General features: G+C 42.8%; 1 protein-coding gene and 1 long non-coding RNA gene across 3 annotated transcripts; one reads left to right on the forward strand and one right to left on the reverse strand.

The window, feature by feature from the left end:
- Positions 1–2062: 2062 nt before the first annotated feature.
- c14h21orf62 (chromosome 14 C21orf62 homolog) lies at positions 2063–34991 on the reverse strand. Of its 2 annotated transcripts, none has more exons than XM_033032566.1 (2): positions 34834–34991; positions 2063–3496 (listed from the first exon to the last, which is right to left on the reverse strand). In XM_033032566.1, exon 2 carries the CDS (start codon positions 3438–3440, stop codon positions 2772–2774), a length of 669 nt encoding a protein of 222 aa, XP_032888457.1. In that variant the 5' UTR covers positions 3441–3496; positions 34834–34991; the 3' UTR covers positions 2063–2771. The 2 variants fall into 2 exon arrangements, with proteins under 2 accessions (XP_032888457.1, XP_032888458.1); XM_033032567.1 differs by lacking the exon at positions 34834–34991 and adding an exon at positions 11139–11654.
- Positions 31091–48076, forward strand: LOC116980393. The gene is made up of 3 exons (XR_004413953.1): positions 31091–31100; positions 39373–39377; positions 48042–48076. It is a non-coding gene; the product is annotated as an uncharacterized LOC116980393 (long non-coding RNA).
- The last annotated feature ends 24013 nt before the right edge of the window (positions 48077–72089 follow it).

The raw sequence follows: 72089 nt of genomic DNA on the forward strand, positions 1-72089 counted from the left end.
TCATAGCTGCCACATCATTTCTCCAATGACCCCAGAGGTTCAAGTATTCTTCCTAAGGTAGCCTGCAGTAATGGCTGTTGACAGTGATGAGATGTGAAATTGGGAATCCAATTATCTCTGATAGGGAGAGACACAAAATGCTGGAGTAACTCAACGGGTCAGGCAGCATCTCTGGAGGGAAGGCATAGGTGACGTTTCGAGTTAAGACATTTCATCAGACTTTCGATGAAGGGTTTCAACCCGAAGCGTCTCTTATTCCTTCTCTCCAGAGATGCTGCTTGACTCACTTAGTTAGCATTTTGAATCTATCTTCAGTGTAAACCAGCATCTGCAGTTCCTTCTTACACGTTTTGTGTGATCTCCATTCGGTCTTGTCATTCCCCGTGTGATCGTCCACCTTGATCGTGTCTTGTTCCATAAATTGCCCGCACACCATTGCAAGGTATGTTCTGATTAAGGGGTGTTTGTTGCATTTTGCTCGGACTTGCTTTGTACAAAAAGGATGCAGAAGGTGAAAGAATCACTACTGCTATCCTGACCGCTGGAAACTAAGGTTGGTGGATGGTGCGTGCAAAGTACAGATGGCATAATGCCAATCCTTAATTTATGTCTATTTATCAATCCTTGCATAGTGAACTCCTAGCTCATAATTTATTTTTGGTCCCAGATGTTGTTTAGCACGAAAAAAAGCTTTGCACTGTATCTTTGTAACGTAACAATAAACTAAACTCAAATAAACTCAACTCAAATGCTACAGTTTATACTAGCAATGGGGGAAATGTGCAATATGTGAATTGTATGTTATCAGACGCATGAATGATGCTGGATAAACATCAGTCTTGCCAGTATGAATCAGCACAGAAGGGTAAGATGTGTGAGTTTTGGATGAAATGCGATTCACTTCTTTTATACTTAAATCCTCTCAACACCAAGGGAACAGCTTTTCTCCAATAACAGGAACTTTCCTTTGCAAGGCATGATGACTAAGGGTGCACTTCACGTGCAGCATGGATTACTTCAAGGTTTAAGTCACAGCAGATGGAAATCATCTTACGCATAAATTTAATTATGATCCAGGGGCCAAAAACCTGTTCACACAGTTAAAAAAAATGGCATTGTGTTGTTGAAAAGTAACCACCAAGAGCAAAACTATTTTGTGCACATTTATGTATTTTTATACAGCAATTTGAAATGTTTGCATTCTTTTCATAACAATTTTCATATTCACCAGTATTTTTATTTTTCATGTTAAACTTCTTATTATCATGCAAAATTCATCTGCAGTGTGATTTTCAAAATTCATGGTCTGAAAACACAGTTATTTGTAATTCCTACAACTTCAAATTACATGCATGCTTTGATTAACTTGGCTATGGAAGTCAGGGTTAGAACATAGAATATAGAACAGTACAGCACAGGAACAAGGCCTTTGGCCCAACGATATCTGCCGAACATGATGCCTAATTTGTAAACACTATTCGTATTTACTGCATGTTCATGTGCCTTTCTAAAATCCTCGTAAAAGTCATTATCTTATCTGCTTCCACCACATTCCTGGCACTGGCAGCACGTCCCAGGCACCCACTACTGCCCGTGTAGCCTTGCACTGAACATCCCTTTTAAACATTCCCCGTTTCTCCTTAAAGCTATGCCCCTAGTATATAACATTTCCACCCAAGGATAAAGGTTCTGACTGTCAACCCCATCTATGCCTCTCATCGTTTTATTAATTTATTTCAGATCTCCCCTCAACCTCCAACATTTCAAAACAATTCAAGTTTGTCCAAACTCTCGCTATAACTGATAATCTCCTAATCCAGGCAGCATTCTGGTTTAAAAAAACAAGAGATGTTTTGGGTCGGGGCCCTTCCTCAGACTCTGAAGAAGAAGGTTTGAAGAAGGGTCCCGACCCAAAATGTCACCTGTCCTTTTTCTCCAGAGATGCTACCTGACCTGTTGAGTTACTCCAGCACTTTGTACCTATCTTTGGTACAAACCAGCATCTGCAGTTCTTTGTTTCTAACACCTGATTTAGTTTATTATATTTTAGAGATACAGCGTGGATACAGGTGCTTTGGCCCTCCATGCTGACCATCAATCCCCCATGACCAGTTCTATGTCCTGCACATTAGGGGCAATTTACTGAAGCCAATTAACCTACAAACCTGCACAACTTTGGAGAGTGGAAGGCAATCGGTGCACCTGGAATAAACCCATGCGGTCACAGGGAGAACATGCAAACTGCATACAGACAGCACACATGGTAGGGTTCGAACCTGGGTCTCTGGCACAGTGAGGTAGTAACTCTGCCACGACACCACAGTGCCGTTAATCTCTTCCCAGAAATCTTGGGCCTTGCAGTCTTAGAGGAAACAGAAACTAGCATGATATTGCCAGTTGCTGTTAGTGCTATTTAAAGTTGATGTAAAGTGGAGGAAAAAAGCCTGCCTTTTGAGATTATATATATGGTTCCATAGATGAAGCATTGTAAGTTAATACTGACAAACGTTTTTTTTCAAGTTACAATACAAAGCAGATATTTACAGTGAAATCACTAGGTGATGTGAGCCAAGATCTGAATATACATACTAATCTAGTTCTCACCATTCTGCCCCCCTTTGTTCATGTGGAAAGTGTTAAAATTGGAGTGACATGATTAATGGAAAATCTGAGCTCAGAAGTTCCTCAAAACTTGCATGCAAATGGATTCTTGCAAGTTCAGCATCAATGTTGCCCTTAGTGAGCAATGAAAAGCGAAGTAGTTGCAGTGCCTAAACATAGATAAATGTAACAAGAGAACTGCCAGTCTCCAAGGGGAAGGAGGTTGTGTCATATTGAAGATCTGGAAAATATTCAGCAATATTTGTGACATTTGGCACCGAATATGCTTTTAATTTAGAATCTCCATGCATCAGCGCCATGTTTAAGAATGAAATGTAAAATGAGAATCCAGTGCCATTCTGCAAAGACGACTCAACGACAGCACCCCGTGTGCTGTATATCGTTATGTTCTGCAGTGGGTATTTGACTTTTGACTTGGGGTTTGTCACACAGAGCTCTTTCAGGCCAAAGATGACAAGGTATTCAGTCAGTACAGCATCAGGGTTGCACAAAGAAAGTCTGAGGCTTGGGACTGATGAATAATTCAGCAGCAGCCCTACAGTAGTGGTGTCTGACAGCCACACCACTAACCTGCTGCTGTGACTAAATGTCGGGCTGGTTTTATCAATATCCTTAGAAAAGACAGTCCTACATTTGCACATAAGGTTGGCAAGAGCAAACCCACAGTCTGGGATACTGGAGACGCAGCTGCAGTTCCGGAAGTTGCTCTCTTTTTGAAAGATAAGTGTGTGGTTACTGCTCCTTAACACAGAGACACAGGCACAGCACCACAGAGCAAAGAGCACCAGCTGGTTTGATGCAGCAGTGGACTTCTTCATCTTTTCAACCAAGCCTTCGGCGGCCTAACAGTAACCTCCCATTTTCTCCATGGGGTCTGAAACAGAAAGACATAGAAATTGTTTGTAAATACATCTTGATCTTTGGAGGGTCATTTAAAAAAACAAGTCGCCCAAGTTGCTGGAGACACAAGGAACTGCAGGTGCTGGAGTAACTCAGTGGGTCAGGCAGCATCTTGAGAGAACATGGATAGGTGACGTTTCGGATCAGGCCCGAAGGGTCTTGACCCAAAACGTCACCCATCCATGATCTTTTTAAATGCTGCTTGACCTCCTGAGTTATTCCAGCATTTTGTGTGCCTATTCTTGCTCAAATTGTTGTTTTTAGCTGAAGGGTGGTTAAACTGCTAAAGGACATTGGTACACAGATGACTAAATTGTGGGTGCAATTTCCTGTTCAAATACAGAACTCAAAAGTTTCATCAGTGCTTCTGCCCATTTCTACTTAATTCTCACTTTTGCCTCATCCAGCTGTGACATTTCCTTTCCCTTTCTTCACTTCTCTATCACTGTTTCAGGCAAATCATTATCAGCCTTTACCTTTAACCAGTAGCATTAGAAGGGCCTCGACCTGAAACGTCACCTATTCCTTCTCTCCAGAAATGCTGCCCGTCCCGCTTTTGTGACTATCTTCGGTTTAAACCAGCGTCTGCAGTCCCTTCCTACACATCTATTTTGCTGTGCATCATATGAAGAAACTATTCTCTCAATTGCTCTGTCTCTGTCACAACTATTTTGCTTTTACCACCTCCAGATTCAGGGACAGTTTCTTCCCCGCTGTTATCAGGCAACTGAACCATCCTATCAACAACAATAGCTGACCTGGGCTACTATCTACTTCACTGGAGACCCTCGGACTTTCTTTAATCCGCCCGCCTTACTGGACTTTGACTTGCACCAAACATTATTCCCTTTATCATGTATCTGTACACTGTGGATAGACACAAAATGCTGGAGTAACTCAGCGAGACAGGCAGCATCACTGGAGAGAAGGAATGGGTAACGTTTCAGGTCGAGACCAGACTGAGAGTCAGGGGAGGGGGAGATACAGAGATAAGGAAGTGTAAGGTGTGAGAACGAGACCTCAAAGTCATTGGAGATCAAGGAAAATGTAGAATAGATCATTGTTAGCTAGGTGAAGGTGACAACAAAGCAAACAGAGATAAAATGATCAGGGACAGTCAGACTGGTCGGAGAACCGAGAAGGAGAGGGATGGAGAGAGAGGGAAAGCAAGGGTTACTTGAAGTTAGAGAAGTCAATATTCATACCGCTGGGATGTAAGCTGCTCAAGTGAAATATGAGGTGCTGTTCCTACAATTTACAATGTACACTGTGCACAATAGTTCAAATGTAATCATGTATAATCTTTCCGCTGACTAGATAGCATGCAATAAAAGCTTTTCATTGTACCTTGGTACAATAAAATAAACTAAACTAACTAAACTAAACAACTTCCACATCAATGCTTGCAATAGAATCATTGAATCATACTGCTCAGAAGTGGGCTCTTCAGGCCCACTTTGTTCATGTCGATCAAGATTCCTGACTACACTGCCCCAATTGCCTGCATTAAACCCATGTCCCTCAATGCCTTTCGTATCTAAGTCCTTGTCCAAGTGCTCTTAAATGTTTAATTGTATCTGCCTTTACCACCTCCTCCAGCAACTCATTCCAAATAACCCTCACCCAGTGAGTGAAAATCTTACTCCTACCTCTCCTTTGAATGTATCCTTTCTCAACGTCAACCCGTTTTATTCCAAACTCTCTTGCCCTGGGACATAGGACTTCCATCTTCCTCAAACATTGATTCCCCACTCTGGGTGACAGGGCTCTCAGTCGTGTCTATTTCATATCCTACCATCATAGAGTCATAGACACATTGAAACATACAGTACACAAACAGGCCCTTCATCCCACCAAGCCCATGCTGACTTTTTGACCATCAATACTAATCCCCTTTGCCTGCGCTTGCTCGTTCTTCTTTGCCTTGTCTATTTAAATGTCTGCCCAAATTCCTTTTAAACATAAGAAATATATCTGTTTCCATCACCTCCTCAGGCAGCACTTTCCAGAAATCAATCACCATCTGTGTTAAAAACATTCCATTCAGATCCCCTTTACAATTCCTACCTGTCAGCTTACCAATGCTCTTTTGTCTTTGGTATTTTGACCATCTACCCTAACTATGCTTCTCATAATCCTATGTACATTTTTCATTCTGCTCTCGTAATTCTAATATCATGACAACATAGATAGAGCTATTTATGCCGGCTCAGGGAACAATCCCATCAAATATAACCCTTCACTTACCTTCTTGTGACCTGTTTCAGGATTAACACTCCCTGATTCTTCTGCCAGCCACCAATACTGAGGGCATTTTACAGTAACCAATGGAGTTGACAACCTGCTGGAAGGTGGAGAACCCAGAGAAACCCAACTGCTAATTGGGAAACCAGGCAAAAGAAAAAACACTCAGACAGCAGTAGAGGTCAGAATTGAACCCAGCTTGCTGGAGCAGTGAGAGAGTCGTACTACCTCCAGCGCCAACACGCAGAGAGATTGGATCCTTCTCGATCTCTCCTTTCATCCTGCCAATCTCCGCATTCAATGAATCATCCATTTTAATTTCCAATCTTTCCAACCACATTTTCCAGTGCACACGCCTGTTCACATTGCAACTGCATAACACTCTGGCCCACTTAACCATTTCAATTAATATCCAAGATAGACACAAAATGCTGGAGTAACTCAGCGGATCAGGCAGCATCTATGGAGAAAAGGAATAGGTGACGTTTTAGGTCAAAACCTTTCTTCGGACTGCAGTCTGAAGAAAGGTCTCGACCCGAAACGTCACCTATTCCTTTTCTCCAGAGATGATACCTAACCTGCTGAGTTACTCCAGCATTTTGTGTCTGTCTTCGGTATAAACCACCATCTGCAGTTCCTTCGTACTCAATTAATATCCATCCCCCCTCACTCATGGATTATTCCTCTTCCAGTTACACCATCTTTACACAAACCTTTACTACCCTAGTTCAGCCAACATCACCACTTGTTGTGTCCTTCAATCACTCCTTGTTTCCATGCTGTATCTCTAAACAAAAATGAACTAAAGTGGGTGGCAAGAGATTCACTAGGGACTTGATGGCATGTGAGAGGGACTAGTTTGCAGGGAAATATGTAAAGTAATATGACTGACGGGAAGGTTGAAAGCTAGTATGAACAGAATGTGCCAAACGGCCTCTTTCTATCATGTAAAAAAGGTAAGAAAATATGAGAAAAAGTATAACATTAAGGAATGATTCACCATGCAAAGCTGCAAAGTATTATGCTAAAGTCACGGTCTACAGCAGTAAATCTAGATAGCTCCAAATGTCCTTGCTAATTAATTTTAGACAAGAAAAAGCACTCTTAAATGGGGTCATAACTATACCGAACTTGCACAAGTTTCTTTTCACTCTCACTATATAGTAATAACGTGCAACACCTTTACAGTAGCAAATCATCATGGGGCTCCCCTTAAGGTTTAAAATGTTTGAGTGATTGTTGTTTTCTTGCTGAGTTTGTAACAGACCACATCAGAGTGATTTCTATATTTTTTCCTGAGAAAATATTTCAATGTACTTAGAGTTTCAGATTGCTAAGTTTAAATCAAAAAAATTCTCCCCCCTTTCCTTCCCTTGACTGGAACTGGGGCATGAGCACCATTGCAAAAAATTGCAGTCTGAGTATTATTATCGTCTGTGAAAGTGCAGTTTCCTATGACTTGTCTGACTCAAAATTTACCTCTGTCTTGAATTATTCATTCTTTGTTCAGCTGTCTGGACCATGAGCTAAGCTATCTTTATTCCTTCTACACTTCAGCAAAATCAACCTCTTGCATTTTCTCTTCAGGATTTGTTACCAAACAGCTCAGTGATATAATAGAAATCTGGATATCAAGCCAAGACGTGACTCAAGACTGTTTATTTTAAAAAAAAAAAGCACAAAATAGCTTTGATGGTTTCAATATTCTCAATGCAAAATGAAAGAGAGCTGTGATCATCATTGCAGCTACAGTATGCTACATAAACTGATTTTTGAATCATCAAAGACAGTGGAAAGAACTATCCGGTTGAATGTATAGTTTGTTGTGGTTTTTATATTGTTTTTAGCTGTGTATATGTGGGGGGCGAGGGGGGGGGGGGGGGGGGAGGTGGGGGACACTTTTAAATCTCTTCCCTGTACGGGGGACCCGACCTTTTCCCTGTCGGGACCTGGGGGCTCCAGTCGTAGGGCTGGCCGGCTTCGGAGCGTGGAGAGCTGTGGTGGCGCGCGGCTGTGACCAGACTCCGGAGCTCGGAGGCTCCAGCCGCATGTCTGGTGGACGGCGACATCGGGAGCTCGCGAGTCCTTGGTGGGAGACCACTTTTCGGAGCTCCCGCAACGGCAACTTCTCCCGCCCGAGTTGCGGGGTTGAAAATGACCCGGAGCGGGTTCTTACATCGCCCGGCGCGGCTTTAACGGCCGCGGGACTTGCCATCGCCTGCCGTGGGCTCCAACATTAAGACCCGGAGCGGGGCCTTACATCGCCCGGCGCGGGACTTTCCATCGCCCGCTGGGTGCTCCAACATTAAGACCCGGAGCGGGGCCTTACATCGCCCGGCGCGGGACTTTCCATCGCCCGCCAGGGGCTCCAACATTAAGACCCGGAGCGGGGTCTTACATCACCTGGCGCGGGACTTGCCATCGCCCACAGGGGGCTCCAACATTAAGACCTGGAGCGGGGCCTTACATTGCCCGGCGCGGCCTTAACGGCCGCGGGACTTGCCATCGCCCACCGGGGGCTTTAACATCAGAAGAAGAATGGAACACAGGGGAGAGACAAGACTTTGCCTTCCATCACAGTGAGTAGGAGATTCACTGTGATGGATGTTTGTGTAAATTGTGTTGGTTGTGTGTCTTGGTTCTTTTCTTGTTGTATGACTGCAGAAACCAAATTTTGTTTGAACTTCATTTGAGGTTCAAATGACAATAAATAAATTGTATAATTGTATAATGGATACTTGGATGAAAAAGAGGTACACAAGTTTGAAAATGCATATCTCCGGATTCAGAGACAGTTTCTTCCCAGTTGTTATCAGGCAACTGAACAGTCCTCTCATCAGCTGGAGTGTGGTTCTGACCTCGCATTGATATCATTGGGATCTTTGAAATAGCTTTAATTGGCTTTATCAGACTTTATCTTGTATAAATGCTATACCCTTTATCCTAGGTAATGTGGACAGCTTGATTGTAATCATGTATAGCCTTCTTTTTGACTAGATAGCACATGAACAAAGGTTTTGTTCAGCGGGACTGTCATATGAGGAAAGATTGAAAAGACTAGGCTTGTATTCACTGGAGTTTAGAAGGATGAGGGAGGATCTTATAGAAACATATAAAATTATAAAAGGACTGGACAAGCTAGATGCAGGAAAAATGTTCCCAATGTTGGGCGAGTCCAGAACCAGGGGCCACAGTCTTAGAATAAAGGGGAGGTCATTTAAGACTGAGGTGAGAAAAAACTTTTTCATAGAAACATAGAAAATAGGTGCAGGAGTAGGCCATTCGACCCTTCGAGCCTGCACCGCTATTCAATATGATCATGGCTGATCATCCAACTCAGTATCCTGTACCTGCCTTCTCTCCATATCCCCTGATCCCTTTAGCCACAAGGGCCACATCTAACTCCCTCTTAAATATAGTCAATGAACTGGCCTCAACTAGGCCAGTTCTTTCACCCAGAGAGTTGTGAATTTATGGAATTCCCTGCCACAGAGGGCAGTAGAGGCCAAGTCACTGGATGGATTTAAGAGAGAGTTAGATAGAGCTCTAGGGGCTAGTGGAGTCAAGGGATATGGGAAGAAGGCAGGCACGGGTTATTGATAGGGGACGATCAGCCATGATCACAATGAATGGCTCGAAGGGCCGAATGGCCTCCTCCTGCACCCATTTTCTATGTTTCTATGTCTATGTCTAATGAATTATGTAACCAATACAGTCAAAATAAATGCAAATTTATTGTAACTTCTATAGCAAGATATTTTATGAAGACATTTCAAAACACGATCAACTTTTTAAAATTCACCCAGTAATATGCATACCCAGTGCAGAAAAAGACAGTAATTGATGTTATTTCTTCAATTATAATAGTACTCTCAACAAAATTTCAACTGCATTCCTCATGTTTCTTGAATGTTTTGGAAACGCATTGAAGTGCAATAGTTCAAAGGTGCAGGGCTAAATACATTAACAATTTTGACACAATCAACTGTTACTTTGATCATAAGGGGCTGCTTGTTTGGCTTCACATGGTGAGGTTGGCAGTGGAATTATCCAGAAGGGGTCATAATTTTAGTTTTATCAGCATCAGTGATGAATTCCTAATTTGTTAAATTTCTTTCTCCTGCTCTTGTTGAAAGCAACAGCTTATGTCAGTCTCTGGCTCTGCAGGCACCAGCTGCCCTCTGGTACCTGTGCCAAGTGGCCGCCACTGGTGTGTCAATGAAATGTGAATGATGTGATCGGTCTTCAGTGGCATAACAACTGAGCCCAACTTTGTCCTCGCCCAGAGTGCACAAGCATAATTACACTCATTGAAGATCTTCACCTAACCAGTCCAACTGTCTGAAGATCGGTCCCGACCCGAAACGTCGCCTGGGATGCTGCCCAACATGCTGAGTTACACCAGCACTTTGTCAAACTCCAGCTATTTCTTTGGCTGAAACCAGTCAATTAAGCACAGACCATCTTCATAGCCTGGCATCTTCCTGAACACGAGGGGATGGATGTGTGTTGGAGGCGTCGGGAGAGATAAGGGCTACCCACAATAATCATTGAGGAAGCACGAGTGTGCAGAGAAGTGTTTATGTGTGTGTGTGGACAAAAGCAGTAACGTTTCAAATCCGCATGAACCCCTGCTGGGTGCCATGGCTTGGTGCCTTACCATCTGGGTGATCCACCCACTGAGCTGTCTGCGTAGATCGAGTTAAGTTTTTCATGCAATTTAGATGCTTCTACCAAACAGCTAACTCATTTCATATGCTTACAACCCAGCGGTATGAATATTGATGAATATTGAATTTCAAGTAACCCTTGCATCCCCTCTCTCTCCGTCCCTCCCCCACCAAAGTCATACTAGTTTCACTGTTGTCCTGGTGAGTTTCATTGTCTGTAAAACTCGTTTTCACCTAACCCACAGCAAACAATGGACCGTTTCCTTGATCATTGTAACATTTTTGCATATCTTTCATTAATTTGTTCTATATCTCTCTATATCACCGTCCATATCTCTTGTTTCCCTTTCCTCCGACTCAGTCTGAAGAAGGGTCTCGACCCGAAAACATCACCCATTCCTTTTCTCCAGAGGTGCTGCCTGACCCGCTGAGTTACTCCAACTTTTTGTGTCAATCATTTGAATGCTTTCCGTTTGTTAATTTTGAGAAAGGCAGACTATATTTTGACGGAAAATTGGACATGTGGGAATGAAGGCTAGGCTAAATGTCAATTTATCAAGCAGATCAACATCTCTCAAAGTCATTAATTAGCTGGAGGAAGGAAGGGTGTGCTCCTTCTGAAGTTCGAACCTACGCGCACTTCAAGCAGTAAGATCCGCAGGCAACACACGCGTAAAAAAAAAGAAAAACCATATGACTTACATTACGCAGATAGAAGGTTGTAAAATTCGGAATTAATCATCAGCACCGTACTCGAATAATGCTCAGGTAAACAGACTTCACTAAGTCATCAGGCGGAAGAATATATTTTCTCCAATGGCATCTGCTTCTTGTTGCATGCATATCACTGCTTTCATAGCAACCTGCTGGCAGTACGTCTAGGTGTCTACTGTGAAGTATATAGGGATGGTTCCAATTACACTGTTTCTGTCGTTAATCCAGAATCCAGACATATCGTCGCTAATAGCTATAGCGATTTTTTTTAAGAGACTATATAGCTGGAGCCAGGGAAGGCTATTTGTTTCTCCTTTGTAAAGTTTTCTGGCAAAAAAAGATTGTAACAGTGAGATTTTGGCAAAGGGGCTAAAGATTCTGCAGGCGCAGTTTGTGCACTGCTGTTGATCACCATTCTATTGCTGCTCCATTCTTGGTAATCACGGGGCCTGGACACAGGGGAAGAGCAGAAGTCAGCAGCATATGCACACAAACTGGAACAGATCCACACTGCAAAGAAAAAAATTGGATAACTTGAAATGGATCAAGTTAGGAAAAACACTCATAAGATTCAGTCGGATTTCTGCAGCTCCTACTAGCTTTTCACAGTGGGATAACTTCAAGCTTTGAAAGTCTAGAAAACCCTATAAATTCACATAGTTTCAGAGAGCAAAATGGGCAATTAGCCCATCCTGCCTGCACTGACTCTTTGAAAGAGTTGCCCAATTAGTTCCACCCTACTATTTTTTCCCTTGCTGTATCTATTGTTTTGCTGGTAGAACAGCTGCCTCACAGCTCCAAAGACCCGGGTTCATTACTGACTTTGGATGCTGTCTGTGTGGAGTTTGCACGTTCTCCCAGTGACAGCATTGGTTTCCTCCAGGTGCTCCGGTTTCCTCCCACGTCCCAAGGGTGTTCAGGTTGTGTGTTCATTGGCAGCTGTAAATTGCCCCTAGTGTGTACTGAGTGGATGAGAAACTGGGATAACATAGAAACAGTGCGAACTACTGATCGATGCTCAGCATGGACTCGGTGTGCTAAGGGCCTATTTCCACACTGTGTCTCCACACCCTAAACTAAACTATATGTCATTTTGAAACTTACTATAGATGCTGCTTTTTGCCATGTTTTCAGATTGGTTATTCCATATCATAATAACGGTTCAGGAAAAAAGTAAATCTCCTCAATATTCTCTCTGATTCTTCCTGTCAATTTACTGTCTCTTTTGGACACCCATTCCCCCTACCAGTTTTCACCTTTCAATGTAGAGAAATTTAAAAGATGATTCATATCAGTCTGCACAGCCTTTCCCTCATCATCCTATGTTTGACAGTGAAAGTTACCTTTGGTCCCGACCGATCAAGTGAACCTGCTAACTGTACGGGCCATGATGAAGAAATTGCACCAAAATTGGCAGTGTGGTTGATGGTGAAAAAGAAGGTTCCACGCACAGGAGTGATCAAAGGGTTCATGAGGTGAACACAAAAGTAGTAAATGGATTTTGGTCTGATTAAGTGTGAGGTAATGTATGTGGGGAATGCAAGCAAGGAAAGGGGATGTGTGATGGATAGTCCATTCTTATCCCAGATGCTAACTGGTCCATTGAGTTCCTCCAGCACGTTATGTTTTGTGAGATAAGTAGTAACATAGGCAAGTTGGGCCAAAGGGCCTGTTTCCATGCTGCATGACTCTATGACTCTATGAATCGAATAATTTGGAGAGCAGGTCCACAAATCACAGAAGATGAGTTACCACAGTTCTTCCTCTGAAGATGTCCTACAGTGATTTCCAAGAGTCATGATAAATTGGGTGAAAAGAATGGGACGCAGATGCGAAAAGGATGAAGGTACATCAATAGATTTTCCAAGTGCTGTATGAAAGGGATTTGTATGATTTGGAGGGGAGTCTGCAGGTGGTGATGTTCTCATGCAGCACTTGTCCCTGGTCGGAGAGGTTGCATATTCGGTGCATGTTCTCAGAGTAGTCTAGGCCCACATTGCACTTTGAAGATGGCACACACTGCAACCATGATTCCAATTATCTATTGCATGAAAAATTGCGTATTAATTATAGTTGAAATGGCATGTTTCTTAATTTTAAAATTAGACTTATTCTGGCTTCTCCCACGACTCAAACTGACTCAGTGTCATTTGTGGCTTAGTGGTTAGTACTTCACATGTGAGTCAGTAGGTTAAGGGTTTGAGTTCTTTGCCAGAGAATTTAGTGTTTGATTGTCAAAGATGTTCTTTTGCGTTTATGCAATTAAACAGCAATCTATTCGATCAATGGAATGGAAATAAAAGATCCCATATTTAAAAGGAGCAGAGAAGTTCTCCCATGTGTTCCTGATAATATTTCTCACAACTAATTACATTTTATATTAATATTATGTGCTCAATATAGTTATAGAATATTATTTATAAACTTTATTGTGTAAATTTAATTGTTGCATTTCCTACGATGACTGTTTCAAGTAGGCTGTATTTTATTGTATTGAAACCTTATTTATTTTAAAACTACATTTCCCCCCTAATTTTTTATTCCCGCGTTAATAGAGATTTGGGGCTGCACAGTGGTGCAATAGTAGAATTGCTGCCTTAAGGGGCTGTCCCACTTGAACGACCTAATCCACGAGTTTAGAAGACCCTAGACGAGTTTTTAAAAATGTCAAGGTCGTGTTGACTAGCCGAAGTAAAAGTCCTCCTACGACTATGTCTACGGCCTCCTACGACCCCCCTCAACCTCAGTCTTCCACAACTAAGATCAACTACGACTAACTACGAGTGGAAAATGATCACATGATAAAATGATGTCATGTTTGCATTTTTTTTCTCGGGCCAGTTACCGACCTACGACTACCTACGGCTATCTACGACTATCTACGACTACCATCATGACCTACTTACGACCTACCTACCACCTGCCTAGGAGTAAAAAGTATCAATTTTTTCCATGACGACCTTTTTTTTACTTGTGGACATTTTTTATCAGGCTGGATAAAACGGCGCGACTTTTTGAATTGCTGAATTATATTTGTGGATACCCTGCCTCATGGTTTTGCTTTACCATAAACTCCAAATTCTCCATATTCTTCCAAATTTACCTTCTCCTGTTGTATTGCCGTGTCCTCTCTGGCATTCCTTTTTTCTTAACTCATCAAACTTAACATTTTAAATCTCATCCTCAAGTTCCTTCTTTTCATCATAATGTTGGATTCACTTCCTAGCCTACACTTACCCTTGCAATCTTTGTTTCTCCGAATACCCAAATCTGTGGGTTGAGATTATCAGGCTGACATTCACATGAGTGAGGACATGCATTAGGACCACCCAGAGGCCATGTAAAAGCAATGGATATAGCACACTACCTCACAAATTACCCGCCCACCTGCATCAATTGCCTGGGAGCACAAGTATGTATCCCCCAGGTTGCACTCTATTCTGATTTCAAAATATATCTCTGATTCTTCATCGCCTGGGTCTCAAATGTCTTATCCAACAGCATAGTGGGAATACCTACACCAGAAGGACTGCAGCAGTTCAGGCAGTGTCACTACCTTCTCAAGAGCAATTAGAGTTTGGCAATAAATGGCAGCATTACTCACATCCTGAAATCGGAAGGAGTAGAATAAATCAAGGATATGAATATACTTGGAGAATATGGTTCCACTTTGCATACTATATTGTTGCATCGCAGCTTGGTTTGGAATAACTCTGCTAAAAAACGCACAAGATTTTAGATGGTTGTGGATGAAGTCCAGTCCATCGCACAGACCAGACGCTCCACCATCATCTCCATCTACACTTCAAATTGCCTGGGGAAGGCACCCTAATCAAGATCCCTTTACATCTTGATCATTTGCTCTTCTCCGCTCTCCCATCATGCAGAAGATACAAATATTTGAACGCACGTACCACCAGACTCAGGGAAAGCTTCTTTCCCTCTGTGATCAGACCACTGAAATGGTGTTGTAACTGCACTCTGATATTTTCTCCATGCACTACCTACTATAGTTATACATGACCAGATTGTATTTGTGTATAGTATTTTCTGAAAGAAGACATCTCTGATGTCCTAGAATAGAAAACCTCGAATGGTTATTCTGTAATCTGTTTTTTGCTGGTTCAGTGCAAATCTTTCTGGTCTGCTTTCTTTCTGTCAATGAAATATGTTGTTTGTGGAATATTGTTATTGCCATGGTGATACTTTTGCCTCTGGATCTACTTATTTTTCCCTTATTGAGTTTGAAAGCAATGTGTTTTAGTTCCCATTCTTAAAAAAAAAAAAAATACACGATTGCAGCTGATCTCTCATGAGGTTGCTTGGGGCGGTTTGAAACACCCTTGTGATGTTTAGCCCAATCCCAATTCACTGTGGGGATTTAAACACAGTCAGGGGAAGACGGATTGTAAACCAGTGGAAGGCAGGCAAGCGGAGGAGGAATGGGGGAATAGAATGGTACACGGTCAGGGATACTTCGATAGATGAATGTGGGCATCAGAGAGCCTTAGGGTTGCACAGAAAAACACAGGTTGTAGAGGTCAAGGCTGGAGTTTGTCTAGTAATGAGAATTGGAACACAATGGAAGAGAGGACAAGGGAGAGATTGGAACAAAGACGTGCTGACAGGAACATTGAACTTGTAAAAAGTACAAGGTTACCTATTCAAGCCAAGACTTTATAGTTCCCAGAATGAGAAACTTAAAGAATTTTTATACTGTAGATTCTGAATAGGATGAACCAGTCACATAACATGTTGAGATATGCTTTTAAACCTTGACTAACGCAAAGGAAAATGGTTGAAAATAAAACCCCAGGGGATTATCAGCAGACTTTTGTAATTGTGCGAGAATAAGTAAAAACATGAACTCCTGAACTTAATGAGGTAAACTTGACAGGAAATGTTCAATATGAGTTGACACCCTGCAACTTTAATCAACAAGCACAAAATGAGATGGTCCACCTCTTCAGCTGTAATCTTACACGCATATTCTTCTTCATTCATCTGGATTAATGAAGTCCCTACAATTAAAATGTCCACATTATTTTGAACTCTGCCACAAACTAAAGAACATACCGAAACAAAACAGAAACACAGTGTCAGTATAACTCAACATCTCTGGATGGAATGGATAGACGTTTTGGGTTGGGACCCTTCTGACGTTGTCTGTCTATTTCCTTCATAGATGCTGCCTGACCAGTTGATTCTTCCGGCACTGTTGAAGATTTCAGCATCCACAGTTTCTTGTGTCTCCAACATACACAGAAAAATTGAAGGTTTGATGCAGGAACTGGCTTAATTTGAAGCAGATACAATACAATACAATACAATTTATTTGTCATTTGAACCCCTTGAGGTTCAAACAAATTGTTGTTTCTACAGTCATACACACAAAAAAGAACCAAGACACGACACAATTTACACAAATATCCATCACAGCGCATCTCCTCCTTGCTGTGATGGAAGGCAAAGACTTATCTCTCCCCTGCACTTCCCATTCCCCTCCCGATGTCAGAGTCAAAGTCAAAGCCCCCGGCGGGCGATGGCAATTGTCCCGCGGCCATTTACGCCACGCCGGGCGATGCAAGGCCACGCTCCGGGTCTTGTTGTTGGAGCCCCCGGCGGGCGCTAGCAAAGTCCCGCAGCCATTCCAAGCCGTGCGGGGCGGTGATGTGAGGGCCCGCTCCAGGTACTCTTCAACCCCGCAACTCGGGCGGCTGAAGTCACCGTTGGGGAAGCCCCGAAAAGCGGTCTCCCAGCAGGGACCCGCGGGCTCCCGGTGTTCCTGTCTGCCAGACCTGCGGTAAGCCTCCGAATCCCCGGGGTCGGGTCGCAGCAGCGCGCCACCACCGCTCCTCCCGCTCCGAATTCGGCCAGCTCCGCGATGGTGAGTAGGTCCGCAGGCTCCGTGACTGGAGCCCCAGGTCGTTCCTGCTGGAGGCCGCTCCACAGTGCTAGGCCCCAACGACAACGGAGACCCGACAGAGAAAAGGTCGGGTTCTCCGTGCAGGGGATAGATTTTAAAAAGTTTCCCCCCACCCCCCGCCCCCCCACACACATACCCACACCCATACACAAAAAAAATAAATAAAAACTACATTCAAACGAGACAAAAAATAATAAAAAGACAGACGGACTGCAGAGGCCACTGCGACGTGAGTCGCGCCGCCCACCGGAAATGTGATAGCATTTATATTTGTAGGAAGTCATAACATATTTTTTATTCTTAATTGAAAGTAAAAGTGGAAACAATTGTTGGTTCCTGTAATTACAACAGTGCATGTATAAATAAAATCGATATTCACGTGTTTCTTCATGTACCATGATGTATTTTGTCTTACTTCAAGTTAATCAGTTGCAAAGACAACCATGTTTTCAGAAACACTTTTGGATGGGATTTTAACTGGCTTTGCATCTTGAATACGTACTAATGAACATTATTCCTTTCCACAACTAAAACTTCCAAATTATGTAAAAAAAAATTCTCAACTCTGTCTAATTGTCACTGCCCTAACTACCATAATTTTTTTAATCACAATAATTCACCATTCACACTTCACCACCCCTTAAAGAGTCCTTGCGATATTTGATAAAATTATTATGGAAAAGTTTGAAGTTGATTGGCAGCATAACTGTCAGATTGTGAAGACATACACCGGTTGGGAAGAAGTTACCCTACCACATCTCTGGTCTCAGGTCTACCCCTCCCCTAACTCTCAGTCTGCAGAAGGGTCTCAACCCGAAACGTCTTCTCTCCAGAGATGCTGCCTGTCCCGCTGAGTTACTGCAGCATTTTGTGTCTATATCTGGTGTAAACCAGCATCTGCAGTTCCTTCCTACAGATTGGGAAGACATATTCAGTTGTGAACGCCAGTCCATGCAAAATCCCAGCAATGTCCATTTTCAATGGAAGAGACTTTTAAATTGTGTTCCACAAAAACATATAATTAAAAAGATCAAATTCAAGACCTAAGTCAATGTTCTTTGTACTTTCTGTTACTTATAGATCCCTGTAGAGAGTTTATGAGGGTTACAATTGCCACATATAAACATCATGCCTGCATTGCTTATTCGGAATGTGGAGGATAGCTTTGAAAATAAATTCTTCCAATACTCACTGTGCAGCCTTGTGTGTTGTACAGAGTTTAATCAAAGGAAAACACTTGTTGAATTGTCAGTGATTTTATCTATTAACATTTTAATCACAGGTTTGTTTTTGCTTTTTAGGTATGTTTTCTCTCAAGAATTTTACAGCTGCCTTTTATCATGCCCTTTGACCATCACCCAGTTTCCATAACAAGCTAGGAAATTAATGACACAAACAGAGAGAAATCAAATAATCTAGCCGTACTGAGAGAGATGCCGCATAATACTCCAATCAAGTTTGGGTACTTTTAGTAGAGCTGGACAAAACGGCAAAGGAAGTATATGGCTCTGACATTAATGCCCCTGTCCCACTTAGGAAACCTGAATGGAAATCTCTGGAGACTTTGCGCCCCACCCAAGGTTTCCGTGCGGTTCCCGGAGGTTTTTGTCAGTCTCCCTACCTGCTTCCACTACCTGCAACCTCCGGCAACCACCTGCAACCTCCGGGAACCGCACGGAAACCTTGGGTGGGGCGCAAAGTCTCCAGAGGTTTCTGTTCAGGTTTCCTAAGTGGGACAGGGGCATAAAGATAGCGAGTGGCAAGATCTTGGCTGAGAAAAAAGAAAGAAATCTGTTTTGTTGGTGAAAATAACCAGCAAGAAGCAGAAAACACATGTCTTAATATAAATCAGAAGATTTTGCAAAAAGATAATGCGGGACTTTACATGCAGGCTGAACAAATCAAACGAGCAAAAGTACTGTGGTGAATGAATTCATCAATTATATAAGAGATGGTTTTCTTGAGCAATAGTCTGAGGAACCAATGAGGGAAACAGAGTACTTTGGATCCAATATTGTGTAATGCGAAAAGGTAAATTAAATAAAAGACCATTTAGTTTATTATCGTCACGTACATCGAGATACAGTGAAAAGCTTTTATAGACAATAGACAATAGACAATAGGTGCAGGAGTAGGCCATTCGGCCCTTCGAGCCAGCACCGCCATTCAATGTGATCATGGCTGATCATCCCCAATCAGTACCCTGTTCATGCCTTCTCCCCATATCCCCTGACTCCGCTATCTTTAAGAGCCCTATCTAGCTCTCTTGAAAGTATCCTTTTGTTGTGTTCTATCCAGCCAAAGAAAAGATTATACACGACTACAATCAAACTGTCCACAGTGCACAGATAAAGGATAAAAGTACAACATATAGTGCAAGATATAACATTGAAGTCTGATAAAATCCGATTAAAGATAATTTAAACGTCTCTAATACGGTAGTGGGAGGTCAGGACTGCACTCTAACTGGTGAGAAGTTGCCTGATAAGAGCTGTGAAGAAACTGTTCCTGAATCTGGAGGTATGCGTTTTCAAACTTCTGTACTTCTTTTTGATGGGAGATGAAGAAGAGGGAATGACTGGGGTGAGGCTAGTCCTTGAATATGCTGATGGCCTTGCCGAGGCAGCATGAAGTGTAGATGGAAGGGAAGCTGGTTTGTGTGATGATCAGGGCTACGTCCACAACTCTCAGCAATTTCTTGCAGTCTTGAATGGAGCTGCTCCCAAGCCAGGCTGTGACACAACCCAATCAGATGCTTTCTAAGATGCATCTGAAGAAGTTGGTGAGGATTGTTGTGGACATGTCGAAATTCCTAAGCTTTCTAATACTGACAAATTATTATACTGTGTGATAGAATTATATCTGAAAATTACAAGTGATATAGTTTAATCTGAAACCAGAGTCTTAAATCTTAATAAAGCATCGTAATCTGTTAGTTATAGCAGTGGTAGATTGGGAAATTGCATTAAAGGATATGGCAATATACAACAAGAATTTTGAAATCTCCAGACTTTTCAATTAAAAAGCCTAATCACATTGCCATAAAACAGTTTCTTATTTAATGTCCCTTGTCTAGTCTGAAATAAAGTTCATTATTGGATCAGAAGAAATATAATTGTGTGTGTTATATGATTATATACATTTATATAATTTTCATGTATGTGTGTTTATAAACATTTTATTCTTTAACAAGAATTAACAGAATTATGAACTAACAGAATTATGAATCTAACCCTATATCACACACAAAAACTTCCCCCGCAATGTCAATCACCCTGCGAGTCGGGTCGGTTCCGGTTACTACAAAATCAACTCAAACACTGCTTGTGAACCATTTAAAAAGAAATGATTTAAAAAACATTAAAAAAGACAATTACCAGAATCAAATTTTATTGTTGACAAGAAGTATGAACTGACAGATTTATGAATCTAACCCACACAAACTGTTGCCCCGCAACATTGATTACACTGCGAGTCGGGTCAGGTAGGCTCAGGTTACTAAAATGGGCGTGGAAAAATGCCCATGATCCCCTCCATAGCGTACTACACGTCAACCCATTGCATTTCGCAGGAGTAGCCTATCTTGCTCCGCTATAGGATCTTTGCTGAAGACTGAAAATGTCTGATTTCAGGGAGCTGAGGCATTGATAAAGAAGGGAAAAGTAGAATACAGGTGGAGACTGGCAACAAACAAAAGACGAGATTATAAGAATTTCTATTGAGATATAAAGAGGAAAAGATAAACTAAAGTTAATGTGGGTGCCCTACAGAAAGGAGAAATTATTTTGGGGAATGAGTTAACAGCAGAGATATTGGGGGTAAAATGCTGGCAGTAGGACTACATGGGTAATATTTGGGCTGAGAAGCTGTAAGTAGTTGGCTGCTGCAGGGATTAGCAGTGGGACTGTAGCTGTTCACTGAATCAATGCTTTGGACGGGAGGATCAAGTGTATGTATCCAATTTTGCTATTGATAAAAGTTAGTTGAGGGTGTGGGTTGTGGGGACGATGCAGAGCGGCTTCAGGGGCCGGTGGGCTGGTTAAGTGAATGGGCAGATTTTGCAAAAATATGAGGTTTTTCGCTTTGATTAGGAAAGAAAGAAGTAATGTATGTTTAAATGGAGAGAAGTTGGTTTGCGTGATGATCTGGGCTGCATCCACAATTCTCTACAATTTCTTGTGCTCTTGGATGGAGCTGTTCCCAAACCATGCTCTGATGCATCCTGATAAAATGTTTTCTAAGGCGCATTGGTAGATGTTGGTGAGATTAGTTTAACTTGGCATTATGTTCAGCACGGACTTTGATGCCTGTTCCTGTTCTATGGTCAAACAAACGAACATTTGAGAAACAAACAGGATAGATGTGTATGGATTTGCCAGCAGCTGTGGGCTGTAGGCGTCTTCTCTTGGGAATGAATGGGGCATTTCTGTGAGTCTGCTCTACCTCTTGAACCTCTCCTGAGCTGCAGAAATCAAGGTGTGGGTCAAACTGAACATAACTGAGAGCTCTTGAGTTTTACTTCTTTCATTGATTCATATTACTTGTCTACCTTTCATCTCTGAACTGGCAATGAACCATTTGTAGCCTCCCAAAGTTACCCGTTGTGGGCTGATTATTGTGAACGTTATTCAGAGTTGTGGTTTTTAAATTTGTGGCCATCAGGTTGGGAGTCCATCACAGCTCAACTGCAGCTGGGCAGAGGCATCACTGCTACTGGTGTCTTTTGTTATAATAACCATTATTCTGTTAATAATCATTGCCTATTTGATTTCCTATTATATGTTCCATGTAGTCTGCAGCCCAAACTTTCTGGTGTTTTTCTGGTGTAAATATTCACAGAGTCTGGCAATGTTTAAACTGAGAAGTAGAAAAACAAGGAACTGCAGATGCTAGTTTTCAAAATAAAAGACACAAAGTGGTGGAGTAACACAATGGGACAGGCAGTATCTCTGAAGAACATGGATAGGTGACGTTTTGTGTCGGGACCCTTCTTCGGCCTGATTGTAGGTGGGGGGGGGAGGCAGAAGAACAAATCTGAAAGAGAGGATGGGCAGGCCAAAGCCTGGCACATATTAGGTTCATTACCCCAACATTTGATGTTATTGCTTAATTGCTGAAGGAAATTTGCAAGCACAAGCTTGCAAAGTGACAATGGTACAGATAATGTGTTGCATGGTGACTTTTGCCCAAGCAATGCATTAAAATAGGAGGCTCTTAATTTTTCATGAACAAAACCTTATTGCAGTGCTGAAATAGAAATGAATAGTGCCTGTGTTTCCCAGTCAGTTTTTATGCTCATTTTGGCTATGAGCAGCATTAACCCTGACGCACTGTCACTTTACACGTATCCACAACTTTTATCTTGTCTATTTTTATAGTTTCTAATCTTTATACTTGCTTTTAAGATCTATACACACTGTGTGCGCTCGCAGAAATCTGTGTTGTATGACTGCTTATCAGTACATTGTCCTGGTTGTATGTTGAGCCACGTCAAAGAAGATTTTCTGTTATGACTAAAGTTTTCTGAATCTGAATCTGAATGTGCCTGCACTCTTTAAAAAAGGCATACAAAAGCCAATAACAGTACAGAAGCAGCAGAAAGCATTTCCTGTTTTCCTTAAAGCTGTCCACGTAGTGATTTGCTGTTGTTTCTTTTGACCTTTCGTGTTTCGTTTTGTTGTATCCACAGGTTTTCACATTGCAAGTTCATTTGGACTTTTCCTAATGCCACCAACTAGCAAATGAAGGCTAACGATGATATGCCATTCTAGGATATGCTACTTGAAAAAGAGAGACTTTCCAAAATGTTTGTTGCCCAGAAGAAACTGCTAAATGGTGACTGCTTTCAAAACAGGAAATATTTCTATCCATACCAATAGACAACACTTTGTGGGACTAACTTTTCCATTCTAAATGTCTGATAAAGTTAGCTGTTGTATCATTCTACATGGACAAAATGTGATTATTTTTCTAGCTTCTCTTCCAAAATTATTCTCTAAACATCTTCTCCATCAGATGCACCTTTGATATCTTGGCCTTATCCTCTAAACTGCATATGACCCATTCTCTCCAGAGATGTTGCCTGTCCCGTTAAATTACTCTAGCATTTTGTGATCTACCTTCGATTTAAACCAGCATCTGCAGTTCTTTCCTACATATGACCCAATCTCTTTTGCTGTTCTCTTTCTGCAGGTAGTGTCTTCCTTCAAATCTGCCATTGCACCACCTCCCCTAAACCATTGCATCATTTTAAATCTCCCTCTCCTCTTCACATTCTTAGTATGTGCTAAAGACCTCCCAATTCACGTCCATCTTACACAGAACTATTTCTTTGAATTGCCCCCAATCACTTTCTCACCTCTGCTGCAATAGTATTGATCAAAGTCATTGATAATGTTGTGAGCAAAGGTGATCTGGACTGTCTTGTCCTTCTCAACTAGACTTCAGTCTTTGGCACAATTGTCTCGTTTCCATTCTTATCGATGTCATCATCATCATCGTTGAAAACATTAGCGGCGCAGTGGTGCTGGTTTCCAATGGGAACGGTGACGGATGCACCACGCATATCTGTCCTCCAGTTCCTGCGGACTTCCGCCGTTGGAAGTACAGGATTTCGGTGTGTGTGCTTTGTCATAATTCCTTACAATGCTATGTACGACAGTGATCGCAACTTCTACTAAAGTGTGGATGGCAGTTGGCTCGCTAGGAGCTCATCCGCCCCATTGACAGGTCTTGTTTTCGGTCCTACTGGGGGTCCACAGCCCCCTCCTCACCTGGAAAACCAGGTGGGGGAGATGGTTTAGTCGCCGACTATCCGACCATAGAGCAGGTATTGATCTTTCATGCAATTACTTCTGCTATCTTCCAAGGATCAACTCGGACATTTCTTTTCGACATGTTGTGTCTCAGCAATTTCATAAAGACATGTGGCTTTGGGTTCAGCATTTATACTGATTTGTTTTAGCTTCACCTCACCATCTCACCTCTTGTCTACTCTCTCTAAATTCTCAAACTTTGTGTCCAACATTCATCACCGGATGAGATGCAAATTCCTCAAATTAAATTTAGGGAAGATTGAAGACTTCTCCTTTGATTCCCATCACAGTCTCTGTTCCTTATCCCAAACTCCATATCCCTGCCTAGCCAATGGTAGACACAAAATGCTGGAGTAACTCAGCAGGTCAGGCAGCATCTCTGGAGAACAGGAATAGGGTTCGAGTCGAGACTGTTCTTCAGACTCTGCGTAACCAATGTCACACCTGACCTTGAGCTCAGTTTCAGACCTCTAGTGGTACAGCTGAGCCCTTGGTTTGCCTCCATACCATTACCTGATTCTCCCCACCATCTCAGCTCAGCTGCTATTGTAACTATCATTCTTGCTCTAAGCTTTATATTACAACTAGACTAACTGGGATCCGTTGGGTCCCAGCTTCACAAGGGAGGGCTGGTCCCCCAACGCAATATTCCACCTCTCAACCAATTCCAATATTGGTAGCCAGTGGGAGTGGGGGGGGGGGGGGGCTTTCTGGAGCGCTAGTATGGATGTTGTGGGCTGAAGGGACTGGTTTCCAGAGGGCTAGTATGGACATTGTGGGCCGAATGGATTCTTGGGCTGGCGGCTCAGTCACTCAAACCTGGTGTGCTGGCAGCTCACTCACTCATGGCTGGTGGGCTGGCAGTTGACTCATGGCTATTCCTTGAAATTCCATTTCAAGCAGGATGCAACGCCACCAAAATCAAGTGCAATTTCCCACCACTTCAAGCAGGGTGCAAGGCCACCAAATTCAAGTGCAGTTTCATGCCACTTCAAGCAGGGTGCAAGGCCACCAAATTCAAGTGCAGTTTCATACCACTTCAAGCAGGGTGCAAGGCCACCAAATTCAAATGCAGTTTCATACCACTTCAAGCAGGGTGCAAGGCCACCAAATTCAAGTGCATTTTCACGCCACTTCCAGCAGGGTGCATGGCCACCAAATTTAAGTGCAGTATCATGCCATTTCAAGCAGGGTGCAAGGCCACCAAATTCAAGTGCATTTTCATGCCACTTCCAACAGGGTGCAAGGCCACCAAATTCAAGTGCCATTTCATGCCACTTCAAGCAGTGTGTAAGACCACCAAATTCAAGTGCAGTTTCATACCACTTCAAGCAGGGTGCAAGGCCACCAAAGGCAGAGTCATGACCTCTCCCTCCCTCATCTTGCAGAATCTGAGCCACCGGAAGGGGCATGGCCTTCATGAAGTGATTGACAGGAGAGAGAATCTCAACATTATTTAAACACTAATAACTCTCTTATTTTTCATCGATGGGAAAAATCCTCAGGACCTGATGAGCGGAGGGGGACTCTGAGCCAAAAATCACAGCCGTACTTGGTTCTTTCTAAAATCAATATATAGCGCAAACAGGAAGTGGTCTAGATTAGACTTTTAATTATATAGAAGGCAACACCACTTTTCAATAAGGGAACACCTCTTTTCAATAAGGCAACACCTCTTTTCAATAAGGCAACATCTCTTTTCAATAAGGCAACACCTCTTTTCAATAAGGCGACACCACTTCTCAATAAGGTGACACCACTTTTCAATAAGGCAACACCACTTTTCAATAAGGCAAAACCAACACCACTTTTCAATAAGGCAAAACCAACACCACTTTTCAATAAGGCAACACCACTTTTCAATAAGGCAACACCCACACCACTTTTCAATAAGGCAAAACCAACACTACTTTTCAAGAAGGCAAAACCAACACCACTTTTGCATTTTCAAACCAACACCACTTTTGCATTTTGAAACCAACACCACTTTTGCATTTTGAAACCAACACCACTTTTTCATTTTCAAACTACATTTTCAAACCACATTAAGGGCACTCACATGTCAGTAAAACTACACTCAGTTTAGTAGACATGTGTTCAGTGTTATTCACAGCTCAGACTGAGAGTCGTGACCTCTCGCTCCCCCATCTTGCAGCGACTGAGGCACGCCCACACTTCCGGGTTTTATAGTCCCTCCCCCTCCCACCAGAAGGGGCGTGGCCTTCATGGCGTGATTCACAGGAGAGAGAATCTCAACGTTTTTTAAACATTAATAAGTCTTTTATTTTTCATCGATGGGTAAAATCCTCTTGTCCTGCGCAGCGGAGGGGGACTCTGAGTAAGATGGACAAACATCACAGCCGTAAGTGGTAGCATTTTTTCTAAAATCAATATGCAGTGCGAACAGGAAGTGGTCAAGATTTGAGTTTTAATTATATAGATAACTGGGTTCATGCATTGTATTTCAACAAAGAACATCATTGACATTTTCTACCAATGCATCTTAAACTCCATTCATCAATCATTCTTGTGTTAGCCGATTAAGGCTTGGTCCTGCTTCAGCAAATTCTTGATTTTAAAATACGTATTCTTGTTTATAAATCTCTCCATATCTTGCCCCCTTTCTATTTCTGATATCTCCTTTGTTTTAATTCTCTGATATTTAATTTGAGTTTAATTCGAGTCATCATTCCACCTATAATAGTTGCACATTCAGTTGCCAAGGCCCAAGCTCTGGAATTCCTGCACACAACCTCTTTTGCTTCTATCGCCCTTTTTATTTCTCAATTACACTCTTTAAAGCCAAACTTAAATCCAGAGATTTTGCACATTGTGAGTTGGTGTCAGTTTTTTGTTGAACACTTGCAACAAATTACTTTTGGATTTTACTTGCTGGTGGGAAACTGCATTTTTTAGTGATCTTTTTACAATTAAGTATCAAGTTGTCACATTAAGAAGGCACAAAATGTGCAACCCACATTTTACAAGAATTATCATTTCAGTTTCACTATTTGTTACCGTGAGATCTCAATGCTGGGCTTCTACTCCTTGCCACTAAATGACTGTAATTGTATGCAATGCATCACCAGTAAACCAGTAAAGTGTGAAAAGATTAATATAACATAACAATGGTTATGAAATTCCTTTCACGGTGCATCAAGTAACTTTTTTTTGTTGGTTCGGTTCATGGATGTGGCAACATCGCGAAGAATGTGAGCTAATATTCATAGGCTCAGGTATGAATGTATCGCGGAAGCAGACCCTTTGTTCCAACTCTGCCATGCCGATAATCCCATCTCCCAGCGTTTGACTCGTATCCCTCTAAACCTTTCCCATTCATGTACCTGACCAAATGTCTTTTAAATGTTGTTATTGTATCAGCTCAACCACTTCCTCTGGCAATTTGTTCCATGCGCCCACTATCCTCTGTGTGAGAAAGTTGCCCCTTTGGTTCTTATTAAATCTTTCCCCTCTCACCTTAACCTTAAACCTATGCCCATTTGTTCTTAAATTCACCAACCCTGAGAACAAGATTGAGTGATCATCCTACTTAGTCCCCACATGACTTCCTTCATCTATATAAAATAATCCCACAATAATCCCACAAGGAATAATGTCCTAGGTTGTCCAACATCTGAGGTAAGCTTGAATCTTGGTGATAAGTTCCAAGGTAGTCAATCTTCTTGGCATCACTGCTGTTTCTGAAGCACCATTAGTTTTGCTTGTTATCTGTTTGTCTTTACTTTCGCCTAGATCTTGCACTGATCTTATGCCCAGCAAAGCCTTTTTGTATTGCTGACAATGATGATCACAAAATGCTGGAGTATTTCAGCAGTTCAGGCAACATCTCTGGAGAAAAGGAATAGGTGACGTTTCTGAAGAAGGGTCTCGACCTGAACCATCACCTATTCCTTTTCTCAAGTGATGCTGCCTGACCCATTGAGTTACTCCACCATTTTGTGTCTATCTTTGGTGTAAGCCAGTATCTGCAGTTCCTTCCTACACAATGAAGATCATAGAAACAGAAAATAGGTGCAGGAGGAGGTCATTCGGCCCTTCGAGCAAGCACCGCCATTCATTGTGATCATGGCTGATCGTCCCCAATCAATAACCCGTGCCTGCCTTCTCCCCATACCCCTTGATTCCACTAGCCCCTAGAGCTCTATCTAACTCTCTCTTAAATCCATCCAGTGATTTGGCCTCCACTGCCCTCTGTGGCAGGGAATTCCACAAATTCTCTGGGTGAAAAAGTTTTTTCTCACCTCAGTCTTAAATGACCTCCCCTTTATTCTAAGATTGTGGTCCCTGGTCCTGGATATATATGTAATTCCATTTTAAGGTACTTCCTGGCTTCAAGATAACAAAGTACTGCTTTAAGCTGCCGTTGGCAATAACTTTACTTTAAACTTTAGAGAAATAGCATGGAAACAGGTCCTTCGGCCCATCGAGTACACACTGACCAGCTAGCACTATCCTATCCCTTACACTAGCATTATCTTACTCCATACCCTAGCACTATCCTACACACTAGGGACAATTAACGATTTTACCAAAGGCAATTAACCTACAAACCTGTGCGTCTTTGAAGTGTGGGAGTTACTCCAGCATTTTGTGTCTAATCAGTCTTTTTCTTGGGTAGGGTGTCTGAAATTAGAGAACATTGGTTTAAGGTGAGAGGGGAATTATTTAAGAAACATGAGCGGCAAGCCTTTCACACAGAGAGTGGTGGGTATATGGAGTGAGCTGCCAGTGAAAGTGGTAGAGGCAGATACAATCACAGTGCTTAAAAGCATTTGGACAGGTACATGGAAAAAGGATGGGCCATTTGCACGAAAATGGGCTTGGCATAGATAGACATCTCATTTGGTATGGACAAACTGGGCCACAAGGGCCTGCTTCTGTGCTGTATGAGTCTATCACTCTACATGCATTGATTACCCCTTTTGCTCCACGGAGACCTACTCGTTAGAAACATAGAAACATAGAAAGTAGGTGCGAGAGTAGACCACCAGGTCCGTCGAGCCCGCACCGCCATTCGCTCATGGCTGAACACTAAACAGACACACTTACCCACAAACAATAGACACAAGACACAGAACACAAGACACTACCCTCCCCTTTATACCGCTATCACCCCTCTCCACCCCAAGAACCTCGTGATCTCCTGGGGGAGGCAAAAAAACGGATAAAAACCCAGGTCCAATTCGGGAAAAAAATCCGGGAAATTCCTCTCCGACCCCAATCCAGGCGATCGACACTTGTCCAGGAGATCACTCAGGTCTTACTATACTAACCATACCTAGGTCCATATCCCTGCCCTCTCCCCGTAGCCCCTTATCCCCTTGGCAGCTAAAAAACCATCTATTTTAGACTTAAATATATTTAACGTTTCTGCTTCCACTGCTCCCTGGGGCAGTGAATTCCATAAATTAACCACCCTCTGGGTGAAGAAGTTCTTCCTCATCTCAGTTTTAAAAGAGCCCCCCCTTATTCTGCAACTATGTCCCCTAGATCTAGTTTCCCCGATCATTGGGAACATCCTCGGTGCATCCACCCGATCAAGGCCCCTCACGATCTTATATGTTTCAATGAGATCGCCTCTCATTCTTCTAAACTCCAAAGAGTAGAGTTCCAGCCTACTTAACCTTTCCTCATATGTCAATCCCCTCATTGCAGGAATTAATCTTGTAAACCTTCGCTGCACTGCCTCCAGGGCTAGTACATCCTTTCTTAAGTATGGACCCCAGAACTGTACACAGTATTCCAAATGTGGTCTCACTAATACTGTGTACAGCTGCAGCAAGACCTCCGTGTTTTTATACTCAATCCCCCTAGCAATAAAGGCCAAAACTCCATTGGCCTTCCTGATTGCTTGCTGCACCTGCATACTAACTTTTAGTGATTCATGTACTAATACCCCTAGATCCCTTTGCGTTGCATTACAACGCAGCTCCTCCTCATTTAGAAAATAACTTGCCCTATCATTTTTTTTCCCAAAGTGAATGACTTCACATTTATTAGTATTAAATTTCATCTGCCAAGTTGTTGCCCACTCACCTAGCTTATCTATATCCTTTTGCAGACTCTTCCTATCCTCCTCATCCCCTACTTTTCCTCCCATTTTTGTATCGTCCGCAAATTTTGATATATTACACTTGGTTCCCTCCTCCAAATCATTTATATAAATTGTGAACAACTGGGGTCCCAGCACCGACCCTTGCGGAACCCCGCTAGTTACCGGTTGCCATCCCGAGTATGAACCATTTATCCCCACTCTCTGCTTCCTATTTGTTAGCCAATCCTCTACCCATGCTAATATATTACCCCCAATCCCATAATTTTTTATTTTTAGCAATAGTCTCTTATGTGGCACCTTGTCAAAAGCCTTTTGGAAGTCCAAGTATACCACATCCACCGGTTCCCCTTTATCCACCCGGGTTGTTACTTCCTCAAAGAATTCGAGCAGATTCGTTAAACAGGACTTTCCCTCGTTACTCTCTGTACCAAGCGGCACGGTGGCGCAGCTGTGAGAGACACTACCTCACAGTTCTAGAGACTTAGCTTCAATCCCGCCTCTAGGTGTTGGCTGAGTGGAGTTTGCACATTCTCCCTGTGACCTGCCTACCTTTTGATTATTTTTTTCAATATGTATGACCTTATAATTCCCCACATTAAACTCCCTCTGCTAAATTCTAATCCAATTCACTACAGTCACACTAGCATAATCTCAACATGCTTTCACCTAATGTGGCATTGACAAACTTCCCCATCTTACACTCTGCCCACCTCCAAGTCATTGATGGCCAAGAACTGATCCTTGGAGAGTACTGCACTGCTTACTACCTTCCAGTTACAAAAAGACAGATTTATTCTGACTTTCTATGTTCGATGTGATAGCCAAATCCTACAGCACAGTCCCCAACAGCATTGAAGGAGTATCTTCATTAGGAGGATTACCAAAGTTCAGAGAAATAACTCATCTCCACCTTCTCAAGGACAGATAAAGATGTGTTATGAATCCTAGCCTTGACAGCGATGCCAACATTCCATTAGTGAAACAAGGGACCTCTTACAGATAGAGATACCAAAATCTCTGAAGCGATTTAACCTTGACACACTAAATACTAAAACATCTTCCAACTTTTATAAAGCTTGATTTAAAAAAAAACAAATAGCTGTGTTCTTGTCAGAAATGTATATAAAGGAAGGGTAGATTTTAGTCAAGACCAGTTTATAAATGTAATTATTTCGTCCTTTTATTTTATGCAGAAGTTCTGCTGAGAATTGCACCATGGACATGAATTGTCACTGTTGCCATAGTGATGGTAAATGAATAACATGGTTTTCCGAGAAGTGAGATTGGTCAATAATTCTCTAACATTGCGTAAGCGTAGAAGTTCCTGCAGTAACTCAAGCAGACCAATTATTTAGTAATGTAAAAATGAATGTTTGAGCAGAGACTTAAAATAAATGTGTTTGCGATTTAAAAATACCTAGCTGAGGGTTGTGATCTGAACTTTCCAAACAGTAGAAATATGCCATCAAATCCTTTTTGTTTTCATAACTAATCTAGTGCTTGTCAACTGTTCCCTCAGATCACCTTGAGTGGTTACAATGATTAAAGATGTTAATTTAAAGTAATTCCCAGGATTAATTTTGGTGGTGGGACGAATGATTGCATCAAGGAAAAGGCCAGCAACTTAATCAGTGGATACTATGTATTGTTGGTGAGATTTGTGATTTGTGATGTGGTATGGATGCACTTTATTACAGTGATCTGTGTTATTAGTGGTATGTAACAAAAGCAGTGTACCATCATGTACCGAACCCAAATACCACCAACCCTGGTTGCGTGGCAATTAAAGATTCTATTCTATTCTATTCTATTCTTCCTCTACACTGATCACATGTCAGATGATTTTAGCCATAACCAGGATCAGTTTTCTTCAAAACCATTAAATCCACTTTCTGCATGACAAGAACAACAGGGAAATGGAAAAAATACCATTAGGTGAGTTGAAAAATTATCACCATGGTTTTGTTGTCTCTAAGTCTCCATATATCACAGCAAGGCAACTGAAGAAAAAAAAGAAGGGTTTCGGCCTGAAACGTTGCCTATTTCCTTCGCTCCATAGATGCTACTGTACCCGCTGAGTCTCTTCAGCATTTTTGTGTACCTGTCACTAAAACAATATTATTAGATACAAGGCTGTTAAAGTAACTCAATGAGATTCAATATTATATGGCTCTGTACTTGCTATAGTCCAATAATAAGGGCTTGGGTCATTCACTGCATAAGATTGGGTTACATTACTGATGGGCACAGATCTGTCACCATTAATCATCAGTGTACAGTGTTGTAGGTTACCGGTCTCTTGCTGTCACTGACTGCAATTTCAGAGAGTTCTTTTAAAGTGTTGATACGGGCAGAATGAGCTATGGGATTCTTTGAGTTTGCATCCATGCCATGGATATGGAGGAGAAACACATGAGGGTGTATGCTGATAGAAACAGCTACGGTTGAAATGGCATGCATCTGCTGAGCTAAGCTGGCCAGTTGAACATCGGGAGACAAAGCTCATTACATAGATGGAGTATTCAATGATAACTGCAGGGAAGTATTTACCACCAGATTCAGGAACAAGTTCTTCCCTGCTGTTAATAGTCTACTGAATGGACCTATCGTAACCTATGGGAGCAATTCCGATCTCCTAACCTACCCCCTTGCAGCCTTTGCACTCTTTTCATTTGTACTTTCTAGATTTAAGAGGGAGTTAGATGTTGCTATATTTAAGAGGGAGTTAGATGTGGCCCTTGTGGCTAAAGGGATCAGGGGGTATGGAGAGAAGGCATTTACAGGATACTGAGTTGGATCATCAGCCATGATCATATTGAATGGCGGTGCAGGCTCGAAGGGCCGAATGGCCTACTCCTGCACCTATTTTCTATGTTTCTATAATTGCTGTAACACTAATTTCTCCCCAACCCCTTCCCCTTCCACCTATATTCTTTTCTCTAGCAACACAATTCGATCCACCAGGCTCTGTCCCACCCCATCTCTCTTCCAGCTCCCCCCCCCCCCCCCACCACAATCATTCTTGAGTCACCCCAGCACTTTGTGTCTTTTTTTGTTGTACTTGATTATGAGTTGATTATGATCAAGCACGGCATGATTTGGCTCGATAGCAAGCAAAGCAAATAATTTTACTGTGTCTCGATACACATGACAATAATAAAATAAAATACAGAGACCAATACCGATGCCAATACCGATGCCAATACCAATACCAATACCAACTTGAGCTACCCCATGGATGTTTCGATAAAAACTCCAAATAATCACATTTGTCAGGGAACCTCAGCTTTTGCTTCTTCAGTGGGTAGGATTTTAGTGGGTAGGATTAATGTGGGCCCGACCACCTCTCAACCTCGCCACCTGTACATTTCTGGTTGCAGAGGGTTGAATGGGCTGAACTTTTGCACCTGAGAAGCATCTGGTGAAACAGAACAGGGCCTGAGCATTGATCGTCCTTGTGTAGTGGATGGTGTGTCAAAATAAAGTAAAATAAGTCAAGTACTGAACTTTTTCCATCGAATTGTACGCCAGGATGGAGTGGATGTGGAGAGTCCAGGACCAGAGAGTCCAGGAACAGAGGACATAGCTTCAGAATAAAAGGACGTACCTTTAGAAAGGAGATGAAGAGGAATTGCTTTAGTCAGAGGGTGGAGAATCAGTGGAATTCATTGCCACAGAAGGCTCTGGAGGCCATTAATGGATATCTTTAAGGTGGAGATTGAAAAATTCTTGATTAGTATGGGTGTCATGGACTATGGGGAGAAGGCAGGAGAATGGGGTTGTGAGGGAAAGATAGATCAGCCATGATTGAATGGCGGAGTAGACTTGATGGGCCAAACGGCCTAATTCTGCTCCTGCAATTTATGAACCTCATTCAATTGAAAGGGGTCACAGTCTGTACATCGACCTTCCATGATATAATGCTATGCGTCAGATGCAAGGTGCATCTGGACACTTTTTTCTGCATGCCGCTGCAGAATGGACAATCAAACAGTGGCTCGCTGCAGAATGTTTGGCTTTCAGTCTGCATTCCTGAAGCCTGTTTTTTAGGGTAAATTAGTATTCATTGCCGTGAAAGTTATTTTATATGATCTGTTCTTAAAGTCTTAGAAACGGGATCAGGTTGCAATGTGTGGTGAACTGCAAATGTAATTTGCTAAATCCATCCATATCCAAATGTTAACCACAATGGGATATAAGGAACACTACTTTGCTGGAAGTTATTAAATAACTTGATGATTGCTAGTGATTGAATGACAACATCACATCACACTTTAAAAAACGACATTTTCATTACGCTGAAGCGACTCAAGCCAAGATAGCTCAAAATATTTTGGCAGTAAGCATGGAACATGCAATTTGCTTTATATAGAACAGTAACCATAGTATAAAATGGTTGTATGCACAGGAATGGACGATAACTCAATTTATTTTCATAATATGCCAAGCCATCTGAGCTCGACTGTGATGTTGAAACAAATAAGAAGATTAATACTCCCAAAATCTGGAACATAAGTGAGCCAAGAAGGAACCTGCCTGCTCTTAGATTATGCAAATGTTATATTATCCCAGAAGGATTTTCTTCTTCGAATTCATGATGACAGTAATACATTTTTTGTCTGTCGTTATGGAAGATCGAGGAACCATAAATAACCTATTCAAAAATGTTACTCTCAAAGTTTCTCCCATTTTCGATTGCAAAAGATACTACTGAATTCCTCTACCATCTCCTTCTACAAAAAACATATTTTGATTTTAACTCTGAAATGTTGATCACAAAGTTACACCTATAAGCAAAAAGCTAATAAAGCTGCCAAAGCATAATTCTTTAAGGAGTAGATCCAGATAATACAGTACTTTACTTACCTCTCGTTACATTTCGCCTTCTCCAGTCAGTCTGCATCAGTTTCTTGAGTTATATTACCTCATGGCTCACACCAACCATCCTCTTTGACAGTCTTATAAATCTGGAAGTGAATGGAATGTGCTTTGTGATCTTGGACTTGCTGTTTTCAATACTCAGTGGAGGCCATAACCCTCAGCTGTTGCCACAGCAACAGCTTTCTGAGGAAGGGCAGCCCGAAACCCACAACCTAATTATTAACACAGCAGGATGACAAGTACCTTTCATTTAATCCAAATGCTCTCAACTTCCAAATATACACTGCTTGAGACTCGGGTTTATTCAGAGTTTTCAGTACCCGTAACAATTTTGCGAACCAAAATAAGCTGAAAATCACAAACCAAAGAATAACGAGAACAAATTATACGGCCATGTCTGAAATTAATTAACACTGTCAGAGGTTAATAAATTCCAGGTATTACATCAATACAGCAGGAAGATTTCCTTTACACGCTGTTACCAAACAAATTGGACAACTTATTTTTGAGACACTTTTATGATTTCACTGGAAATATTTTTGAGATAGGGTGGATGTGGAGAGAATGTTTCCACTAGTGGGAGAGTCTAGGACTAGAGGTGATAGCCTCAGAATTAAAGGACGTTCCTTTAAGAAGGAAATGAGCAGGAATTACTTTAATCAGAGGGTGGTGAGTCTGTGCAATTCATCGCCACAGAAGGCAGTGGAGGCCAAGGCAATGGATATTTTTAAGGGGGAGATAGATAGATTCTTGATTAGGTCAGGTGTCGGGGTTATGGGGAGAAGGCAGGAGAATGGGGTTTGGAGGGAGAGATGGATCAGCCATGATGAATGGCAGACTTTTAAGCACTTTTTATGGTTCTTTAATGCAATTGGTAAGTATATCAGATCTTACAGTAAGCCCACAAAAAACAGGATGAATCCAACCTGGTCACATTCTATGCTTTGAATACACTCAATTATCAGAAAAATGATGTCAGGATCTGTGGTGTTTTTTTACTCATTATCTCCTGCTTAATGATTCTCAAGGGCCTGTCATTTGGGCGTCATTTACGCGACAGGCAGGCAGTGACTGACGCGCGACAGTCGCGCAAAAATCGTCCAGCAGTAGGACAGTCGCGCTCTTTGCTCTTTGCCCCTGCTTCTTTTGGGAGCCATTGCGATGTCGTTCGTACTGTACTGTTATTTTAGTCTGATCTCCGTGGCAAGGATTTTCCCAGTGAAAGATTTTCAAAACTTGGCGCGCTTTATACTCGGGTGATCACGTGGTGCAGCGCTCAAATGACGGGCAAATGGCGCGCTGACGGCGTGTACGCGGCGACGCATGGTTACAGACGTTGATGCACGGTGACGCATAATAAATTAGCATAGGCAATGTTCGTGCGTCACCGTGCGTAACCATGCGTCACCACGCGCTACACGTATGCCATCAGTACGTCAGTGTGCGCAAGGGATATGTCACGCAGGTGGCGCGCGAGGATTTTGAACATTCCAAAATTCTGGGGCGATAGGGAAGCATCGCGCGTTACAGCGCATCACTGCATACGCCACCACGCGCCACGCACGTGTCATGACGCGCCAACCAATTTTTAAGATGTCGCGTAAATGAAGCACAAATTAAGCCCAAGTGGGACAGGCCCTTAATTCTGGGCCCTCAGAAGACCATTTGATTCCAGATCTCACCACAGTCGCAATGCAAACATTGACTTAGATTCTATATTGGCTGCTTTATACATTATTGGATTATTCAAGCAAGCATGGCATCTGTGAACCTTAGCTATGAGGTATGGTAATATGGGGAGCAGTAGCATTGGTGATGGAACAGGAGACCTCCTGATATCATATTAGTAGACCGTGGGACATGGGTATTCTTGGTGTTGTAATAATACCTGGAAGAAATTAAGATATTTAGTTGCTGGAAAGCAATTATGACATTATATATATGTTTACTGAAAAATAAGATGCTATTTGGCCCATTGTGTCCATGCTAGACATCACATCCCCCGGCTAGTTCTTCAGGTCTAACTACCTTCAACTAGCTCTGCTACCAGAACTAATATCAATTAACTTTCACGAAAAAGGGAAATACCAGGAAAAACACAAACTGCAGATTCACAGCAACATCTTAAACTGGAGAGTAACCATGGGGAATGCAATGTTCGTTCAACAGAGAGTTGCTGAGTTCTGCATTTGAGCAAACCTGGCATTACTGAGTTGAGGTCTGAGATGCTTTATCTGAGATCCTCCCAAAATAATGAAGGAACGTTTGTGTCAGAGCTACTCCCAAATTCCCATACTACAGACAATGAACCTTTTTAAGTAGTGGAAGAGATGCCAATCCTCAAGTTTAAGTTGCACATAATTTTGATGGGATTGGGAAAGCAGATAGACTAAACATCAAAAAATGGTAACCATGACTCATAGAAGCCCTTCTGTTTCAAATTTCCTTTATTTACATTATTAACTGGTGTGGTCTACATATGAGTCCAGGTTTCTAGTAGCATAGTTGATTCTTTAGTATCTTCTGGCCAGGCCATGCAAGCTGGTTAATTATACCAAATTGTGACCCAGAAAACATAATAGGAATCAAACAGAATGGATCATTCGACATTGTCCCAGGCTACGAGTTCAAACATGGAAAGGTGCTCTTGCCTAGTCAATCTCACAAGGATCTCTACAAGATCTTAGCTAAATTTAGAGGTCTGTTTTTTTAAGAATAGCGGCAGCGTAATCACACTTTGTATCCATACCAAGGCTGCCAATGTCTCATATCCCAGGATTTACTAGTATGATATCCAGATGTCTTCTGTTCTATCACCAAGTCAAACATGCCAGGACCACGAATTAGGTGTAAGTAATTTTTCGAGCTTTCAAATTTGGCAACAGGTTAAATAATAACAGAAATATCCTGCTGATTATGACCTATCCATCATCGAAAGCATCATCACTTCCTCAATCACAGTCTGGTACGGAAACACTGACAGTCACTCACTACACAGAATACAGCGCATTGTCTCTAAGGCCTCCAGGATCATCAACTCCCCCCTACCTTCAATCCATTCCATTTACCTCCAACGTACCTCAAAACGGGCATTAAAGATCATTTCGGACCCTCCCATCTAGCAAACCACCTCTTCCAGCCTCTCCCTTCAGGGAGGCGCCTCAGGTCACTTGCCACAAAATCCACCCGCTTTAAAAACAGTTTCTTCCCCTCAGTAATAAGAACACTCAATTCCCCCCAATAACAGGCTTTTGATGTGTATAATGTCTTGTCTATGGTATTTGTCTGTTCTTTTGCACTATGTATTGTTGGTGAGATTGTGATTTATGATGTGGTATGGATGCACTTTATTACTGTGATCTGTGTTGTTATTAGTGTTAATGTGACTAAAGCAGTGTACCACCATGTACCGAACCCAAATACCACCAACCCTGTTTGCGTGGCAAATAAAGATTCTATTCTATTCTATTCTATTCTATTGCCTTCCTCAATGAAAGGATCGACACATCGTCATGTTGAACATTGAGGAAGCACTGAAAGTAGCAAGTGGACAAAACCAGTTTAATGCATCATTAAAGAATTCTACAAGGTCATGTAGACACTTCATTGCTCGTAACTCGCAGCTCGTAACAAGCTGCCAAAGGAGATAGTTGAGGCAGGGACTATCCCAAAGTTTAAGAAGCAGTTAGACAGGTACATGGATAGGACAGGTTTGGAGGGATATGGACCAAACCCAGGCAGGTGGGACTAATGTAGCTGTGACATGTTGGCTGGTGTGGGCAAGTTGGGCCGAAGTGCCTGTTTCCACGCTGTATCACTCTACGACTGTGATTCTATGAGTCTATGACTTTGAACACCTCTATAGGCCAAGTGCTGAAGGGCATGGCTGCCAGTTTGGTTTTCCATCAGATGGTGGAAGAAGCAGCACTTGGACTTACTGTCGCTTTTCTACCTGTGACCCATGCATCTGTCCAGGGCAGTTTTTTCAGATCTAACTACCTTCAACTAGCTATTCGTCCAGCACGTACATCAATTAACTTTCAGGAAGAAGAGAAACGCCAGGGATAACACAAACTCCAGGCATAAACTGGAGAGTGACTACGGGGAAATGCTATGGTGGTTCAACAGAGAGTTGCTCTGACACTCACATTCCTTTGCTCTGTTAGAGGTCTTGAGATATAAAGCTTCTCAAAGCTCAGATCATTACTGCTAGGATTCCTGCACATGAGATATGTGTGTGGGAGATTTCCAAACAATAGGAAACTCAGGATTAAAGTTAACTTTGGGGGAAACACAAAGATGGAAGGTTACAGGGACATTAATTAATGATTGTTTATTTCAACTGCACAAGCAACCATTGTGTCATGAGGGTATAAGAATCCTACAGTTACTTTAGGAATTTGAAGTAGTTTGAGCTTGCTCAGCAGGCCTTTTATTAAACCGACTTGTTCGATATACTCACCACTGATCTATGATTTGTTTTATTGTGTGCCTGTGCCTATCTGAGTAAAGTCAGATACAGAGTACGGGTAAAGTACAAAATTCCCCCTAACAGATAGCCAGTGAGGTAAATGAGCCAAACATCATGCATACCTCACTCTTGGCTTTAACGTATGGAGCAAGCAACTGATCTATTCTATTGGTGTTCCACATTACACCATTTGTTTGAAGTCACATATTGCCAAGCATTGGGTAATATTTTGGGAAGACAGCTATATATAGAGTGTTTTTACACAAATGACATAGATTTGACTCTATGAAGGATTTCTGCCAAAATGTCCTGCTCTCCATAGACATTTCAGTTGGATAGAGTTCCATGAGATTCTGAAACTGGACAAATAACTTAAAGGTTGTTGACTCATACGCTGTGATGTGTTGTATAGGATAACTAGGAAAATATTTGTGTTACTGTTAAAAGCAAACTGTGTCATTCAGTTACCTAAGATTTAATGAAATGCTATATAATTGGTTTGAATGTGCTCAGTGATGTGCTCAGACAAAATATCTGCCAATTACACTGCTATGATTGCCAGCACTACTCAAATTAGGCCCAAACGTACTGTCACAAGAGAAACATGGCAGATGCCATCTCCCTGGCTCAAATAACAAGTAGCTTGATAACAAGGACAACAATGTCAGACTCCGACATATTGACTATAGCTCTGCCTTCAACATAATCCAAACCAAACATCTCCATGCAGCTGGACCTAGGACACAGCAACCCCCTCTACAATTGTACCCTTGGCCTCCCGACCCCTAGATTGCAATCAGTAAGGATTGGTGACAAAATAACATCCAAGATAATTCTTAACAGCATAGCTGCATTCTCAGCTCCTTATTAACCTCGAAGATAGACACGAAAGGCTGGAGTAACTCAGCGGGACAGGCAGCATCTCTGGAGAGAAGGAATGGGTGATGTTTCAGGGTTGAGACCCTTCCTCAGGCTGATCAGTCTGAGGAAGAGTCACGGAGTACAGGAAGGAGAAAGAGAATTTAGAATTTATATTAAACTAAACTGAATTATATTAAAGTAAACTAAATTCAGTTCATTGCATTGTCATGCTAGGAAAACTTTGTTTACATAATGTGCCACTAAAATGGAGCCAATGCTACTCAGTAATTTTCAATCTCTTCCACCCACAAAGAAAGCATCCTACCCAACCCACCATTAGCCCTCTGGCCCAACCTCCTATCCACACTGGAGGTGGTCTTGGAGGGGTGGATGCTCCTCAAACTGCGGAGCACCTTGGACAATACAGCTCACCCCCTCCATGACATACTGGGCAACCTGAGGAGCACCTTCAGCGATAGACTGCTTCCACCAAGATGCAGCAAAGAATGCCACAGGAGATATTTTTTCCTTGTGGCTATCAAACTGTACAAATCCTCTCCTTTCTGTTTTGGGGTAGACTGACTCCCCTTCTACCTATGCCTTCCCCTCCCCAATCTTTGCACAGCCCAAATCCTGGACTTTCCGCTCGTCAATTTAATTTCATGTTTCATGTATCTTGTTGTGTTTCAATAATTTCACTTCTGGGATAAATAAAGTTCTATCATATCATATTGCATCGTAATCACCCAATGATCCAATCCTCTCTTACTGCCCAATGTTCCAATGAGTGAGCTGTTGATCCGCTAACTCCTTATCCCTCCCTCTACGTCTGGATCCTCTCATTCCCAGTTTATCCCCTTTACCATGGCCATGGCTCCAAATGGACCTCCAATAGCTAGATCGTTCTCAACACTCCCTGAATACCTGAACCTCACCTGACTTTCAGATCCTATTAGAGTTTGCAGCAGTCAGACCATGGTAGTGAGCTTTGTATCTTAATTGTTAAGTCTTCAATATATTAATCAGTGCATTTCAACTTCATGGGATAGACACGAAAGGCTGCAGTAACTCAGCGGGACAGGGAGCATCTCTGGAGGCAGGACTTTCATATGAAGAAAGACTGGATAGACTCGGCTTGTACACGCTAGAATTTAGAAGATTGAGGGGGGATCTTATAGAAACTTACAAAATTCTTAAGGGGTTGGACAGGAAGATTATTCCCAATGTTGGGGAAGTCTAGAACTAGGGGTCACAGTTTAAGGATAAGAGGGAAGTCTTTTAGGACCGAGATGAAAAAATCATTTTTTACACGGAGAGTGGTGAATCTGTGGAATTCTCTGCCACAGAAGGTAGTTGAGGCCAGTTCATTGGCTATATTTAAGAGGGAGTTAGATGTGGCCCTTGTGGCTAAAGGGATCAGGGGGTATGGAGAGAAGGCAGGGATGGGATACTGAGTTGGATGATCAGCCATGATCATATCGAATGGCGGTGCAGGCTCGAAGGGCCGAATGGCCTACTCCTGCACCTATTTTCTATGTTTCTATGTTTCTATGAATGGGTGATGTTTCTTGTTGAGACCCCTCCTCAGACTGATCAGTCACCCATTCCTTCTCTCCAGAGATGCTGCTTGTCCTGCTGAGTTACTCCAGCATTTTGTGTCTATCTTCAATTTAAACCAGCATCTGCAGTTCTTTCCTACTCCTTATTAACCTCCCTCTATTCTCTGTGGCGAAATAACAGCTCCGTAGTGGACCAGATCTCAAATATTGACAAGCTGGAGTACAGGAAGAAGAAAGAGAATTTACTAGCATGGTGTCAAAACAACATCCTCTCCTTCAATGTCAGCAAAATGAAGAAGCTGGTCTGACTTCAGAAAGCTCAGTGGGGTAACACTATAAAGAGGGGTAGAGAGCATCAACGATGCTAACGTGGAAATAGTTGAGAACCTCCAGTTTCTAGGAAAAAATATCAATGACAGTTGTCCAACCACATTGATGCTATGGTTAAGAAACCACACTGACACCAGTACTTCCTCAGAAGGTTAAGGAAGTTTGTCACATCTTCAAGGACTGACAAATTTTTACCAATGCGCCATAGTAAGCATCCTATCAGATGCATCACATCTGACAAATGCACTGCTCAAGACCGAAATACATTGCAGAGAGTTAAAGATGCAGCCCAGTCCTTTGCACAAAGCAGTCTCCCCCCACCCCTTACCGCAGCAACCCTTCCCCAATTCTCCATTTCTCCATTTACACTTCTCTATTCCAAGGAGCGCAGGAGGATGAGGGTGATCTTATAGAGGTGTACATAATCATGAGAGGAATAGATCAGGTAAACACACAAGAGTCTCTTGCCCAGAGTAGGGGAATCAAGAACCAGGGAACATGGTTGAAGGTGAGGTGGGAAAGATAGGAACCTGAGGGGTGACTTTTTTACACAAAGGGTGGTGGGTGAATAGAACAAGCTGCCGGTGGAGGTAGTTGAGGCAGGAACTATCGCTCTCTCTCTGTCGTATGTCTTTTAGACCTGCAGCTCCGTTGAGGCAAGCCAGGCCAACGTGTCATCGTCCAGGTCGATCAGACCTCGTTCACCATTCGGTGGCCGGTGTTTGGGGCAACTGGTGACTATGTGCTCCACTGTCTGTGTTGGGTCCTATCACAATGTTTAAGAAACATTTGGACAGGCACATTTCAAAACCTCATGATTAGCTGTGAACTCTTTTGAACATCCAGAGGATAGGAATAACACTGCATAAATGTAAATTATTTACCTCACAATATATATTTTAAAATAACCATCTCCATTCACTTTACATTATTTTACATGAACCTGGTATATCGAATATTTTAACTCTATCCTTTTTTTTGAAGATCTCCTTCCGCTTTTGCCATTCTGTGAAAGATGAACTTTGGAACTATTTGCTTACCTTCTTCCTCGGCCCACCCTCTTCTGCTTCACTGGCAGGAATGAATCATTTCCATACCTGTGCAAACACATGAAGAACCAAGAAGAAAGGATCTATCAGCTCTCTCAGGAAGTATCGGGGCCCAATCTCACCCGAGTAAGTTAACCAAACTTCAGAGTGGTAATGATTAAAGGTCTAAAGGCAACCATTTAATTCAATGTGCAATTATTAATTGCGCTCACTTTACAACTTAGCCATTTCAACAATTCAATTCCTACAAATAATGAAAGTGATGTTTTTCACAGCTGTCACAGCTGTAGAGTTGAAAGAAATGTTTCCCTGCCATAACCTCCCATTAGAGAAGTCAGCTGTATTAGGGAGTTTCCATGTAGCTACATATGAAGCAAAAAAAATAACTGAGTCAGATTCCCGATTTGAAAATAAAGCATCCAAAGTTTCAAACTTTTAGGGATGGCGTTTGAAGATGAAGTTATTTGTGCCTCGTGTCTTCTTACTGCAAATTCTTCAGATTTTTTTTTTACAATGTTCCAGTGAATGTTAGAATCTTTCTAGTCTAAATTAATTTTCGGCAGAGGCTGAGGCAAATATTTTGAATGTGTTTATTCAATGGATGTATTCATTAGATACAGTGCTACAGTTGTAATGGCATGGTCTGGATATTCAATTGTATGATTCTGGTTATTTCAGTACCGTGAGATTCAAAATTCACCTTGGGCAGGACAAAATGCAGCAATATTAATTTCACTGTAGAGATTTAACTGGAAGCATGAATCATATCTGCATGCTGATATTACATTATATCATCTAATGGGAGGCTAAAATCAGACTTCAATGTAATTTATCTTGCACTACACATTATCCTGTATCTGTACACCATGGGCAGCTTGATCATAATCATGTATTGTTGCTGACTGGATAGCTCATAACAAAAATGTTTTTCACTGTACACGTGACAATAAACTAAACTAAACTTTACTAAACTAAAACTATACTAAACTAAATCTAAACTAAAACTTAACTAAATTATATTAAACTAAACTGAATTATATTAAACTAAACTAAATTAAACATCCATCAGTTCATTGCATTGTCATGCTAGGACAACTTTGTTTACATAAAGTGCCACTAAATTGGAGACAATGCTTACTCTCTAATTTTCAATCTCTTCCACCCACAAAGAAAGCATCCTACCCAACCCACCATCTGCCCTCTGGCCCAACCTCCAAATCAACCCTGTCCCCACTGGAGGTGGTCTTGGAGGGGAGGATGCTCCTCAAACTGCAGAGCACCTTGGACAATACAGCTCACCCCCTCCATGACATACTGGTCAACCTGAGGAGCACCTTCAGCAATAGACTGGTTCCACCAGTATGCTGCAAAGAACGCCACCGGAGATATTTTTTCCTTGTGGCTTTCAAACTGTACAACTCCTCTTCTTTCTGTTGCGGGGTTCCCTTCCACCTACACCTTCCCCTCCCCAATCTTTGCACAGCCCAAATCCTGGACTTCGGGACAAGATACAAATCCTGGACTTTGGGACAAGATACATCATTTTATACATTTCTAGCATGCCTCCCCTCAACCTCCAATGTTCTAGAGAAAACAATCTAAGTCTACCCAGCCTCTCCTTGCAGCTAAAAACCCTCTAATCCAGGCAGCATTCTAGTAAACCTCCACTGCACCCACTCCATAGCCTCCACATCTTTCCTGTAATGAGGCAACCGGAACTGCATGCAATACTCCAAGTGTGACTTAACCAAAGTCCTACAGAGCTACATCAATACTGACACATTTAACATATACCCACCCTTTTCAGGGAACCCAAGCCCTTTGCACTATGGAATTCCCAGGCAATATAAGGTCATAAGGTCATAAGCAATAGGAGTAGAATTAAGCCATTTGGTCCATCAAGTCTACTCCGCCATTCAATCATGGCTGATCAATCTCTCCCTCCTAACCCCATTCTCTTGTCTTCTCCCCATAACCTCTGACAACAGTAGCATTCAAGAATCTATTTACTGCAGCCATAAGAAGGAAATTTAAGGAGGGAATTATGAGGGAATTTAAAATCACCTACAATGAAGACCCCATTATTCTTACAGCTATCCGCGATCATCCTAGTTCTTGTCTCTCTATAAAATGTTAGCTATATAACTGGGCTCAACAAGTTATTTCTATTGGGTTTTACAGTCATAATTTGCCCTGAAGATGTATATACAATTTATCATATAGTATAATTTGTTCACCATCTGGAGAATGCACATAAAGTTGCTTCAGATTACTGAATTGACAGAGTCTCTCCTTTACTTGATCACATTCTAGCTGGTATATGATAAGGCACCTATCTGCCTACAGAGACATTATTAACAACATCGGAACATTATCTCAAGGTTGTATTATTATCTACATCTTGTTTAATATACGTCCAATGGTTTCCACTCCAAATAGGAGATATTAACAATGGTTTGGAGTGATAAGAAAACATTGCAATACTAACCCTAATTTATATCATTAGAAGGACCATCACATCCCCATATGTTATTTTGTATTTCTTGTGCTCTTCTGGCAACACACACAATTTGATCAAGCAGCCAGGAATGCAAATTATTCCAGGCTGTTCCTGTTCTAGTAAATATAATTTTAACTCCACCCATCCTTTGGAAAAATATTACATGTCAACGTTACAATTTTGAAAATGAACAATTCATGCTGATTTGAACAGTGGGATAATTTTCATAAAAAGTGGGATAAATTTCATGATGCAACTCGAACCAAAGCAGGTACATTTAATTAGAAAATTGCTCAGTCAACTTCAGCCCTCTCCTCGTGGATAGGCGTGGAAAGTTGAAAACCGTTCCAGATTCGAACTTGTTATTCAACTTAAAGGCAGTATTGGCAAAATGTAAAATGATTAATTATGTGAAGTGATTGGATGTGGTCTCTGCTGTGTTGGAGTATGTACATGTGCAATGCAGCAATCAGTAAATGTTTTCCAGCTATCAAATTAGTTACAGTTTTCTTTGCAGACAAAATACTTTATGCATTAGGTTTTCTTTCAACTGCCTATATTGTGGTCATCACTGCTTTCATACAGTAAATGGACTGATGTCACTTGACATAATATATCTGATCTTACATGTGTCGCATTCTTTAGTTATGCTCTAATGCACCATAAATGCTGTGGAAAGCCTAAAACATTCATTAAAAGGGAGCACTTAAGAGATTGTCTAGTGAGTATTGATCCATGGCCTCCATCAGGTAGTTTGGTAAAGAAAAGCAACCTTGAACTTAAATACGGCATGATACCGATCGAATTTAGTTTAGTTTAGTTTATTTTATTTTATTGTCATATGTACTGATATACAGTGAAAAGCTTTTTTGTTGCGTACTATCCAGCCAGTGGAAAGACTAGACATGATTACAATCAAACCGTCCATAGTGTACATATACAGGATAAATGGAACAACGTTTAGTGCGTCTAATTAAAGATAATCCAAGGGTCTCCAATGAGGTAGATGGTAGTTCAGTGCCACTCTCTGGTTGGTGATAAAATGGTTCAGTTGCCTGATAACAGCTGGGAAGAAACTGTTCCTGAATCTAGAGGTGTGCATGTCAAGTCAAGTTTATTGTCATATGCACATGTACGATTTGGTAAAGGTACATTGAAAATCTTGATTGTAGCAGCATCACAACTACATAGAGGCAAACACTCAAACATATAAATTATACATAAATTACACAAAACTGTGAAAAGAAAGAGTGTATAAAACAAAATATTAGTACAAAACCACAATTAGAAAGTGTTCCTGGTAATGCAAGAGGTACTCTACAGCATCATGTTATTGAAGAAGGATTAGAGTTGTGTGGGATGATTCAAGCATCTGATTATTGAAAAGTCGTTGTTCCTGAATTTGCTGGTGTGGGACTTCAGAAGTACCTCCTGCCCAAAGGTAACAGCAAGAAGAGGGCATGGCTGTGATCCTTAATGATAGATTCCACCTTCTTGAAACAGCACCTTATGTAGATGCGCTCTGGTAGAAGGGGGTTGTTACCATGATGGACCGGGGCTGTGTCCACCACTCTTTTGAGTTCCTGTGTTTGGAATTGCTGCACAAGACCATGATGTAACCAGTCAAGGTACATTCTGCAGTACATTTGTAAAAGTTTGTTCTCAAGTATTTAGCAACCTCTGAAGTTCTTTAAATTTCTAAGAAAGTAGAAATGCTGGCACACCTTCTTCATGATTACATCAATGTGCTGAGTTCATGACAGATCATCTGAGATGTTATCTGAAGCTGCTAACTCTCTCCGCCATCAACCTACCAATAAAAACTGGCTGTGGTCGCTTGACATTCCCCTTCTGATTAGTACCTTGGTCTAGTTGATATTGAGTAAGTGGTTGTTGTGGCCAGGTGTTCTATTTCTCCTTCTTGTCTGCTGACTCATCACCATCCATGATTCAGTGAACCACAATGTTTCTGTCTGTGAATTTGGAGATGGCTTTGGAGTTATACTGAGCCACACAGTCATAGAGAGTCATAGAGTGATACAGTGTGGAAACAGGCCCTTCGGCCCAACTTGCCCACACCGGCCAACATGTCCCAGCTACACTAATCCCACCTGCCTGCGCTTGGTCCATATCCCTCCAAACCTGTCCTATCCATGTACCTGTCTAACTGTTTCTTAAACATTGGGATAGTCCCAGCCTCAATTACCTCATCTGGTAGCATGTTCCATACACCCAAAACACCCTTTGTGTGAAAGAGTCACCCCTCAGATAGTCATGGGTGTAAAGAGAGTAGAACAGGAGGCTAACCACGCAGCCCTGACATGCACCATTGTTGATGGTCAAGGTGGAGATAGTATTACAGTCCATACTGATTGGGTTTTCCAACGAGGAAGTCAAGGATCCAGTTCCAAGGAAATGTATAGAGGCCCAGATCTTGGAGCTTGGTGAGGAGTTTGGAGGGATCACAAGATTGAACATCAAGCTGTAGTCAATTAATAGGAGCATGACATATGTGTTCCTGCAATACAGATGGCCCAGAGTTGAGTGGAGAGTTACTGGGATAGCATCTGCTGTTAATTTATTGTGGCAACATGAAATGACCCGAGTTGAGGCCGTACTAAATCTCTGCTCTGTTTTCGTTGCCTTGTGTTAAGTAATGAGCCCATATCTAATGTTTAAATTACCAAAGAACTTGATTTTCAATCAATACTAGACTAAGTGGGACCCATTGGTTCCCAGTCACATGGGAGGCCTGGTCCCCCAATGCAACCAATTCCCCAATGCAATATTCCACCAAGGTGTGGGAGAGGGGGTCATGTGGGTGAGTGGGGGTGGTTTGGGTGGGTGAGGTGGTGTGGGGGGGTGGGGGGGTGTGGGGGGTGGGGTGGTGTGGGGGGGTGTGGGGTGTGGGGTGGTGTGGGGGGGGTGGGGTGGTGTGGGGAGGTGGGGTGATGTGAGAGGGGGTTGGGTGGTGTGGGGGGGGGGGGGGGGGGGGGAAGGGGGGAGGAATGTGGGAGGGGTAAAGGGGGTGTGTGGGAGTGTAGGTGGGAGGGGGGGTGTGGGAGAGAGGGAAGATGGGAGGGGTAAGGGGGTGTGTGGGGAGGAGGGGGATGGGGGAAGGGGGGAGGGAAAAAGGGGGGGTGTGGGGGTGGAGGAACTCCACTCAGCGGCCACCGGCCGTGGCACCACACAGCACCTCCCGACTCCACACAGCGGCTTTCCCGACCCCACACAGCGGCTTTCAATCAGCGCGGCTCACGGACTCAGCCCCGCTTCCGAGGATTTATTCTCCAGTGGGTGCCGGAAGGTGACATGTATGAACATAGTAGACTTTATATGTTTATGATTTAGCTCTGAGGATTCAGTCTTATATGTCTAATAAAGGGAGAAACATCTTTGCACTAGTTTATGCCTCAAAGAAGGTGCCCGTTCTGCAGAGGAGAACTGTCCATTTGCTCTCTGAGGTTCGAAGTATCTTTCACTCCACAAGCTGGGACATACAGAAATATTCGGCATATGCTGTACTTTTGTTCACGTCACCAACTTGATTGAAAATTATCAGTAATTAATATTTATGTATATGTATCAATTTACATTAGTCAAAATATTTTTCATAATCTTACTTTTTTATTTGTTTTTAATTGTTTACATGATTTGAAATGTTTTTAAATTTCAAAATGATTAGAAGAAAATTTAAAGGGTTTACAAAGGCATTTCAGAACCCTTGTCAAAGGTCTAGCAAGGTGATCAAGCACGAGTCTTGAGTGCCACCTCCTGAGGCCCAGACCCCATTCAAGGCAGAACTCGTCTCTGGGATAGCTGCAAAAATGTGGACTGGAGTTCAGTTTGACCTGTCGCTAAACTAAAGGTTACTGTAGTCACACGAATCATGCAGTTGGAATGGATGTGAAGCATAGAAGTCAATCACAATTCATCTGCATTGTACTTTATCCAAAAACTATTTTATTTTTTGTTCCAAATATCCTACTTCAGCAAAGGCAAAATAAATTGAGCCTAGGATGTTATCAAAACAGGAACCCTGTTTAAAAAGAAAGGCTGTGAATGCAGCAGAGCAAATAAATTCAGTTGAGGAAGAGACTCGATAACTAGATTTTTCTATGTGTATCAACACTAGCCACTTCTGCTGCAAGCCTTCTATCTATGATAAAGCTCAATGTTTCTGTCATTGATATAGCCTGGCCTACTGTGCACGCCCCACAGCCTCCTATTACAAACACTTATTAACACTCTAAAGTGTAATCCCCTTCTGACTGCCTGCATTAGTCTGTTTGACCTGGCTTTGTCTTATCATTAGTCTGTTTGACCTGGCTTTGGGTCATCATTTTCTGCAACCAATTCTTATTTAATCTCTTGTTTCCAGTTGTGGCATTATTAAAACTGCAAAGTCTGAAACAAAAACTGCAATAACTGCACATCAGGCATGATCTATGAAAAGAGAAGCTGTCAACAGTTCAGAACTAAAGAAAGCAATCTGCTGGAGGAACTCAACGGGTCTGGCAGCACATGTGGAAGGAAATGGATGGATGACGTTTCGGATCGGGACCCTTCTTCAAGATGAAAGAGGTTGTGACTACAAAGTTTCAGAACTTTTCTGAGGAAGGGTTGCAGACTCAAGGCATTGACGGTTTCACTTTCCACAGGTGCTACCTGACTTGCTGAGACTTTCCGCTTCTTCTGTTTTTGCACCTGCGGGTTTATGTTGTTTTTCTAATATTGTAGGTGTGCATTAATTCAGGACCCACTTCCTAAATATGAAATTTGAATGTTAAATACAATGTGAAGATCCACTTACAATGTACCTTCTTGGACATTCTTGCTATTGAGGACATTCTTGCTATTGAGGAAGGAGATTCTTGCTATTGAGGGAGTGCAGCGTAGGTTCACAAGATTAATTCCCGGGATGGCGGGACTGTCATATGTTGATAGAATGGAGCAGCTGGGCTTGTATACTCTGGAATTTAGAAGGATAAGAGGGGATCTTTTTGAAACATATAAGATTATTAAGGGTTTGGACATGCTAGAGGCAGGAAACATGTTCCCGATGGTGGGAGAGTCCAGAATCAGGGGCCACAGTTTAAGAATAAGGGGTAAGCCATTTAGAAAGGAGATGAGGAAAAACTTTTTCACACAGTGAGTTGTGAATCTGTGGAATTCTCCGCCTCAGAAGGCAGTAGAGGCCAATTCTCTGGAGGCTTTCAAGGGAGTTAGATAGAGCTCTTAAAGATAGTGGAGTCAAGGGATATGGGGAGAAGGCAGGAATGGGGTACCGATTGTGGATGATCAGCATGATCATAGTGGGGTGGTAGATTGCAACCTTCACGTGGTCCGCCCTGTTTCAACGAATGCAATCAACTTGGTGTGCACAATCGAATAAGATCAAATAGAACAAGTTGTCCTCCAACTTTAGGCTGTGCACGCCATACGCAAGAAGAAGAAGAGGCATGATCATAGTGAATGGCGGTGCTGGCTAGAAGGGCCGAATGGCCTACTCCTGCACCTATTGTCTATTATCTACCTTCTGCATGACCAATCCAAGGATGTGTTTATAGGATGAAGGTCATTCTCTGAGCTTGTTTTAAAACATTACAATACTGCGAGGAGCAGTGAGAGTGAGAAGAGAGGGGGTGTTAAAATGGGGAGTCACATCATAGCTACGTGCAGAGCAGAATTCTTCAACAGTGTACTAATCTGCTTTGCTCTCAACTTCCCCAGTGCACAGAAGAGCATATGGGAAAGAGGATAAACAATCTACTAGATCAGAAGAATATGTGAATCATGCCGTGGAGGATTAGGACTGGATTACAACATGCAGGAGTTCCGCAGATTGGAACCAGACATGAGAGAATAAAACTGGTGAAAGTGGCCACTTCAGGGAAAATAGACTGCCACTTAACCATACATTCAGTCAGAACAGTGTTAACAAGGAAATTTCAAATTAACTTTCAATCCATGTGTTTCCTGAAAACCTGCCTGCGAAAACACAACAAGTACTCAATGGCAATAGAAGAAGCAACAGCAGAAATGGTGCCAAATTACTCATTGTTCACAGCTGCATTCTTCTGGGAAAGGGATTGCTCTCAGGCGTACCCAGAGAGATTACTTGACACTCTTTGATGGTTTGGATGTCCGATCTGCACTTTGGAGGGCTGTAGTATCACTGCTATTGATGCTTTTGGTGCCACAGATGATTAACAAGAGGATCAGCAGGTTTGCTGGTCACGGGCGTAGGGGCGAGAGGATTTGAAGATCAAGACAAGGGTCACACACTCTTGTATTCAAAGCATGACTGTGCCAGAGGACACAAAGTGCTGGAGTAACTCAGCAGGTTAGGCAGTATTGCTGGAGAACATGGATAAATGATCTTTCCATGCTCTCCAGCGATGCTGCCTAACCTGCTGAGTTACTCCAGCACTCTGTCCTTTTGTGTATCAACCACCATCCATAGTTCAACAGAGAAGGCTGGAGACTCAGTTGGCCAGACAGCATCTGTAGAGACAGAAATATTTTTTCAGGGCAATAGTCATGGAAATATATATTTTTTGTTATTATTTCAGGTTCCCACTACCTGCAATTGTTGTTGTTGGATTTAGCCTACAACTGTAGTCACACTCACTTGCGCTAACTGGATTTGAAACCCAGAAATCACTACATCGCCGGCAACAGAGGGGTTTGACGTTCTTAAGGACTTCCCAAGTGTTCTAGGGTTTCCACGCTTCCAGCACAATTGTGCAAGAAAAATCCAGCCCATAGAATGAAGGAATATCGTAAGAGGAGTCTGCCGTTTATCCCTTCCCTCGTCTTCTGTATTTATTTAGATCACGCTCTGTTTCTCAAACCATTCCTCTATTTTCTATATCTCTCTGTATATTTACCTAACATAAATATGTCAGCTTCAGGTTTGTATCTTTATTAGCCGAGCATCCACAGCATTTGTCTCACCATTACCCTTGGATATAGGGCTTCTTGATTTCATTTCTCATAGCCTTGGCTCATTTCCTGTGGCTCTGAATCATCACCCTGAGAAGATAATTTATCTGAAACTATCATGGGAATGGAACTGTATGCTGCCCAATCATTCAATCCTTGATTTAACTTAAGGGGTTTTTGAGTGAGGGGAATTGATGTGATTACTCAGGAAGCTGGCATAGTCTGTAGGATAGCAGTAGCAATGAGGTCTGGAATTCACTTTGATCTATGGCTGCACTAAAGGTTACTGCAGCCAGGGGCGGAAAACCCGGGGGGGGGGGGGGGGGGGCCAGAGGGGACACGTCCCCCCCCATGTTTTGAGAGGTGGGGGACATCCCCCCAAGTTTTTGTCATCCGGATTTTAAAATCTCCGCTTTCCGCGAGACAGTGGAGGTGCGACTGATGATCGAGGGCGCCGATTGGACGAGAGAGACGTCGGTCAGCAGGCAATGGGAGCGGGACATGATGATTCAGCGCAATGATTGGAGGAGGGAGGAGTGGGGGGACTGAGGATAGAGCGCGGTGATTGGAGGAGGGAGACGTGGCACAGACCTATGCCTCATCTACAGCCAGGATCGATCCCCGTCCCCAGCCGAGTGCCCCCCCCCCCCCCCCCACGGGTGGCCAGAGAGGTCGGCAGCAAAGATCTTCGCTGTAGGATCTTTGGTCGGCAGTCTGACACGAGTTGTGCCCCCAGGCCCACAGCCAGCGCAGAGATGCAGCGCAAAACCCAGCACAACTCTGCCTGACCCGCCAGGTGAGCCTACAGCCCTTCCTGGACTTGCGGGAAATATGGCCAGTGCGGAAAAGCAGCGCTGGTATCCCGTCAGTCCAGACAGGGCTCTAGCTAACCCGGTGAGACAGGCAGAGTTGAGCTGCATTTAGCGCTGGATTGAGCCTCAGAAGCCTCGCGCGCGTGTGTGTGTGTGAGTGTGCGCATGCACGCGTGGCCGCCAAAAAATTGTGTCCCCCGGTGTCCTCCATGTTTTAATAGCGAGCCCTTGACTGCAGCCACATGAATCGCATAGTTGGAACGGATGTGAGGCATAGGGAAGGTCAACCACAATTCATCTGCATTGTGCTTTGTCCAAAAATTATTTCCTGTTGTGTTCCAAATATCCTCCTTCAACAAAGGCAAAAGAAATAGAGAGGCTTCAGTATAATGTTATCAAAAAGGAAATCCTGTCTAAAAGAGAGGTTGTAAATGCAGCAGAAATAAAATTACCAATGGAAAATGTGAAAGGGCACAAAATGTGTGCGACGGGATAGGTAATGATATCGAATAAATTCAGTTGTGGAAGAGATTCTTGGACCCTTATGGAAGGGTGGCATGTTGCCGCAGTGGTAGAGTTGCTGCCTTACAGCTCCAGCGACCCAGGTTCAATCCTGACTACAGGTACTATCTGTACGTAGTTTGTATGTTCTCTCTGTGACCACGTGGATTTTCTCCGGGTGCCACGCTTTCCTCTCACACGCCAAAGACGTACAGGTTAATTGGTTTTGTTGAAAATTATAAATTGTTCCTACTGTGTGGAATAGTGTTAGTGTACGGAGTGATCGCTGGTTTGCATGGACTTGTTGGGCCGAAGGGCCTGCTGCTATGCTGTAGCTCCATGTTCGCTACTTTGATTTCTCTATATGTCTCACACTAGCCATGTCTGCTGCAAATCATCCTTAATAAGGCTTAATTTCTCTGTCATTATTACAGCCTAACCCTCTGAGCACACCCCACAACACTGCAATTAGAAACACATAACACTCAAAAGTGTCACCACTCTCTAACTGCCTCCATTAATCTGTTTTACCTGGCTTCACCTTATCAGTGGTATTGTCTTTGTTGTTTTTTTAATTATTTTCTACAGCTCAACTCACCTTTTATTTCAGCTCTTGTTTCCAATGGTGACAAATTAAAACTGCGAATGCTGAAATCAAAACAGCCAACAATTATCAAATACATCCATGTATTCAGTCAGGTCATGTTATGTACCTCAAACCATGCCTCTATTTTCCATATCCCTCTGTATATTTACATGTTGGTTTCTGGCATATTTTAGTGAGAAGAATTGGTGGGTTTACTCCGAGAGCTGGCATAGAGTTGATGGGCTGAATATTTTCTTTCTATGTTGTAAAGAAAAGAGATGATTCTGTCGGATGTGGAATAACATTGTTTTGTCATTTTTGGTTAAGAAAGAACTGCAGATGCTGGAAAAATCGAAGGTAGACAAAAATGCTAGAGAAACTCAGCGGGTGAGGCAGCATCTATGGAGCGAAGGAATAGGTTTTGTCATTTGCCTGTTATCTTCTCTGTTCAGCCGAGCGTGGCCAATGAGATAAGGGCTGGAAAGCTGCGCTTTTTATTTATTGCCAGTGCTAGTGTCGAGTTATCGGCTTAATACACTATTATTCTGAAATGGAGGGCAAGGAAAATTATGTGGATGATGTGACCAATACTGTAATGGACAATGTAGAAAGAAACTGCAGATGCTGGTTTAAACGAAGATAGACACAAAAAACTGGAGTAACTCAGCGTGCCAGGCAGCATCTCTGGAGAAACGGAATGGGTGACGTTTCGGGTCGAGACCCTTCTTATTAGTTCTATACCAGAAATGTCCAGATTCCCCCGCCAAATGGAATCCCCTCGTTAAAGAGGTAATTTGTTAACCTTTGGGAGGCTTGCCTGCTAAACACATTGACCAAGACCAGCTGTAATGCCAGATTGCAACAGATTAGAACGTAGACAGAACTGTGAAGGACTATCCAACCCCCTGCTGATAAGGAAGCCTGCTTCTCAGCAGAATGTTTCAGCTTTGCTATTCTGACTACATTCTTGGCCATTTCCCCATCATGCTCCTCAGTATGTGAGCTCCAGGTTTAACCAAACTATAACCTACTCATCTACTATACAATTTTTTAAATTCCCTACAACAGTATCCAATCAGAGTGGACAGCTATCTGCAGAGCCAAAAGAGATGGGGGAGATATTGGACAATTTATTTTCTTCGGTATTCACCAAGGAGAAGGATATTGAATTATGTGAGGTAAGGGAAACAAGTAGAGTAGCTATGGAAACTATGAGATTCAAAGAAGAGGAAGTACTGACACTTTTGAGAAATATAAAAGTGGATAAGTCTCCAGGTCCGGACAGGATATTCCCTGGGACATTGAGGGAAGTTAGTGTAGAAATAGCAGGGGCTATGACAGAAATATTTCAAATGTCATTAGAAACGGGAATAGTGCCGGAGGATTGGCGTACTGCGCATGTTGTTCCATTGTTTAAAAAGGGGTCTAAGAGTAAACCTAGCAATTATAGACCTGTTAGTTTGACGTCAGTGGTGGGCAAATTAATGGAAAGGATACTTAGAGATAATATATATAAGCATCTGGATAAACAGGGTCTGATTAGGAACAGTCAACATGGATTTGTGCCTGGAAGGTCATGTTTGACTAATCTTCTTGAATTTTTTGAAGAGGTTACTCGGGAAATTGATGAGGGTAAAGCAGTGGATGTTGTATATATCGACTTCAGTAAGGCCTTTGACAAGGTTCCTCATGGAAGGTTGGTTAAGAAGGTTCAATGGTTGGGTATTAATGGTGGAGTAGCAAGATGGATTCAACAGTGGCTGAATGGGAGATGCCAGAGAGTAATGGTGGATGGTTGTTTGTCAGGTTGGAGGCCAGTGACTAGTGGGGTGCCACAGGGATCTGTGTTGGGTCCACTGTTGTTTGTCATGTACATCAATGATCTGGAAGATGGTGTGGTAAATTGGATTAGTAAGTATGCAGATGATACTAAGATAGGTGGGGTTGTGGATAATGAAGTAGATTTTCAAAGTCTACAGAGAGATTTATGCCAGTTGGAAGAGTGGACTGAAAGATGGCAGATGGAGTTTAATGCTGATAAGTGTGAGGTGCTACATCTTGGCAGGACAAATCAAAATAGGACGTACATGGTAAATGGTAGGGAATTGAAGAATGCAGGTGAACAGAGGGATCTGGGAATAATTGTGCACAGTTCCCTGAAAGTGGAATCTCATGTAGATAGGGTGGTAAAGAAAGCTTTTGGTGTGCTGGCCTTTATAAATCAGAGCATTGAGTATAGAAGTTGGGATGTAATGTTAAAATTGTACAAGGCATTGGTGAGGCCAATTCTGGAGTATGGGGTACAATTTTGGTCGCCTAATTATAGGAAGGATGTCAACAAAATAGAGAGAGTACAGAGGAGATTTACTAGAATGTTGCCTGGGTTTCAGCAACTAAGTTACAGAGAAAGGTTGAACAAGTTAGGGCTTTATTCTTTGGAGCGCAGAAGGTTAAGGGGGGACTTGATAGAGGTCTTTAAAATGATGAGAGGGATAGACAGAGTTGACGTGGATAAGCTTTTCCCACTGAGAGTAGGGAAGATTCAAACAAGGGGACATGACTTGAGAATTAAGGGACAGAAGTTTAGGGGTAACATGAGGGGAACTTCTTAGGGGTAACATGAGGGGAACATCTTTACTCAGAGAGTGGTGGCTGTGTGGAATGAGCTTCCAGGGAAGGTGGTGGAGGCAGGTTCGTTTTTATCATTTAAAAATAAATTGGATAGTTATATGGACGGGAAAGGAATGGAGGGTTATGGTCTGAGCGCAGGTATATGGGACTAGGGGAGAATACGTGTTCGGCACGGACTAGAAGGGTCGAGATGGCCTGTTTCCGTGCTGTAATTGTTATATGGTTATATGGTTATATGGTTATATATTAAACAAAATAGGAAGTTCTTGCAACCAAGTTTGAGGATGTGTTTAATAAACAAAGAATATGGAAACTTTCACTTCCAGGACCAATGTATTATTTGCTCACCGTGGGTTTGTGGGCCAACGACACAGTAACAGCTCGCAAATGTGATGAAAAATCAGATAACAGTTGCAGCACAGAAGAAGGTCACTTGGCTCAATGAAGCCACCTGGCCTACTGACAACTATCCAGTGGTCCCATTTCCATGCTCTTTCCTTGTTGCCCTGCGATTCTTGTTCCTTTAACTATTTTCTAAAATCTGCAGGGCTCTGCAAAGAAATTGCGCAATGCTGAGTGCCAGGATCCAACTTGCTCCTGAGTGCTGGGGCTTCCTAGATTGAATAGACGCACAGGTCTCTGGGGTTTACAGTCGGAACCTTTTTTTTCAGAATGGAAATGTCAAAGACTAGAGGGTGTAGCTCTGAGGTGAGAAGGGCAAAGTTTAAAGGAGACGTGTAGGTCAAGTTCTTTATATCGAGGGTGATGGGTACCTGGAACATATTGTCAGGGGTACACAAAATTGCTGGAGGAACTCAGCGGGTGCAGCAGCATCTATGGAGCGAAGGAAATAGGCGACGTTTCGGGCCGAAACCTTTCTTCAGACTGATGGGGGGTGGGGAAAGAAAGAAGGAAAAAGGGAGGAGGAGGAGCCCGAGGGCGGGCGGATGGGAGGGTGGGAGGAGACAGCTAGAGGGTGAAGGAAGGGGAGGGGACAGCACAGGCTAGCCAAATTGGGGGAATTCAATGTTGATGCCATAAGGGCGCAAGGACCCCAGACGGAATATGAGGTGCTGTTCCTCCAATTTCCGCTGTTGCTCACTCTGGCAATGGAGGAGACCCAGGACAGAGAGGTCGGATTGGGAATGGGAGGGGGAGTTGAAGTGCTGAGCCACCGGGAGGTCATGTAGGTTAAGGCGGACTGAGCGGAGGTGTTCGGCGAAACGGTCGCCCAACCTACGCTTGGTCTCACCGATGTAAATTAGCTGACATCTAGAGCAGCGGATGCAGTAGATGAGGTTGGAGGAGATACAGGTGAACCTTTGTCGCACCTGGAACGACTGCTTGGGACCTTGAATGGAGTCGAGGGGGGAGGTGAAGGGACAGGTGTTGCATTTCTTGCGGTTGCAACGGAAAGTGCCCGGGGAGGGGGTGGTGCGGGAGGGAAGGGAAGAATTGACGAGGGAGTTGCGGAGGGAGCGGTCTTTGCGGAAGGCAGACATGGGGGGAGATGGGAAGATGTGGCGAGTGGTGGGGTCACGTTGGAGGTGGCGGAAATGGCGGAGGATTATGTGTTGTATTTGCCGGCTGGTGGGGTGAAAGGTGAGGACCAGAGGGACTCTGCCCTTGTTGCGTGTGCGGGGATTTTGTCAGGGGTGATGATGGAGGCAGATACGATAGTGTCATTTAGAGGATTTTAGATAGGCGCACAGATATGCAGGGAATGAGGGTGATTATAGATCATATGCAGGCTGATGTGATTAACTTATCTTAGCATTATATTCAGCACAGATATTGTGGGCTGAAGAGCCTGGTCCTGTGCTGTAATTTTCTATGTTCTCAAGTTTCAAATGGGCACTGAATTTGGTGGAAGTTCACCAAATCGCTTCATCAAATCTTAGTGCTTAGTAAGACCACCAAATTTTAATGAGAAATCTCCCTTTTCCATTTTCCAAGCATTCTTTCTCAGCAAAGTTGAGATGACGTTTGATGGTAGCGTTCAAAATCATGAAGTGTCTGGACGGTGTAAAAAGAATCACATTGGTGGAACAATCAAAAGCCCGAAGAAGCAGTTTTCAGCGGATTGCCGGAAGAACAAACGGGAGCATACGGTGATTTTCTTCTGCAGTGAGTACTTGTAATCTGAAATGCATTGCCTGAAAGGATGATGGTAATGGAATTGACTATGGTTTTGAGGAAGGAATTTGGGAAGGATACAAAGTCCCAAGATACAAAGAATTACAAGTGCCAAGGATAAGAGGAGACACAAGAAACAACAAATGCTGGAATCTTGAATAGAAAATAAAAGGTATGAGGAACATCAGTGGGTCAGGCCACACCTGGGATGGAATGGATAGGGCGAGGGGGGTGAAAGCATGCCTTTCAAGCTTTTCCCTCCTTTTCCATCAGCCTGAAGAAGGGTCCCATCCTAAAACATCTTCTGTCCATTCCCTCCACATATGATGCCTGACATGTTGAGTTTCCAAGAATAGGAGCTTGGCAATGGGGCTACTGTAGGTAGATTGCTCGCACTAAAACCTAGCATGGCCCAATAAGCCTCCTTTTGTGCTGTTAAATGATTTCATTCTATTTCTACCCTAAACTTGCTCAACCCATACCAATACCCAGTGATTACATGGCGGCCTCCTGCATTTCATTTCTAGCCAGGCAATGTTAACACTGGAAATCCAGCCATACACACCAGACTGGGAGGTTCTGGGAAAACAGACACAAAAGTTATTGTTCGATTATTTACACTCTCGTAATGTTATCCTAATCACTTGATATGAATCTGCCACCTACAGTGCTGAGAAGTTGGTGTAACCTAGGTAGCTCCATTTTTGTCTGGCATCAATACAATGATTTTCCATGGAGTGTGCATATATGTATGATTCCAGCAACAACCTTTTTGTCCACTGCCAGCCAACCACAAGTAAAGTGAGTGCTTTTAAAGTAAGTGTTTTTTATTTGGCACTGCTTTAATTTTTGCATGATAAACTGATGATAGTTTGAAAACATTAAATTGGATAATGTTGAAACTTATATTTCACTCATACATTTGGTGAGAAGCTTACAGATGTAGTCTAACTGCTGGCTGCAGTGTCTATTACTAGATATTTTCCAGCATATCCATTAAGGGCGGTGGAAATACAGTTGATATTAAATGTACTGTATCTTGCAATTTTCTTAAAACAGATCATATTTGAATCAACTTTAACTAACCGCTGACTGGTTAACACGCAAGAAAAGCTTTTCACTGTACCTTGCTACACATGACAATAAACTAAACTAATCTTATTAAATTCAGCTCCTTTAAGTATTACATGACCATTCACAGTCAGGACTGTCTTATGAAGAAAGACTGGATAGACTTGGTTTATACTCTCTAGAATTTAGGAGATTGAGAGGGGATCTTATAGAAACTTACAAAATTCTTAAGGGGTTGGACAGGCTAGATGCAGGAAGTTGGTCCCGATGTTGGGGAAGTCCAGGACAAGGGGTCACAGCTTAAGGATAAGGGGGAAATCCTTTAAAACCGAGATGAGAAGAACTTTTTTCACACAGAGAGTGGTGAATCTCTGGAACTCCCTGCCACAGAGGGTAGTCGAGGCCAGTTCATTGGCTATATTTAAGAGGGAGTTAGATGTGGCCCTTGTGGCTAAGGGGATCAGAGGGTATGGAGAGAAGGCAGGTACGGGATACTGAGGTGGATGATCAGCCATGATCATATTGAATGGCGGTGCAGGCTCGAAGGGCCGAATGGCCTACTCCTGCACCTAATTTCTATGTTTCTATGTTTCACAGAGGATTTCACTGAGCATTTCAAGCTTTTGGATCAAAGGTTGAATTATTGAATGTTTATTTGGTTTCAATTTACTTAACAAAGCTAATTCAACATAAACACTTCCTACTTGCAAATGGATGATGTTAAATGTCATTTACCATAAGGGAATCAAACTTGTTTTGAGAATAAAATGACAAATGACAATCATGTTTTCCCACAGAGTTTCCCATTAGTTATGGACAATCAAACAGCAGTGCTGGTAAAAAAAGCATAATGCTGGAGTAACTCAGCAGATCAGGCAACATCCCTGGAGAACCTGGATAGATGATGTTTCGGGTCAGGATGCTTCTCCAGACTTCAGACCCTTCTTCATTGGTGCTAGTAATCCAGAGCAGGTAATGAACATTGAAATCCCCTATCCAGACAATACTCTGTGTCCTCGCTACCCTTGATGTTGGTCAATGATTCAATCGGTAAGGGAATTTGATGTGATATTCAAATGGTGGTGGTCTTGCCTGTATTTGAGCCAATATCATGAAACCTTGTGGACCAGTTGAGAATGTCCAAGACCATTCACTCCAACCTCTCTACCACGATATAATCAACCTTTTGTTGATTGGTCTAGGGTCATGATGGAGGAGTCTGTAGTATTGGCTAAATATATGAGGACAATTTTGTCAGGATGTTGCTTGATTACATTGTGGGACAGCTGTCCCACAGAACTATTTCTGGAGAGCTTCAGTTTAGTTTATTTTTGAGATCCAGCTTGGAAACTGGCCCTTCAGCCCACTGTGCTGACCAGCGATCCCCACACTAACACCGTACTAACAATTCGAGGGATCTAAACGGTAACAACACTAAGAGCAGCCCCAGGTCGCCGTGTTCCCCGACTCGAATCTGAGCTTGAAAAATCAGGTGGCGGGCCTGATGTGTCCCGCGGGCCATATTTTGGAGACTCCTGCCTTACAAGAACAAAAACAAAAATGTCCAGAAGTACAAAAGTTGATGACTTTATTATTGTGATAAGTATAGATCTATTTTTAAAAAATCTAATAACTTTCTGATGTACCGACAAAGTCTACCTTCCCAATGACCAGCGGTGGAATGCAGAAGCTAGCTAACATGGAGGAAGAGCGAGGTAGCGTCAATTACGTGGGCTGCGCCTACGTAATTGATGCTCGCTCTTCCTCCACTAGGCTTTTTCATTGCAGTTTTATGATGAGACCAGCGAGCACAAATTTAATATATTTAAATGTAAAATAAGCTACCTGGACTATGGAAGGTAAGGACATGTAATGAAGGGGTTTACAAACAATACTTTGGTGACATACATAGAGATAGTAACAGGCACACGCTTATTGGAGGAGGAGGAGGAGGAGCCATCTGGAGGAGGAGGAGCCATCTTGGTGAACGGCTGCTAGCAAGCAGCCGTCCGTCTTAAATTCGTTTTTTTTTTAGTTTTTAGTGAGTCCTGTTTTTTTGTTTGTAGGGGATATGGTCTTTTAATGTGGGGGGGTAGGTGTTACTTTATTTATAGGTCCCTACCTGGTCGGTGTGGCAGCCTTTTTCCGGGCTGCCCGTCGACCCGTCCTCGTGGCCTACCAGCGGGCTTGGAGCGCCGTTTCTTGGCGGGAACCACCCAGCACCTCGGCCTGGGTGGCGGCACAGCATTGGAGCGCTGGAGCGGAGCGGAGCGGGCGATGCCTTGCCTGGGTCGCCGCGCTGGAGCTCTGGCGAGCTGGACCGCCGTGAGCAACATCTCCGGGCTGCGGGTTTGCGGAGCGGAGAGGCGGCGTGCGGAGAGACGGCGTGCGTAGAGGCGGCGAGGCGGCAGTGCGGAGAGCGGGCGCCGACTTTTTCATCGGGAGCCTGGGAGCTCCAAACCGGCGCGGCCTTGTCGGCTTCGGCAGCCGCGGGCTCCAACCAGGAAGCGGCCGTTCTAAGTGGCCCAGCCGCCGAAAGGACTCTCCCGACGCCGGGGCAAGACCACCCGGTGAGAACGGCCAGGGACATCGGGCCTCCGTAGAGGCAACTGCGGTGGCCTCAATAGGCCTGACTTTGGGGTGAACATGGGGTGGGGACTGGACATTGTGCCTTCCTCCACAGTGCTATCCACTGTGGGGGGATGATTTTTTTGTCTAATTGTAGTCCTGTAGGTCTGTGTCCAAGATGGCTGCCGTGAAGAGAGAGTGGACGCTGGCACGCTTTGGTTGCCGCTGCTCTCTCTTCACACTGTGTTTTTGATTTTCTGTTTTTGGATTGAATTCTGTTTTTAATTTGTGTCACTGTGACGTCTTTAATTACTTGTTTTATTCCGATTATATGTTTTTATTCCGATTACTATGTAAGGTGTCCTTGAGATGTATGAAAGGCGCCCATTAAATAAAATTTATTATTATTATTATTATTGCCCGCACTCCATTCAGTTTCTGAGGGATTGCGCAATCAGAGGGGAGGCTCAGCTCGTCGCTGCCTCACCTCTCATCTCTTCATGTATTTGCAGCGGAGCTGTGCAAATTTGGTGATTTTTACTATAAAAAATGATTAGATTCATATAGAAATAACATTTATAACAGATCAGTGGAAAAAATCTTTATATTTATTTTATTTTATTATTATTTTTCTTTACTTTTCTTAACAGCTATTTTCATTGGGAGTATGACAGGTGAGGCTCTGCCTCCCCTGACCGCATGTCCCTGATCTATTTCCCTTCTTGTTGCTATTGTATTAACGATTTCAACCTCTATCATTTACACTTCCTCCTTAATCCACGCAAAGTTTATATTATGACAGTCAAATATGAAATAGGAAGAGTTCAAGCAAGATTTGGGGGGAGATTCCAGAAACAATTGTACAAGCCATTGCATAAAATTCTGTACAATCAGGCAAAGACATTGTGTGACTCAGTCACACATTGGAGGCAAGGATTTCTACCAATAGGCAAACTTAAAATAAGCACAAAATTATTATTTGTTGGTAACTATAGTCATCAAATGCAACCACTCTTTACAGTTTTATTACTTTCTTGGATAAAATGAGGTAACTAAGCTGGGAAGTAGCACTGTTAAGCTGCAGCATAAGAATGTCATTGTCCTGGTGCCTATCTGGTGCATATGACAAATAAACACTTGATTCTGGTCTTGACCTGCGATTTCAATGGACTTGCCTACTTTCAGCTGGTGGTTTAGCCTGCGTGGCTATTTGCTTCCATCTAGTGTTGGAACAGAAGCACAGCATAATTGACGTTGAGCCTCGTTTGTGGTCCTTGACCATCCTACTGGTTGCCTGTATCTCCGGAGCATTGAACCAGGGAGCAGCTAGAAGTGATTACTCTGTAGGTGGCAGTAACACACCAAGAAAGTGGCACAGCTGTACATGAATGCGAAAAACACAATATATAGCCAACATCTAAAATTGGAAAGAGTCTAAAATCACAAAAGTTTATCTTAAGGACACAAAGTGCTTGAGTAACTCAGCGGGTCAGGCAGTAACATGGATATGTGGATATTTCAGGCATGGACCCTTGAAAAACTGTCTTAAAAAAAGGCTTTGACTTGAAACTCTTTCTCTCCACACTGAATTCTTGCTAGCCTGCTGAAACTTAAAAAATGTCAGCATATTATGTTACTAGTGTTGCACACAACCGAACAATCACATCATGCAGAATACACATAATCACTCACCATCGCTTGTATGTCATTCAGTGCTTCAATACATTAGTGCCTTTCCTTGCTTGAGATGTTGAAAATGTCATGATATGCTTTAGATACAGTTCCTGTGGACTGGAAGGTAGCCACTGTAATTCCTGTGGATGAGATGGTAGCCAATGTAACTACACTTTTTAAGAAAGGAGGAACAGTGAAAACATGGCAATATAGACCAGTTAGCTGTACATCGGTAGTGAGGAAGATGCTGGAGTCGATTATTAAAGATGTTATAGCAGCGCATTTGGAAAGCAGTGACAGGATCAGTCAAAGTGAGCATGGATTTATGACGGGGAAATCATGCTTGACTAAACTTCTGGAACTTTTTGGAGGATGTAACAAGTAGTGTGGTTAAGGGAGAGCCAGTGGCTGTGGTGTATCTGGACTTTCAAAAACCCTTTGACAAGGTCCCACACAAGAGATTAGTGTGCAAAATTAGGACACATGGTATTGGGGGTAGGGTATTAGACAATAGACAATAGGTGCAGGAGTAGGCCATTCAGCCCTTTGAGCCAGCACCGCCATTCAATGTGATCATGGCTGATCATCCACAATCAGTACCCCGTTCCTACCTTCTCCCCATATCCCCTGACTCCGCTATCTTTAAGAGCCCTTACTAGCTCTCTCTTGAAAGTATCCAGAGAACTGGCCTCCATCGCCCTCTGAGGCAGAGAATTCCACAGACTCACAACTCTCTGTGTGAAAAAGTGTTTCCACATTTCCGTTCTAAATGGCTTATGCCCCTGCTTCTGGACTCCCCCAACATCGGGAACATCGGAACCTGATGAGACCGCACTTGGAGTGTTGTGTGCAATTTTGTTCTCTTAATTTGAGGAAGGACATAATTGCTATTGAGGGAGTGCAGCGTAGGTTCACCAGCTTAATTCCCGGGATGGCGGGTCTGATATATGATGAAAGAATGGGTCGGCTCGGCTGGTATTCACTGGAATTTAGAAGGATAAGAGGGGATCTTATAGAAACATATAAAATTCTCAAAGGATTGGACAGGCTAGATGCAGGAACAATGTTCACGATGTTGGGGATGTCCAGAACCAGGGGACACAGTTTAAGAATAAGGAGTAGGCCATTTAGGACTGAGATGAGGAAAATCATTTTCACCCAGAGAGTTGTGAATCTGTTGTGAATTCTGAATTGAGAGTTGTGAATTCTCTGCCACAGAAGGCAGTGGAGGCTGTGGATTCACTGGATGTTTTCAAGAGAGAGTTAGATTTAGCTCTTAGGGCTAAAGGAATCAAGGGATATGGGGAAAAAGCATAGATGCAGGAGTTGGCCATTCGGCCCTTCGAGCCAGCACCGCCATTCAATATGATCATTAGCCGAATGGCCTACTCCTGCACCTATGTTGCTATGTTTCTATGTTTCTATGATAACAGCATCCTGGTTAACATTTCTTTCTAACTCCACACCATGAAGGCCAGATTAAGAAACCATTAATAGGCTGCCTTTCTCATTACTGTTTGTAAGCGCTGTAAGGCAGCAACTCTACCGCTGCGCCACTGTGCTGCCCTTTATGATTGCGACCCAGAAAAATAAACTTGCACAGTTCCTCTTCTATAAACCAAAGATTATAGAGCGGATAAATAGCTCTATGATCTTTGCTATAAACCAGCAAACTAAGCATTCATCTAATTGTTGCTTATGCAACTTTTGTGTGACCTAATTAGTTGCCACATCTATAACCGTAAGTGTACTTCTGTTAAGTCGTTTGGAAGATCTATGTGAAACATAATAAAGCACAAACGATGTAAAGCGCCTTGAGTATTAGAAAGGCGCTATATAAATCCCATCCATTATTATTATTATTAAACGTCTGATATTGTTTTCTATTTGGAGAGACAAGCCAAGTTAAAATTATTTTTTAATTCTGAACAAAATGTGGTAGTTACTCTGAAAACGATATTTACCTACATCCTTAGCTAAATAAGTGGAACATCCTCAAATGGTGGCCGATTAAGAAAAGGGGAGGTGCAACGAGACCTGGAACATCCTAATGGTGGCCGATTAAGAAAAGTGGAGATGCAACGAGACCTCGGTGTCATGGTACACCAGTCATTGAAAGTAGGCATGCAGGTGCAGCAGGCGGTGAAGAAAGCGAATGGTATGTTAGCATTCATAGCAAAAGGATTTGAGTATAGGAGCAGGGAGGTTCTACTGCAGTTGTACAGGGTCTTGGTGAGACCACACCTGGAGTATTGTGTACAGTTTTGGTCTCCTAATCTGAGGAAGGACATTCTTGCCATAGGGGGAGTACAGAGAAGGTTCACCAGACTGATTCCTGGGATGTCAGGACTTTCATATGAAGAAAGACTGGATAGACTCGGCTTGTACTTGCTAGAATTTAGAAGATTGAGGGGGGATCTTATAGATACTTACAAAATTCTTAAGCGGTTGGACAGGCTAGATGCAGGAAGATTGTTCCCGATGTTGGGGAAGTCCAGAACAAAGGGTCACAGTTTAAGGATAAAGGGGAAATCTTTTAGGACTGAGATGAGAAAAACATTTTTTACACCGAGAGTGGTGAATCTCTGGAATTCTCTGCCACAGAATGTAGTTGAGGCCAGTTCATTGGCTATATTTAAGAGGGAGTTAGATGTGGCCCTTGTGGCTGAAGGGATCTGGGGATATGGAGAGAAGGCAGGTACAGGATACTGAATTGGATGATCAGCCATGATCATATTGAATGACGGTGCAGGCTCGAAGGGCCGAATGGCCTACTGCACCTACTTTCTATGTTTCTATGTTTCAAACTGAGTATACGTTGATGAGGTTTTGCAATGGAACAGTAAAATGGAGTCAGAAGTGATTGCAGATGAAGGAATCTTGGGGCGAGAACTACTGCAAAGATGGCACTTTACATCTACTTACATCTTTCTGAGAAACAAACTAAAATGACAGTTTTTATCCCCTTATCAAATAATTTATACTTTCAATTTTGCAAGCCAGGATAAACCTTGTTAGAAACTGCCAAAAAACCTTGTCCTAAGTGTGAACATGGTGAACATAGTCCAAGATTTAAGAGGGCATTGTCTATCCTCCAGTGGGAATTCTGTTGGAGTTGATGTGCAGCAATGCAACAAGAAAAATAGAAAACAATTACTGGGACACCGACACAACCTTCACTAAGTTTTGCTTTGTTGTGGATCCATTGGTTAGGATCATGGCTTTCAGGTCATCATGAAGAAACCAATGATTTAGTTCAATGATTCAATGATTCAATTATACTTTATTGTCACATGTATCTTGGGAAAGTGAAATGCTTTGTTTTGCATTCAGCCCAGTACATCATCATCAGTGGTCACTCGAAACGAATATGACTCTCTCTCATGGAGGATGCCTGTGCGTGACTTTGTTTAAAGTGCGGAGACTGGTGCACTGACAGCCACCACACGGTCCTTGACATATCTGGGTCAGAATCCAGTGGCATGGAATCCAAGACGACTGGGGACCCTTTTCTGCTGCAGCCTTCATCCGCCTGCCCAGCCATTGTGACGATCCACTAAAGTCAGCCATCATCCTCCACCTGTTCCACCGTTGAGGTCTTAGGTTGGATTGTTCTTTGTCAGAGACCTCCCCCTCGACCTTACCACCAAGGGTGATCCTACCAGGAGCATAGCTCCAGACGGCATCGCTCTCAGGATCTCAGGACCACACAAGCTTCTCCACCATGACAAGGTGACAATCCATGGAGAAGCCCAGTACAATCATTTTGCAGACCTCACCAAGGCAGTATATCAGTGTCGAAAAGGGAACTGCAGATGCTGGAATATCGAAGGTACACAAAATTGCTGGGGAAACTCAGCGGGTGCAGCAGCATCTATGGAGCGAAGGAAATAGGCGACGTTTCGGGCCGAAACCCTTCTTCAGACTGATGGGGGGTGGGGAAAGAAAGAAGGAAAAAGGGAGGAGGAGGAGGAGCCCGAGGGCGGGCGGATGGGAGGAGACAGCTAGAGGGTTAAGGAAGGGGAGGAGACAGCACGGGCTAGCCAAATTGGGAGAATTCAATGTTAATGCCATAAGGCCGCAAGGACCCCAGACGGAATATGAGGTGCTGTTCCTCCAATTTCCGCTGTTGCTCACTCTGGCAATGGAGGAGACCCAGGACAGAGAGGTCGGATTGGGAATGGGAGGGGGAGTTGAAGTGCTGAGCCACCGGGAGGTCAGGTAGGTTATTGCGGACTGAGCGGAGGTGTTCGGCGAAACGATCGCCCAACCTACGCTTGGTCTCACCGATGTAATTGCAACCGCAAGAAATGCAACACCTGTCCCTTCACCTCCCCCCTCGACTCCATTCAAGGTCCCAAGCAGTCGTTCCAGGTGCGACAAAGGTTCACCTGTATCTCCTCCAACCTCATCTACTGCATCCGCTGCTCTAGATGTCAGCTGATTTACATCGGTGAGACCAAGCGTAGGTTGGGCGATCGTTTCGCCGAACACCTCCGCTCAGTCCGCAATAACCTACCTGACCTCCCGGTGGCTCAGCACTTCAACTCCCCCTCCCATTCCCAATCCGACCTCTCTGTCCTGGGTCTCCTCCATTGCCAGTGAGCAACAGCGGAAATTGGAGGAACAGCACCTCATATTCCGTCTGGGGTCCTTGCGGCCTTATGGCATTAACATTGAATTCTCCCAATTTGGCTAGCCCGTGCTGTCTCCTCCCCTTCCTTAACCCTCTAGCTGTCTCCTCCCATCCGCCCGCCCTCGGGCTCCTCCTCCTCCTCCCTTTTTCCTTCTTTCTTTCCCCACCCCCCATCAGTCTGAAGAAGGGTTTCGGCCCGAAACGCCGCCTATTTCCTTCGCTCCATAGATGCTGCTGCACCCGCTGAGTTTCCCCAGCAATTTTGTGTACCCTCTAGTATATCAGTGTCGCCATGTTTCTGTCACCAATGGAAAAACATAAAATGGAGATGACAAGGTTCACTGTTGCCCAGTAGACCATAGTCTTCGTGCCAGGTCTTGATCTTCATTCGCTCTTCATCTCAGACAAGGCCAGTTCTAGGGCACTAAAGATGACCCCAGGGTCTGAAGAAGGGCCTCGACTCAACACATCATCCATTCCTTCTCTTCAGAGATGCTTCCTGTCCTGCTGAGTTTCCCCAGTGTTTTGTGTCTGTCTTCAGTATAAATCAGTATCTGTAGTTCCCTCCTACCCATGGGCTAGGTCAGACTCTCCAAATGGACAAAATTCAAAGCTCTGTCACAGGAAGAGACTACAAGGCGGACACAGGAAAAGATTCAACAATGTTCTCAAAGATTTTAAAATTTCAACACAGCCAGCGAGTCCTGGGAATCCTTCACCTGAGATTGTTCACTGGGAAGAAAGAGCAATTGGATGTCCTCAAGGACATGACCGGAACATTCCTAGGAAAAATGCTCTAGGAACACACCACCTCACGCCTGCCTCAACTATGGAATAGTCTGTGGTTCCCACACTGCCCTCATCATCCATGCTTGGATGCCGCAGAACAAGATTGGAGTTATGTCATCTTCAATCCCATGAGACTGGCTAAGAAGAAGACAAGGAAGCGGAAGAATATCATGTACCCTCGGATCAAATTTTTTTTTGCAAATTTGAGATTCTTAACTTAAAAGATATTATACGGAGGGCCACATGTATCGCACGTATGTATGTAAGATAAGACACAAAATGCTGGAGTAACTCAGCGGGTCAGGCAGCATCTCTGGAGAAAAGGAATAAATAATGTTTTGGGTCAAGCCTCTTCTTCAGACTATGATTAAGAGGAGAAGGAAACTAGATGCACGAGAAGGTTCAGAACAAAGCATAGCCGGCACCGATGACCAAGGAAAGATGGAGCTCACAATGATCCATTGTTGGCTGTGGAAGAGGTGATAACGAAGGGACAAATTGATGCAAACAGTAAAACTAGCAGTTGGAGGAAGGGCAGAGAGGGAGGGAATGCACTTGAAATTAGAGAATTCCATATTCATACCGCTGGGTTGTAAGCTTCCTAGTTTACAGAGACTTGCGTGGTGGAAAGTATTAATTTTTTTCTTGGAACTACATTGAAAGAGAGGGAGCACGGTCATAATGAACACTGCACAGTTTCAGGAATCTCCTGATAATAGTACGTTTGCTAGCATTACCCAGCTGGTTTCTTTGTACAAGGTCCACAACTGCTTCCCTGATGAATGAGACAATCTATTTATTCAAGGACATTTAGGGATTTGCTAGGTTCCTTTGAGGACCACTTACTTCATTCGGCAGCTGGGTTAACATCATTGCTGTGATAGCCTTGGCTCTTGTCGCCATCTTGACAATACTTAACATTTCCTGCACTGCATTATAAAACTTATGAGGACATTATTTTGAGTAGGTAAGTCACAAAGCAATGGTTTCAGGCTGATTATGTGAGAAGGAACTGCAGATGCTGGTTTAAACCGAAGTAGACACAAAAAGCTGGAGTCCTCAAAGCAGAGCCAGATTTAAAATTCCCAATGTTTTTCTATGTGGAAAATATTATCTTAGCCTCATAAATGTTTGCCTTAGGTCAAATGAAAAACTCCTAACGATACTGATTCTAACTGAATAATGAACACTTCAATCAGAATTCTCTCCCAAAGGTATCCTTTCCATCTACCCATATTCACTCCTTGAAACTAAGTCCGACATTATCCCAAGAAGGGTCCTGATCCGAAACTAGTCTGAAGAAGGGTCCTTACACGAAACGGAGTCTGAAGAAGGATTCCAAACCGAAACTTTGCTTATCCATTTTCTCCACAGATGCTGGCTGACCCACTGATTTCCCCCAGCACTCTATGGAATGATTGAACAATGTATTGTGCAAAATTCCAGTATCTGTAGTTCCTTGTGTCTTGAGCATTATCCTGTCTTTAGGTACAGTGCACTGATTTATAAAAAATGCCGTGAATGCTAAAACACTTCACACCCTCTATATTTTTGTTAATATTGGTTCCATCTCAGGTAATTAAGGTCGTCCAATCCTCCATTATTATTGCCTAAACCAAAGATTTACTCACATACTGTATTTGTTCTTCTATCTCCCTTTGGCTCCTTCAGTGGATGGATAGGATTACTCTTGTACACTTGCAGCTGTGGGATAATCCTTCTTCCTTTGTTAAAGACATCTAACTTTATTCATTGATCATTCCAGAAGATCACCCTTCCTCGCTATGTTTAATTAAACTGCTAATGAGACCTGAACCCATCTTTTCCTATCCCTCTACCTCATTTGAAAACCTCATAACTAGGAATCTTGAGCTTTCAATCAAATAGTTTTTTTAAGCCATATTTCAGTAATAGCTATGATATTGTCCTTCCACAAGTGTACCTATATCTTCAACTATTCCTTCTTTCCAGGGATGCTGCCTGTCCCGAAGGCATTTTTGTGTCTACCTATATCTTCAACTAATTGGTTTCATTTTGCAGTATGTGGCTTCATTTTGCAATATATTCCATCAAGCATTGCCAAACTATTTTCTTGTCCCTTTTCAATCTTTTCCTCAGC

Source organism: Amblyraja radiata, chromosome 14, assembly GCF_010909765.2.
Source record: "Amblyraja radiata isolate CabotCenter1 chromosome 14, sAmbRad1.1.pri, whole genome shotgun sequence".
In the NCBI taxonomy this organism is placed as follows: domain Eukaryota; kingdom Metazoa; phylum Chordata; class Chondrichthyes; order Rajiformes; family Rajidae; genus Amblyraja; species Amblyraja radiata.

What these genes read in the sequence shown, in the direction of transcription:
- c14h21orf62 (XM_033032566.1), bottom strand. Translation starts at nt 3,440, where the DNA reads ATGAAGAAGTCCACTGCTGCATCAAACCAGCTGGTGCTCTTTGCTCTG.